Consider the following 72,089-nt stretch of genomic DNA (forward strand, 5'->3'; position numbering starts at 1 on the left):
TATGATGAATAATTGTTACGTCTGGTTACCACAGAGAACAAAATGGCCGTGAAGGCAGTGTAGCCATCTCCAACAACACTCACTGACATCAGCTGGCGAATTGACTTCCAAAATATTATTTTGGCACACTTCACTATGGAAACCAACCACACTCCGAGAGTCTATTCAACATAGAACTTAATGTTTAACCATGGTAACCTATCACACTCCAAGAGTCTTTTTAACATAGACCTTAATGTTTAACCATGGTAACCAACCTCACGCGAATAGTCTATATGTAACACTATTGTATTACACATGCTTTCGATACTTCAGCATTGTTTTGTTTGGCCAAACCTTTCGTGAACAAATTGGCTTTACCTGAAAAAAAATCATACGATTTAACAATAAATAAGGAAGAAAAGTCACATGACAAGAAATATTTTGTCTTCACAGAAATGCCTCTTACTATTTCTACATTTAGTACCCATAGAGAAAGAAAATAACTAAACATGGGGAAAATCTTAGAAATAATTTTCTCTTGTTTTATTTATTTATTTTTGCATTTTTGCATTTTTTGAAAAACTATTTCCAATTCAATTACTACATCTGAATTGTTCATATATCTCAATTGCTATTCACAAGGTCGAGAACCAGCCTAGAGAAGCCTGAAGTAATTTAATGACATACTGCCTCCATAGATTTGTATATGTGCAATAAAACTGTCTAGGTAGGTCGATATATATAATTTTTTATAGACAGAATAATAGAAATGTTTAAAATCACGAAATAAGCACGATTACTGCTTGTATGTCACGAAAAAATGATCTGATAAACCAACCGGATCGCCGTACGACTTTCTCCACCACCAACATATACTCGTAAAAGTCGAGTGAGTTAGAGTTATCCACATCTACTTCCGTCATCGCCTCCTGTAGGCAAGATGTGAAAAGATAAATGATATGTAAACCTTTGTATTGGCCTTTACACAATAAATCATTACGCATCCTCGATACTCCAGGGGTTACGCATCCTCGATACCCCGGGGGTTACGCATCCTCGATACTACGGAGGTTATGCATCCTCGATACTCCGAGGGGGGGGGGGGGGGGGGGTTGGGGTTCGCTCAATTTTTCGCTCTCTGCACCCCTCGAACATGTCATGTCAAACTGTAGGCACAAACTAAATAATTTGATTGCTTCCAGGAAGTAAAACATGACCGTTCACAGACTGATGTGTTCCTTTGAAGCTCTCAAGGGCGCGAGACCCAACTTCAAAGTCATTACAATATACCGTTATATGACATCGTGATTTATTTGATGTACATCATACTAGTCTTGTCTACAAGCTTGTCGCACATGGAGCTTGGAGGGTGTAGAGAGAGGGGGGAGGGAAAAGAGAGGGGGAGTCGGGGAGAGAGAGAGAGAGAGAGAGACAGAGAGAGAGAGAGAGAGAGAGAGAGAGAGAGAGAGAGAGAGAGAGAGAGAGAGAGAGAGAGAGAGAGAGAGAGAGAGAGAGAGAGAGAGAGAGACAGAGAGAGAGAGAGAGAGAGAGAGAGAGAGAGAGAGAGAGAGAGAGAGAGAGAGAGAGAGAGAGAGAGAGAGAGAGAGAGAGAGAGAGAGAGAGAGAGAGAGAGAGAGAGAGAGAGAGAGAGGGGGGGGGGGGGGGGGGGGGAGGTAGGGAGGGAGGGAGGGAGAGAGAGTGACCCCTGGTGTATCGAGGATGATTATCAGGCCATCGTACATACGATACTAAGTGTGTAGTTTTAAATCTATTCTTATCTGACTGGTTATGGTACTAAACAAACATCCGAGAGAGGTGTACAAGACTCTTCAGAATTTTTTTTTAGTCCATAAAGTTAAATGAATATTCCTAGCCGGACATACAATGGAACATAAACACTTCTAACAAGAATAACTGCTCACACTTTTGGCTACTAATAGTACTACAAGTACTAAAGTCAGTGACATTAGTGCTTTGTTCTATAGACATTATCTCCGTGGATTAGACATGAAACAAATGACAATGGAGGATTTTTTCGCGGTGGAGCAACATGACTGATTCCTGTATTGAGATTAGTGATTTTTTTCAGGACATCGTTTCTTTGTTTAATTTGGATTTAAAGAAAATGTTGCATTGCGATGTAGTGCTAAGATATGTAATGTATATTGTGCTTGCATTCTTACATGTGTGTTACGTATGTATGTTGTTCCGTCCTTTTCGAAATCAGTAAAATACACATACCGGAAGTGAACCGAACTCTCATCACCGATACAACCATGCTGCACTGTAGTGTATGAATGATTCTATGAAAGTGGTATGTTGCATTGTTATTCGTTGTTATTTGATGTCTTTTTTCTTTATAATAAACATGTTAAAATTCATATGAATTCTTTTCCTTTCTCCGATGTTTGATAGATTATGCGAGCGATCAACACGAGATATTGATTGATAAGGGACTCTGCATATAAGACAAACGGACACAATACACATCAGGTGTATTTTTTGTGGTTGGACGGTCACCATTCATGAGTCGAAGTCCCGATGTGTCGAAGTTTTCTCGACGGTCCCATGAACTTCGACACATCGAAGTTTTACTGTACATAGATATAATCACTAAAAGTTCTGTAACAAAACGACTCAGATAAGGACACACCTGTCCTGTTATTTATTTGGCTGTGTTTACAGTGTTCCGTGGGCGTTTTAGAATGCTTAATATTAGTATGACAAATTGTATAATTCAGATAAGTAGATATCATAGCAACGTTCTAGATTTGTCACCAAAAAGAATCGCCAGGATGAAATGGACATGATGGATATAAAGCAATATCCCTAACCTCGCGTGGGCATTTTTTATGAAGCTGACTGACAATAAATACATTGACAGAATTTACAGGGGGAAAACACAGGCACGGGAAAATACAGAAGAATATTAAAACAGCAGCAAGTATAATGCTGGTAGTGTTAATACAAAGGAAATCTTACAAAAATGTATCAAACGTCTCGATAGAGTGATTAAAAATTTACTAAGTCCTGAATGTTACTTTAGGGCGTTTATTTCCAATATAAAATACTCTGATAAAATGTAATAAACGACATTTTCATTATGTTACGCGTGGTTTACACATTGCATTTGGAAATGATTTTTTTATCACTGGTTCCTATTTAAATACAGAAAAAATAAACCAATGCATACCTCAATCTGCCCATGAGTGAAAGCACAGCCAAGGGATGTCAGAATTTTAGTGACCTGTGAAAGAGTGAAGCGTTTGAATAAACATAATGATAAAAACAAAACAAGACATGAACTACAAACCATGTCGGACATCGATAGAAAAATACAAAATTTTGAAAATAATGAAAAAGATTTCTACCAACCTCTTGCATATCTAGCATCAGATCACCATTCTTGTCAAATTCCTTAAATTTGGCCCAGTGATCTAACAGCTGCAAATATATTACGATAAAATATCGCTGAGTATTTCAGGTAAAAAGTCTTATAAATTAAACGCAGGCGTCAATAATGTTTGAGGAGAAACAGAGATGTGATCGCGAATTTATCTTATATTTAAGTATGAAGTAGACGAAATGTCACTTTCAAAAAATAGGTTGATACAAAGAGCATTTTGCGGTCAAATGTAAGCAAATCAAACATTGTACTCACAAATTTCTGCGACATGTGAGCGAAGTGACGAAGATAGACTGTGCCGTTGAGTTTGTTTGTGTTGGGATCAACGATTACAGGATTCTCCGCTGTTTAAGACAAATCAAACATTAACTGGGGACATTATAATCAGTCATTTTCAACATTTCCATATATACTTGATCACCCCATATATAGGAGTTGATCCACATAACACTTTATCTCGCAAAACAAAAACTAAATAATAATACTATTTTTTCTACCTCTTTGAGCTGGGAACTAAAATTGAAAAAAATATTGTGTAGATTTCCATGCGTTATCTATATGAATTGATTATCCAATTATTGAAATCATACGATCAATAGCAGGAAGGAGGAAAGATGGTTGGTCTCTTTTGTCGGCCAGTCTTCCAAATACTAGGAAACAACTGTTTGTGTGCAGTGTGTATCTTCTATTTTTAATTTATCATTTTTTTTATTGTATATTTGTATAATCGGAACTATTTGAGGAGATTTTTACTCCCGGTACAAGACTAGATTGCACTTACAAACCGGTGGCATCAACACTTCATTGCGTCGTTTGGCTAGACTGCCATTTAGTTGTGAGGGTGGCGTATACTCTCTAATGAAACATGGTTTCGCTCTGAAAAGACAGGATTTTGTAACTAAAACTAGAAACTTTAAAAGAATATCTACACGATCATCAAAGTTACAGACAGCAAAACAAGTGCATATTCTTACGTCCGTATATATTTACCACTGTAGGTATTTTATGATATACTTACGGAATTTGTGTAACAATTTGTGGCACAGCGGGAACTTTAGACAATCGTCTGATACGTCTTAATTTTAAGTCCTGAAAAGAACATTAAAAGCTACAGCTAACATGGTGTGAAACAACCTTTCATCACCACTCATCAAAACATTACTAATTTAAAACTATAAATACTCTCCATCACCATCTCTTACACGTGCAAAAATATTTTTAGGGTGTATTCAATAGTATGTTTTATGTACAATCTTCACCTCCAACTGTTTTCTTTTCTGAAGAATTGCAAATTTAAAAAGTTTCAAATATTCCAATTTACTGACGTTTTATTTATTTATATCACAGATCTGAGACTTAAGCATTTAATGATAGTGTTCAAATCGCTCCAAGTCATCAAATGGCGTTAATAAAAAATATACTTTAATACTTTAAATAAATTATGTATATTAGGTTGAGGATGACTAGAACACATGTTTACATACCGTATCATAGTATGTGTAGTGGGGCGGGAGCATCATCTTGGCAGATTCTAGTTTAGCTTGTGACGTCGCATCGTACAGCTTATCCAACGTCCGACTCAACTTCACAAAGGCGGGATCTCTCGTGTGTGTCGTAGTGTCGTAAAACTGCTCACTGAGTTTGCTATAGACATGCAAATTTATCGTTATATATTAAGAAGTCCCATTCTCGCAATATTGTAACGTTACAGCCACATCTATAGTTCTTTTTCATTACAATAAAGACAACCAATTTAAAGATTTCTTTTCATATAATTTATACCATGTATACATGTATATCGAAAATTCAAATGTTCGAGAACTTCGAGATATAAAGTATGTAATTACATTTCACGTAAATGATTCATTTCAAATTCCAGAAAACATATTTCAATTAAATATCATTCAAATAAATAAAGCCGTAGATATATTAAACACTGATGTTACACAACCGCAAATACATTTATTTGTGAAGAATCAAAGATTACAGCAAAACGATATTATCATCTTCAATCACCATTTCATGATGGCAGTGATTAAGGAAACATGTTTGTATGTAAATTGTTTCTGTTGTCAACAAAGTATTATCTGAAGAATAATGACTGGTTTGGTTACAGATCAGTACTCAAACATGATGTGATGCGTTATTCTGAATAAGATTCAGTGGTCCAGTTGAACGCAATGGTTGTATCTTTGAATTCTTGTCTGTATCTGTTTTCTGGCCAGTACCTGTATTTCGTTTCTTGGAGATATACTTCAAACATTCTATAAACTGTCCTATATTGTCACGTCTAACGAAAAACCGAAAGGCAGAATCAGATGTTAAGTGCAAGCGGTAAATGAATGATTTATGATAAATAAACAAGGGCGAGTTTTTCTGATTATCCTGGTAACAGGGTAGTGAAATACGCGTGAGGACTTACTTGATGTCCGTCCGCAGTCCACCAAGTACACCAACAAATAACTTTTGTTGGGTGTAGAGTTCTCCTTCTAGATGGACTATGTCCTGTAGGCACAGAATAATTCTACAGATATCATGATTAGTTTTAATGATTCGCATAATAAAACTAAAAAGTCACTGACATCCGACCCAGCGGAGTTAGTACAGATCTTTTGAGTTCGCATGTCTTTGTGGAACAAATCTGTATATCATGGAAACGAATATATTTCCGAAGTCATAGAAAATATAATCAATACAGAATGAATTTTATGCCGTATTTTCCAACTCGATATAATGTCACTTGTCTATTTTTTCTCAATTACCACGATAACAAGAACGAACGAACAGTACCGAGAACAAATGCGGTTTTTGGCGTACAAGTATTTTCTTATAACTCTTAAAACCAGAACTGAAAAAACCCTGACTGGCTCCTAGTCCTAGCCAAAAGACATCGTTACTGTCTAGACGAATTGTCTATAGATATTACCTTTTCTTTGATGTAACCTTCTCTCTTCAGCGAATTGACTTCATCTCCATCTACAAGGACAAAATACAGCAATACAATGGTGGGTAACTTTCATGGTAATTAGAAAAATCATTATTGTACAGGTCAGACGAAAACAAATGATAAATGTAAGGATGGACTTGAAGTATGCTATCATTTTACAGGTCTGGCCGATAGAAATGATGAATGTAAGGATGGACTTGAAATATGCTTACATTTTTCAGGTCTGACCGATACAAATAATAAGAGTTAGGATAGACTTGAAGTATGCTATCATTTTACAGGTCTGGCCGATAGAAATTATAAATGTGAGGATGGACTTGAAGTATGCTATCATTTTACAGGTTTGACCGATACATGTTTTCTATGGATTAAAAGATTGCTTATAATCACAACAAAACACAAATTCAACAAACCCGTATCAATAACCAATCACATTACACTACACATTTCTCAGAATTCTTCACCACATTGCTAATTGTATTTACGTTTACCATATATTTCTGAAAATGTACTCAAATTACTTAAGAAATTCAGATAAATGTTAATAGTTGCTGAATAATCCCCTTTTTCAGAAGAATGATACAGAAATTATCAAACAAATTTAACTGTATTGGTATTTTCATTTTGATTTTGATAAATAAAACTTGGTTACCTTATGAGCTCGTGTAAGATTGGTAAAATGTTGTAATAATACTTTGTCTATTAGATTCCTAATCAACACATTATCTTATCTGTCAATACATGGTTTGCTTAGTGATTAATTTATCTAGATAGTTTTCCATTGTGTTTTTTTTTTGACATAAGGAATATTCCGCCCCTCCTGTTGTATTTTTTATTAACATGTGACACGTGCTTTTCAAATTCATATGAAGTCTTATTTATGCACCCTTTTCCGATAAAACCCCATCTGTTTAGAAACATGATAAAGAACCTCTCCGACACCATACCTGAATCACTCCCTAGACTTCCACTAGTCTTTTCCTGTCGTAACTTAAGAGCTTTATACTGGTCGTCGATTTTCTGTAAGAAACCAATTAAGCTCCTTTTAATTCTACTCATTGATAATAAAATCTCCAATAGATACTGGGTTAACTGGGCATTACATTGATAAGTGATTGACAATGAAGACGATAAACTTTATCACTAGCCGAATCAGAGTAAATCTGACGTTAATATTGCTAAATAAAAATATATATGAGACAAAGCGTGGACAAAACAATTCAACTTTGGATCAAGATGAAAACAACAAAAGCAAAGCTCAGATCATCATTATATTATATGTTTTGTTTTGTCTCCATATCAACAGTCTGAGTGATTTCAAGCACCGAAACTGTTTCTTAATGAAGATGCTTCCGTTTTCTAAGTAAAGATGCTTCCTGTTGCTAAATGAAAGTGTTTCCTGTTTCTAAATGAAAAATGAGCACTGTTTCTAAATGAAGATGCTTCTTGTTGCCAAGTGAAGATGCTTCCTCTATCTAAATGAAGATGCTTCTTGTTGCCAAGTGAAGATGCTTCCTCTATCTAAATGAAGATGATTCCTGTCTCTAAAGAAGATGTTCGGACGCCTTCATTCCCCTGTAGATAAACAGGTGTGGAAACCCTATCGAAGCTAAACCTCACTAATTCTTATATTTGCCTCTAAGCATCACTTACAAGTTCTAGAAAGACGATACGCCTGTATGATGCAGTTATTTCTGTATCTGACACTACTCTGAATTTGTAATGAAAGATACCAGTGGTTTGCATGTCTTTCCACCATCTATAGTGCCTGATTACTTACCGACATTCTACGATTCATGTTGTTTTGGCTGTTCCGCACACTTGCCAATTCTTGCTCAAGTTCTGCGATTCTGAAAATAAATATGAAAACGAGATATTCAATCAGACGATTCATGTTCTGTAAAAATGTTATCTTGCTAAAATAGTTTATTGAAATAAGAACAAACTATGAATGAGATGAAGCGTCTAATATGAAATTCAAAGTAGATCCTAATTCTCTTTCTTTACAAATATAACTGAAGTATTTTATAATGTCTTAGAAATAAACTTTTGATGCTTCATCTTAATTCGTCACGTGATACAATATAATATCATAAAATTGATATCATGGTATCATTGCCATCAAGATTTAAAAACATAAACAGAAATACTAATAAAGTGATACTTTATACAGGACCTCAGCGAGAAATCTATCATCATTTAAACATTGCAATCATTATGATCTGGGACAATACAATGTCAGCTATATCTTCGAGAAGTGTGTTAACTAAAGTTACAATATAACGTCCATATCAAATCATGTGGTGAGGGTACTTTCACCATAACACAGATATGATATGAGGGTACTTTCACCATAACACAGATATGACATGAGGGTACTTTCACCATAACACAGGTATGCCATGAGGGTACTTTCACCAATAACAGAGATATGAAATGAGGGTACTTTCACCATAACAGAGATATGACATGAGGGTACTTTCACCATAACAGAGATATGGCATGAGGGTACTTTCACCATAACACAGATATGACATGAAGGTACTTTCACCATAACAGAGATATGACATGAGGGTACTTTCACCATAACAGATATATGACATGAGGGTACTTTCACCATAACAGAGATATGACATGAGGGTACTTTCACCATAACAGAGATATGACATGAGGGTACTTTCACCATAACAGAGATATGGCATGAGGGTACTTTCACCATAACACAGATATGACATGAGGGTACTTTCACCATAGAGAGGGATACAGACATGTATATTGTGAGTTTATTGTTATGTACAAACCTTTTATTCGAGTCTTTCAGTATGCGTTCTTTTTCTTTGTCCCAAAGATTCACAGAACTCGTTCTTTGTAATCTGTTACAGCAAAAGATATAAAAAGAAAAATCCGTTAAAAAAGAAATAAACAATTTCAAAATGTGTTTCGTGATTCTAATGGCAATATTCTATTCTTCCTTTCTAAATTTCTCGACTTTCTGATTCAGGTGTTAAAACGTACGGAAACCACTTCGGGAATTTGGGGAAAATAATTAACCTTCACGGTTTCTTGGTGTCAGCCTTATTTGTATGGTTCAGTCAATAATTCCAAATTTATTGCTTTTCTGAATCTAAAACGACTATATGAATTCGTGGAGAAATGTCGAGAAATACCTTTGTTGTAAAGGAAATTTAGATTATGCTAGATTAATTCAAGAATGACTTTTTTTGTTTTCTGGGAAAAAAATAAGAATAAATTGGATACAAATGTTTTCTGCATATTCTCATATTGTCATGTTATCACAATGTGATTTCATTGTTTTAGTGTGCCTCTCTTGTAGCTCACCCATATTTAACTAAAATATTAATAGATACCAAAATGGCGTCGTTCCAGCAATGCTGTTGTGTGAAATCATTCCACATCCTTGTGTGGATAAGAACGGTCTTTTCTGAATCTGTTTGTGTTCACGTTAGTTTCATATTGGTTACCACTTTTCTCATTTAGTGAACGTAACATTAAGTTGGTTTGACCAATGAAACAGGAGACTCTATACCTTCATAAAACACCTTCGTTAATGACCTTTTTCAACCCTCCCCTCCCCTGTATATAAATCAAATAAAATCACATACTCGTGAAGTCTATCAGTCTTTTCCTGTAAAGATTTTTCTAAATACTGAAGTTTTCCTTCTTGTCGAGCCGCATCTATGACCTTTTGTGCCATACGTAATTTTTCCTCCATTAGCTGCCCTTGTATACAGTCGGACTGATCTGTAATTACAACGTACGCCAAATATGTCATTTTATTTAATGCATGAACTGTGAAAACATTCACTGTCGAATCATTTGAAATTATACTACGGTACCGTGTCAATATTAGTATAAACAGCGTTGTTCTACCTGGTATATCAATGAACAAGCACATACCTAGTGTATGTAAATGAGTACAAAGATAATGAAGTGAAGAAGCTAACTTGGTGTCAAACGTCTCAAGAAGGCCGTGGAAGATTTTAAAAAAGGAGAAACATGTGATTAGCTGTAGACGAGTTGAAGATGGCGGACTAAATCTCTTTGATATCGTATAAGCTGGTCATTGAAACAATTTGATCTTATCAAGAGTTAGCACAAAATATAATACTTACGTCTGAATTCTGCAGTCTTTCTCTCTATTTCTAAAATCTCGTAGTGTTTTTGCTGTTAAATGAAAAAAGCAATATGTTGTGCATCGTGTATGCTAAACAACATAAATCATTGGGTTTTGTTGTTGTTGTTATTTTTAATTTAGTCTAAATATTCATTGACATTTTCCGTAAAGTCTTGTCAATATTGGATGTTATTATCTATCAAGATCATCTGAGTGAGATGTGATGAATCAGATTACCGATAATGTGATGCTACTGTAGAAACAACCTTTCGTCAGTAGCTAACAGGTCGTATTATGTAACAATTGTATAACACATCCACTAATGTATTAAACATGATATAGAACATTAAATATAGATATATATCGTAAAAAGGGCTAACATACTCACGTCTATCTTATCATATACACCATCCCGTAAACACTTTAAACATTTTAGAATGTCGAGCATAATTTTGGCGGGACATTTGAGTTCATCGTCACTAAAGTTACCGTTACAGTAACCATGGCGATCTTCATCTAGATACGTCATACGAATTGACCTCCAATGGACTTCCTCCTTTAACAAAATCAAACGTTAAGATTAAATGAACTCTCAGATATCTCATTAAGACGATCCTTTGTCAATATAAGGAAGGAAGCCCCATTTGCTAACATCTGTGGTGAAAGTGCTAGTATTACTCAGAATGTGGTGTTCAAATGGAAAGACAAGCTGCCAGATATTATCTGTGGATATGATGCTCGTGACATTTACAATATGGACGAAATTGTCCTTTTCTGCCGATCCTTACCTTACAAGTCATTATGTATTCGAGGAGAGGCATGCAAGGGAGGGAAGAAGTCAGAAGGACAGAATCACACTCGTTCTGTGTTGTAACCTGGAAGGTGACTTTGAGAATACTCTTATCATTGGAAAGTCCTTAAATCCCCAGTGCTTCAAGAGCATTAGGCCTACTCAACTGTCTGTTACCTTGCGCGCAAACAAGAAAGCCTGAATGACCGGACAGTTATTTAGGGAATGAGTAACTGATTTGGACAGATGTATGAGTTCGCTCACAACCTGTTATTCTTGGACAACGCCCCTTCTCATCCTAGTCTGAAGCTGACCAAAGTCAAGCTTGTTTTCTTTCCTGTCAATACGACTTCTGTTCTTCAGCCTCTGGATAAAGGTATTATTCAGGATGTGAATAACTGTTCTGGATGCTATACGTTTTGTGAGTTGTGCTGCCAAGGATGTAAAGAAGGAAACTAGGGAAATGTTTTGCGAAAGGTGGTATCAGTGTAAGTGATGTTGTTGTTGATTAGACAGATGATGACACTCCTCTTAGTGAGCTCAGGGACCTGTTGTGAACTGCAGGAGATCGTCCACCCTGTGACATCGACATGACAGCAGAGGAGTATGCTGACTGTGATCAACAGGCTCCAGCTTGGGAGGTGCTAGAGGATGGTCGGGATTGTCAATTATCAGTGATACATTTGGACTGTCAAGCATCACTGGTACACATCTTGAAGATGACATGAGTGACACGATAATGATATTGATGAGACGGAGGATTCAAATTTTTACAAGTTGCTCTTAAAGCTATCAAGAACTTGCAGAAGTTTGCTGCCAGGAAAAATCTCCAAAAACATTTGGAACTATTTAATTCAGCCGAGGACTGTATGGAAGAGGAGACTGTCCAGATTCGTCGCTCGTCACGATAGTGTATACTGCACTCATTTTTTTAAGTATAGAGACAAATGTGTTGTATTGTGTTATACATTGACTGAGTTGAAATGTTTGTAAATTATATGAAAAGTTTGAAAAAAATAATATAAAATTCCTATTGAACTTAAAATTGATTGTTTTCTTTTATTCAATGTTTACAATAGTAAATATACATGTATATTATAATATAAACTAACAAAGGAATATATTCTTTTGTCAATTCACCAATTTTATCCGTTTTACATTCATTTCATAAATTTCAACATTTTATATACAGTTTATTAAACTTGAAGTTATTATTGTTGAATAATATACATGTACATTGATTAATGATACATATGTCTATATATACAGTATTTTTTTTCTTTTAAACAGAGTTACAGTTCAAGGCGTTCAATCTGATCCACCTCACTGTTAACACCACTTTTGTCCAGTCCCCAAAGTGGTCTAAATAGCGATGTTACACTTATTTGATCATATATCTTACCTGTTGTGGAATGTCATAGGGTCATATCTTAAATATCGTAAGACATATATAAGAACACTATTGTTACGTCATGCTTTGATAAGTATGTCTTACATTAAAATCAATTAATACGCTATAATTTATTTCTGGTTAACAATTTTTCGTTGAGTTGGTGGTAAGATCGTCCAAAAGACGTTTGTCACACCTAGGGGAACAAACTGCACATCTGTCATTACGCGAGGTTGAATTTATCTCAGAGCTTAGCAAAACTGGTTACAAGGCCTTGCAAAGTCATTCATTTTCACTTTCAGATATACTGATGATGTCTTTAAATCATAAAAGATTGCTTGATGTCAAGTTGGACATGTTTGATTACCGTTAATATGCCTAATATTTCCTTTGTTAATTTACATTGTTCTCATTGCAAAACGTTACTTATTTGGATTGACAAGATAAACACGGCGAAGGTACTGTTTTCAGAAATCTTCGTGTAATTTTCTCTGATCTTATTTTTTTCTTAAATTAACTTGATATTTTGTTGACGTGTCAGTATTTAATAGTGTTTCTGAAAGTTTTAGCTTATTGTCCAGAAATATGAGTTATGGAATAATAGAATCTTTCACTCGTGTCATTGCAATTTGTAATTCATTAAAGTCGTTAAATGGTTTATTATGTGAATGCAAGTGGTATACGAAATTATTGAATTTGTTTGACTAATTTTATCTTACACTCATGTACTGTCTATTAGGCTAGGTATCGGTAATGAGTTAGTTAAACAAATCATCCCACACCACATACTGATAACATGTTGGAAGCAGCTTCATGAGTGGAAAAAAAATGATTCTGTGCTATTCTAGGTCTAAGTAAAAATGAAATATGAAAACTTGGCGTATTGTTTTGTAAATCTACTGGAATATATATATATATTACTTACCACATTTTCAAGTCTCTTCAGGATATCTTCTACTTTGAAATATGCTCCGAATTCGAAATCTCTTTCCAAAATATCGTGGAATATATCAAAAAGATCATTGACAGCTTTACGAAGTTCCTTCAAATTTTCTCTGTTAAACACCAGCCTGGCTGTTCTGTCCTGTCTCTGGAACAGCAAAGGGAATAACAACATATTAACAGGACAAACGAAAAAATTACCGACTCGTCAACGAAATCATTGAGGAAATACCAACATCTTAACAGAATATATGAAGAAATCATCAACATGTCAACATTATCAACAAAGAAAATATCAACATGTCAACATTATCAACAGAGAAAATATCAACATGTCAACATTATCAACAGAGAAAATATCAACATGTCAACATTATCAACAGAGAAAATATCAACATGTCAACATTATCAACAGAGAAAATATCAACATGTCAACATTATCAACAGAGAAAATATCAACATGTCAACATTGTCAACAAAGCAAAAACAACATGTCGACAGAATCAACAGAGGATATATCAACATGTCAACAAAATCAACAGAGAAAACATCAAAATGTCAACATTGTAAACAAAGAAAACATCAAAATGTCAACAGCAACAACAAAGAAAATATCAACACGTCGACAGAATCAACGATTGTTGTCTAACTTTAAATGTGAATAAGACGACTTTCTAAAGGATAAGCTTTTTAATCCGCTGTTAACGGCCTTACACTCCCTGTATTTTCAGGAGTCTCCGTTCTTACTTTTGTTTGTTTGTTTTTTTTTTACCCGGTTCTTCGAATCGAGTTGAGGACAACTTTTGGTTGTCATCTCAGTTATAGATGTCACACTTGTATACAGCCGATTATAGTAGATAATCATATTTACCTCTTTACCTGTGACGACTTCCGGCATATCACAGTTCTCATCCATCCTGACCTTTTGATGTTGTGACGCTGTGTCAAAATCCTGATTTGAAAACACAGCAGTCATGTACTACACACAACTTAAACTTGAATTTAAATCCATGGTTCACAAAAGTAAATCATTACATTGTTCTGGTAGTTTTTATCACAGATTTAATCAGTGTCAACTCATAATATCAATCAACTGTTCCGTACCATTATAAATCCGACAGGTCTGAGCTGAAATTAGACACAGAATATTTATGATGCGTACAAGAAAAACAGGACGAACCTGAAGCACGATAGTCGTGCATTTAAATATTCCATACTAACAAAAACCCACAAAAAATACTGAGGATTCGTATATGCAAAATTAAATACCCCACTCCTTATTTAGAATCTAGTGGATTTAGCCCTTGTATAATGTAACCAAACCTTCAAAGCAATGAAACAAGGGGATATATGCATATGTATATTGAAACTCTTCCATGTTAAAAACAAAATATAGTTCACTGAAGAAAACACGTGAGCTATAATGTAATTTATGACGTACGATATTAAATTCAGCTGTACGATATATTAAAATGCCAGCCATTTAAGATAAGGTATATTTATACAGACCCGATAGTCTCATCTTTATATGTCACATTACTTCCTTTTTTGATATAGACTACATTATCAACAAACATATTCTTGACCTTATATCACATTTCAGTATATTGCCACTATCTTTAATGCTAGCATATCCCATGTTGCGAGTTTATCCGATTCACTGGAAATAAAGTTGATAAGACAAGAGATAATTATGATTTTAAAGTCTGTCGATTAACACTTAAGCACTAGAAATAGTTCATATTGATGATGGTAGTTGTATATAGGTGCCGGTTATTTTAATGGTAGTTGTATATAGGTGCCGGTTATTTTAATGGTAGTTGTTGTATATAGGTGCCGGTTATTTTAATGGTAGTTGTTGTATATAGGTGCCGGTTATTTTAATGGTAGTTGTTGTATATAGGTGCCGGTTATTTTAATGGTAGTTGTTGTATATAGGTGCCGGTTATTTTAATGGTAGTTGTTGTATATAGGTGCCGGTTATTTTAATGGTAGTTGTTGTATATAGGTGCCGGTTATTTTAATGGTAGTTGTTGTATATAGGTGGCGGTTATTTTAATAGTAGTTGGTATACAGATGACGGAATTAATCATGACTAACATTGTAGCAAGTCAACGAATGAGTTTAAATGTGTGTTTAAATAACGTTATCAAAACGTTAAGAGTTGGATAACAAATTTATTAATCAGATGTAGACGAACAAACACTGGAAAATAATATGGGATTTTTAGGATTTTTGAAATCATTAATAATTTATCTATACACATATATATAGGAAAAAAACTAAGATAAAAAACATATTTCAAGAAAGAGAGTATATATAATGATTATACTAAAAAATGCCTCACCTGTCTACCATGTATTTCTTCTCACCTGTCCAGACGCCATATACAAGATTTCGGTACATGTATATCTAACTTATTTATGTGAACGTAAAGGTTGGACCAGAAGTACATTGTCCGAGCGCGTGGTCAATACGAGATTAAGTTTTTATTTATGTGTATTTATTAAATGGTTAAAGCCTTGGGTGACGAACCCTATCAACACTATTTACATTCTGACCAGATGAGACAAACATAATCCTGTTAATCGCCTTTCTTTACAGTTGAAAAAGTGAAGTACGGTAAGTGTCATACTTATATGAATACAAAAATCGATATAAAACAACATCAAAGTCATATCGTTAATTGTCAACAAATAAACATTGATTCAATTGATTTGTTTTATTAAACACAAGGCATGCTATTTTACTAATTAAAATTTTATGATTAATAAAAGCTGTCCGTTTTAGTACTGTTTTGAGGTCAGGAAACATTTAGTTTAATAGTAACTAATAGGAACAGAATAGATAGGATAATTTATTAACACGGGTATGCAATGCCACTATGCCCACATCTAGTTTTTACAAAGTCCAAATTCACTTCCAAAGCAATGTCATCTCGCCCTCTAGTTGTGTTTCAGTTCTAGATTTTGTCCAAAGCTATTTCAAATCCTCTAATGTTATTTGGCTGAATAACGTTATCTATTATTGACGGTTGTCAGTCCAAATGAATATCAATTTTACGACATTCCTTCTTTAGTGAGAGTCTTCTGATTCTCGACGATTCATTTCGCTTGAAAATGCCTCTTGTTACCTAACAATAATAACAATTGTTCATTATTTCACACACATATATTACATCCCTCTTATCGTTCGTACATTACATATACAAATCTAACATATCTATATAGTAATTTAGTGTCGTGCATCAAATCACTGATATTGACCTTAAAACAAAAAGGTTATGTACACTTAATATACACAAATATGAAAGTAGAGAATGTTTCATGATTTCTTGTTTTATCAATTTCTGTTTTTATCTTTCCAGTGTCTTTGGAGTTCATTCAAGCAAATGGAATTTTATTCTTTATTATATCGGATTCGGAATATTTTACACTCACTTATGTTACTTCAAGATCATTACTTGTTGATTCTTACCGTATTTTTTTTACCAATTATCACCAATTATTGGTAATATCAATGTTAAAAATTAGAACGGTTTAGAATCTAATATTATATCAAATCAAACAACAATTTAAAGTTAATCTCTTAATAACATGATGTATGTGTATTTCCCAGTTTTCTATACAAATGTTTCGTCTTGCTTAAACAAGTTTTTAACAGGAGACTAAAAGAGTGAGACAATAACAGAAGACAGTTTTTTTTCGGAGACATTTGAAAAAATTCAAAGATAAGAAAATGTCTTTCAACAACAGCCATGAAAAAAGGGATCAATTAATGTTATGTCTCTCACTTAAAATAATCATAAACAATTATTTTATCTATAGATTTTTTATGTGAAATATATTTTTTGTCCTGTACTAATTTACTTAAGAATAAGGTAATGCTGTAAACAGACGTGTAATCTGATATGATGATGAAATCAGTATAATAATACATAGAATAAAGGACATTTTTTTCTGTTATTAATAAACATTTGATTTTTTAATGTGTACTGAATTTTAACATGCAATAAACGTTTTGTATAACGATTTTCGTAAACATAAAATCAACTATCCTCAGAATGAATTTTATATGTTAGATAGAAGATAAAAAAAACTATTTTAAATATTTCTTGAAAACATAGGAATACAAAAGTCCATTATATAAATCTCTATGATATGTCTCATGTCTCATAATCTGTCTTCTGTATCTGGATTAATAGGATCTTTCTCTAGCTGGAGGGTAGGGCATAATAGATAAAACAACAAATAAATATACATGTGACATTGTAACTACCGGTATAGTCATTTGCATTTGAGGCCCGTATGAAAATCGTGAATGACGTCAATGACCGCAACTGACCCCGACATGTCATAAATATGACGTTATTAACAATTACACAAACCCGAAATGCCATTTCCTGTGTATGCAGACTGTCTTGGCTCACCGGAAGTGTGGATATTTATGTCCGGTAGGGTAGAAAAAACCCTCTCTACATTTCACTACTGTACCGATGTAACGCGTTCACCTTAGATGTTGTTATGTTTGTAATGAAGTTAAATTTCAGCCGTAGTAGACATATTAATCTTCATGATGCATCATGTCAATGTATTTTCAAGCTTTACATTATCAGAATACCTGAAAACACTTCCCACTCAATAATGTGTCGTGAGGCGGTTAATGCTATAATTACCTAACTCTACCACTTGACGTGTAGTGGCTTTATTACGTCATAAAACCTGGATTAGAGTGAGCTTTCTGATATCAAACGGTCTAACGTCACTGCAAAAACCAATACTTGACCAACACTTAACCCTTATCAGTCATCGGCTACGATTAAGCACTGTCATTGTGTGACAGGCGAATTTAAATAAAATCTTTGAGAGGAGTTTATTTATGTAACAGGAAATGACCATTTTAACATGTTACGCCCATTTGCTTTTAACTTGTAGAGAGTGAATTAGTGTTGGTGTTTTAATAGTTGATATGCACAAGATACACTAGTGTTTAGCATATTTCATTGCAAATGCAGAATTAAATAGAACAGAACAAAAATTATTAATTTGCATTATGCAGCTATTTTGTTCTACTTGAATTCATCAGTAATGCTAGGGTTCTTAAATATTGGAACGTATGTAGAAATATGGATTCACATCAATCAATTCACAAATTTCTACTTTTCATGATCTCAACAGAAAACTATTTAATTCAAGTGCATTACGTTTCAGATATACTGTGCATGAGTACACCAAATTATGCAAAGCGGCAATTTTCTTTATATATTGCAGTTAATCGTTAGCGAAGTTATACATAATGAGTTTGAGGCAACAACAGAAACCACACTGAATACTGAGGCTCTAAGATATTGGCATAAGAAATTCACGCTATCATTTTGAAAACAAGATAAGTCATTAAACATTTTCGTCAGGTAGGTAAGTATAAACTTAATAGGTTTTCATATATTATATATATGAAGGTGATGATGACGTCAATTCACACACTTCTTAACTGGTTGTAATGTATGGGAAGCTGTTCACTATGATGAGGTTATAAGGTCAAGATCATGATCTCCTCGGCAAATGGTCGATGTCCTGATTTTTAGTTTGGTGTGTTCGATTCTCGATGATATGCTTGGTGGTATAACTTTCATATATATCAGGTGCTCTCTGGAGAATGTGACGTTAAATGATAACAAAACAGGTGTCCTCAACGGAACAATATTCTTAGAGTACATTTTCAGTGGTTTTTCTTTGTTCGCATCTTGTCCCCATTCATTTTTGAGCTTTGATGGTAAGTAAGTAAGGATAAGGGTTAGGATAAGTTGACATTCTCTCGTTTTTATAATACAGACGTTAAAAAACCTAAACTTCTAAATCTTTTCATTTTAACATCAATGTAGAGACAACTGAAGTGTTTCCATCCTCTGATTCATGTATCCTTACATAAAGTAAAATATTTAATAAAAGATTTTGTATTGTGGATTGTGTTTACAATTTCTCACTTATTGTAAAATATACCTGTTGGTTTTATTCGTCCGTCGAATGCATGTCTGTAGGATATTAACCTACACTGGAACGGTAAGAAAGTTAAGGTTATCAGGTCGATGACATTTCGATTCAAACTAAGTTAATTACAAAATAAACGCAATAAGACTATACAATTTAAAGTTTACATTAGTGTATTAGCGTCAATGATTTGGTAAAAACGAAAGCAATTTTGTATTATCTAATCATGTTTGTAATGTCGGTAGATATTTCCTATCCCAGTAAATGTTTCGTCTTTTTTTAATCGTTTTAATCAATATAAAAGTAATTTGATTTACATAGTAACAAAGATGTAAAGGATGGCAAAAATAGTTCTCAGTATACATCATTCCTTATATATCAAACTATCTACTCTTGCTATTCCGTTGCCAAAGATTTATCAAAGAAATCAAAAGTTAATATATTGTATTAAAACTTTTTACTGTTATGGAAACATAGTTATATTGTATTGCTGCAGACACAAACAACAACATTTAATAATTATATTCCTGTTCATCTGCACAAATCACAAGTAAAGTTACCGGCAAATCATCATAATTTCAGAAAATGTTGATGTATTTCTTCAACACATTCATGAAATAATCTTTTCGCCATTAAATATGCCGTTTCCCTTCCTTTTTAGAGATCAGGATAATAAGTCTCTTAATGCAAATAAACAATGCGGTTAACCATTTGGACTATAGATTGTAACAAAGAGTGTTGTCTGTGTTAATAGTCAATAACCTCATTTATTCTATGTAGATAATCAAAAATAAACACCTGTGGATAAGATATAATTGATTGTATTGTACCACAAGTGGGTATACCTGGTTATCTAACGGTCACAATGGTGAGTTTACTTTGTATAACTAACCTATACTTCACAAAGCTTTTAGTTTTCCAACAATCCATTCCGTCCATCCAACATGTTGGAATTTTACGTTGTTCTGATATATAGGGCATAAACTATCATACACTTACTGTGTGTCCTTGTTACCTGAACATCAGGTAAGTTAACTTGGATATACGGACGAAATATAAGGACACGAGTGTCAAAAAGACAACTCTGTGTGATGATGTTGTTAAACGATTCAATGGACAAAAGAAATATCATGTTAATTTACAGTCATAATACCTTTTGAACAAATACAAAAAATTCAAAGATGTAAAGTAAACTCAGTGAGAAAAAAATGTGAGAAAAGGAAACTATTTTCACCGGATATAACAAATAAGGGAATATAATGTACAACCTGAAATGTTGGAAATCTTATTTGTTGAAGGAAGGATATCGATTTGGCCATTTTGCGGCTACTAATTAATAAGCCTGACATCTTTATGTCGACTATATATAGAATGTTACCAAAAACATCATATCTTATTTGGGTCAATTGAAAATTTGTGGGCCAAATTAGTAATCATCCTTTATTTCAGTGGAGTGTCTTTTGCCACGGAGACAACGAAAGTTCTAAAAAATATTCCATGTTATACCCTAAGTCAAATAAAAGAAAAACAAACAAAAGTAATGCCCATAATATCTAAAAAAAAAACCTCCAGATTTACTCTTATATGAAGCATAACTGGTATCGAGATGTAGGTTTTAGGGTTTGCACAAGTGGCTATTCATGGTCATACATCATATTCATTATTTACGGAAGCTAAGTCATAAGTACTTTCAAATAAAATATGCCGACGAAAATATTTTTGATAGTTTTCACTAGTTTTGAGAATCCTCGACAAACATTTGTTTATACATGGAATAATTTCGACATTGAAAGTACTTCAACTAATCAATAGGTAATTTAATATTTGAAAATATAGATGGACTTAAGCCGTCAACCCCGGAAGTTTAGTAAAGTGTTGACTTAGTCTGATTTCAATACCAAACAATAAAATAACAGGTAACAAATGGCATGATGAATCGTACGTTGACAGGGCAGTTCACATTGCATTGAATTTGGTTGGTATAGTTAGAATATCTAAAATACTTTACTTAAAGGCCAACAGAATCGATCAGTTTCGCTTTCTTTCTGTGCGCTTAGCTCATAGGTTTCACAAATAACGCCCCTTGGCCCCCAGGACTAATGACGAGACTTAAAAGGAGGATGTTAAAGGTGTGGTTACATTAACGGACAGTTCCGTGAAAGTTTCAACTAGATAACTAGACACTGAAAAAATAAATAGTTTTGTAGTTAAGCGTATGGTGAGGTAAGTTGAGATAGATGTTCAGGGTGATGTATACTCCATAAGATATCACGTCAGTTTCCATTTATAATCGTTTTTCGTGAATGTGATTTCGTGAGTTGAATGATTATGTTGACAATTTAATATTTATGACCACTATTACTATATACTACTTGGTATTCTTAAACCCTGATTGGCTTTTATTCCTTTGTAAAACTATTTATGTTCTTTTAAATTAACACCCTATTAACAACTTAACTGATATAAGCAATACTTAATGTTACCATTTGAGATCACGCGATTGTGGAATATGTATCCCAACCCATCCCCTTCCTCCATTGGAAATGTCAACTACATTGGTCTTGTTTGATGGTTTTTTAATCCCAATGTAACTATCTAATTGTTTTTTTTTATGATAATAGCCGGATAAATATAATCGTATTGCGTTACGAATTCAGATTCATTACAACTACTTTGTAATGATCTAAACGAAAAACTACTGGGGTTTTAAAAAAAAATTAGGTTTTCCCGTGTTTTGACTTCCTGGTTAAGATTTTAAGTTTAAGTTAAGACTTGAATGTTATATAAGATGACCATGATATAACTACATGTCTATCCTATGACCCAAAGTGTTGTGATTTACATAAATCATCGAGCAGACAAATATTGACTTCCAGCACTGTTTTAAGAATATTTCGAAACAAATCTTATGAAACATGAAATGACAAATTTGTTGTCTTACAAACTTAAACAGGTAATTGATAATTGACTTTCTAATTGATTATCAAATTAAACCAAGATGAAATAATACAACACACAGTTCTTTCTCGTGTTTTTGTTATTTTATCATGGATTTTTCTTCACAAGAGCTGATTCTATATTCTACATACATCTAAAGATACACCATTGCCTTACGTAAGTAAATGTAGATATACTAAATAACATAAACTTTTTGTTTTTGTTTTCGTTTTTATCTTATTTTTATTAATTTACAGGATATCGCTCTACATGCACAGCTAAATAATCATATACCTAAGATCCATATATCATGGCAGTTGTCATCGATGAAGCAGAAGTCGCTTACTCTTCCGGAACACATGGTCATATTATCGTTGTACTTTCCACGAGTCTCCATGTATTTGTTTTTCTTTTGTTCATATGGAAGTTGAGTCTGGATTATGACTATGTTGCCATGTTGGTAATTGCTTAATGTTTTCATAATTTCATACACAAGATGTAGTAGTTTGATGGACACTAAATGAATAGATAAACATATGTCCATTTTCTAGGTAACAGTATCTCCCCCAGCGGTATCAAATGTAATACATATATACTTCACTATAGACACAACAAAAAACTTCGGCTTCTCCACTTGTAACTTGGATGTAATCGATGAAGCAGAACACGCTTACTCTTCCGAAACAAATGGTATTATTTTTCTTGTTTGTATGTTGTTTTTTTATGAGTATAAATGTGAATCTTTATTTTATTCTTAGTTTGACTTGGTTTGAATGAAGATTCTATTAACATATGGTTTTTCGTTTTTCTATTTGTTGTTTCAATATTAAAACTTCACTGTTTTAAAACAAGTACTGAGAAGATTTATTTACAAAGTGATTTTTACTTATATTTATATTTATTTCAGAATAATTATTCATTTCATGTCATTATATATTAGGTAGAATAAACTTTGAACTCACAAGTCGTATGTGTGATGTTTAAGGTATGTTATAACTTTAACACAAATCACAGATTAATGCGTAAGGTAAAATATAGCCATCAATGAAATGCAATCATATGTGTAATGCGTCATACACTAAGAATCTTAACTCAACAAAAATCACATGTATATCGTATAGTTAAAAAGTCACAATGTGTCAGTCTAAGCCATGAACCCTGTACATGTACATGTACTGTAAGGCAGTTCGACAACACACATAGTTTATATGTACCAAGTACTTTTCAACATAAATGACTGACAATACATACCGTTTACTTAGAAAGCCGATTTGTCGCGGATGATTGCCACTAGTCCATGATCTACACGAATATTTCTTTTCATCAAGTCGTTGGTTAAGAATAATAACGACGCGTTTTCATGTACGATTGATGTTTAGATAAAAGACGCAATTTTGAAGCGATTTTTCACATATATAACCCACTTCCTTGCGTAACAACAAGGAGATATATATATGCTTATAGAAAATAATAGCCGTTATGTTATATTACATGTGTACCATTTCAAACTTAGACAACCATTGATGACTGATACAGTTCCATTATTTACGTGATTAAATCAATTTATATTTTTCTTAAAACTTTCCTTTTCACGTCTAAAAATAAGACTTTCGTACATAAAATTAACATGTTGTAGTTTTGTGACTTTCAAACTGCTACCGGGGAAATCTCAGGAAAATACCAAATAGTCAACGTTGTCTTCGTCCAAACTCAAAGTCCATCAATCTAATGCAAAATATGAACAAAAGAAAGATTTACAGGGCGATTTATGAAAAAGTACACCAGGAGAATAAGATCAGATGTTCCGGAAGAGTACCCGCCATGTAAATCTTGGTCAATCCAAGAAATGACACGTTCTCAAATAAGAACAAGGTATACAACAACGGAACCAAACAGGCAAACAAACAAGCATCAAATACGTGCAGCTTCATATCAATATTGTCCCAACAGTTTTTAGTTTCTATCCGAGTCCAGTGCAACATTGAGAATAAAGTACAGATTAAGATTTAAAATTTGTGCGACATGAAATGGAGAATGGAGATTCCGAGATTGTATGATTTTCCCCTGTACAAATAAGTAACTATGTGAGGCATCGATAATTGAAAAGTTTCTTTTAAGTGATAATTTTTTGTATTAGTCATTATCATAACGGAGCCTTAATGTTTGTCAATTACTGATTTCATGTAGGTCGCAGTACAAAACTATAATGAGGACGTATGTACAGATTATCATATTTCACAACATATCATGGCATTTGGTGACGCGTAAACTCACATAACTGGTTATGATTATTGAGAAAATATTTCTAAATCCAGTGCAGAAAAAATGTATAAGATCGGATCTACCACAACCATTACCAGCTTAAATACAGATTACAGGTGATATTTACACCTTTCTGTTTAGCACAGCCTAATTAAATCGAAGTTGGAGGTCAATTAGCTGTATTTGACGTTTATGTCCAGACTTTTGGACTCGGTGTGTATTAAAAGGAATAACCATATATTATAGTATTAATCGTATATATCATTGGCGAGAGATAATGGTAGACATTGAAAATCATGATTTCGATATATTTACAAACATATTTAATCATATATTCTTCAGGTATTATTTTTTCCTAAATTGAAATTAACAGACATTTACTTTCTAACTGTATGGTGATTTAAGTTTCCTTATTTTCGTATCGCAGTTATTTCGATATACAAGAGATCAGTATTGATTTTTTGTGCAAGATGTCGACAACATATAGACAAACTAACAGGTTTTCGAGAGATGTAAGTAGATGAAATGATGATATTTTATGATCGTCCTAATGACATTATTGGGAGCTATTTTTTTCCTTATGCGATATGAAGTCAGAAGTGTTTTATATTCGTTAGTACTGGTTTTATCGTTATCACCATTTCGGAACGTGACATTACCTACTTGAATTGACCACCATGTACATGGCGAATGTTGTTGATGAAGCAGAAAACGCATACCCTTTCAGAACAACTGGTCATATTAACCTAGTTTTTTTTCTTAAGTGTCAGTGTAAATAGGTTTTTAGTTCATATTTTGTCCTAGTTTTTAAGCCGACTCTGGATTATGACTATGTCAACAGATTGGTACTTTTTATTGTCTTTGAAGAGCATGATTTCTTCGGAGAACTTTTCTCGTCATGGAAAATTAAATTTAAATATTGGATAAATTGCATGTGCCTCGTGCGTCCGTTAAATGACATTTTTACTTTAATTCAAGATATCTTCCATTGAATGTCAATTAGGGGAAGGGGTGATGAAGGGGGAGGGGGAATTCGGGTAAAAAAAGCAAAAGCACAAAAATTGTTTATTTGTCAAACAAGGATTTCAATAGTTACAATACAGTATCTTAACAAAGAAAAGAGACACTTGTTGATGTGAAGACTAGGATTCTCTAGCTTATCGCCAAATTTCGTAACTAACACAGTCAGAACATTGTCAATAAAAGTTCGCTTTCAAGCTGTACAAGTATAGTGTTTTATGTGAACTTAACTTTTAAATGATGTTTGTTGTCTGTGTATTGAAATAACTTTCGACTTTAAAAATAGAATTATTAAATTGTGCTGTGTAATTTTTTCTGAAGGTTTTGATCTTTTAATCGCGATAAAAAAAGAATAAAGAAATAAACTTACCAAACTTTACCAGCCATCAACTAACGTCAAAGTATAAAATTACACCCATCTAATGTAACATTACAACTTTATTTATATATGCATGTTTAAATCAATGTGATTAGCGAACGAATATAACATTTGTTCAAAAAATATATTTCGTTTAAGATTTTTTTTATTTGTTTATTTCCTCTGCACATCTATGGATTAGCACTAGTCCGTCAGTTGGGACTACCTTTTTGCTGGTTTATGGTTGACGTGATGATGTGCAGACGTCGGATTTATGGTATTCTAAGAAAATACCAAAATGGCAACAAAAATCATATTCCGAACTCAAATGAAGTAAAAACAGAAGAAAGATTTACACGGAGACGCCTGAAAAAGTAGGAGAACAAGACCAGCTCTTCCGGAAGGGAAAGCGTCTTCTGCTTCATCGCCGGCACCCGCAATTTGAACCTTAGTCAATCCAAGTATGTAATGTCATGTTCTGAATTAAGAACAAGGTATACGTCAACAGAATCAACAGTCACACTAACGAGCATCTAACATATCCCGCGTCATATCTTACAAAGAAATATCATATTTCTCAATAAGATCACTATGGCGACCATAAAACTTCCTCATAATTTTCATTAAGCTGTATCTTTTGAACCCAGTGTTACTAGTTTGCCCGTCAGTCTCGCAAGGAAATCGTGATAATGGGAACAGGCCCTTGAATATCGAATCAACTGTAGGTTGGAGATGCAGAGATATTGCTATTTAGAAAATTAAAAAAATATAAGGAAAAATGAAATCATCAAGTTCATCATACAGCTTGGTGGAAAACTGTCCATGCGAGTTTCGTTGTAGGAAAAGACCGAGTCAATACATTTCTTGATATTTAAAGATAAGAGAAGTCATCAATATATCTAAAAAATTGAATGACTTTGCAAGGTCTTTGTGACCTGTTTTGATCAGCTCTTCAATAAATTTAGGCAAAAACAAAAATAAGCCAACCAACAAGGAGACGGATGTATGCCAATAGTCTTTTGGAAGATCTACCACCAAACTCGACGAAGATGTTTTTGATTCGTCCAACGTATATATCTTTGAATTACCTGCCAATGAATACCAAATCTGTGACAACATAGAATCAGCATATGAAATTATGAAACTTTAACAACGATATGGGGTCACTTACGAATCGTATCATAGAAAACAATATCGGCGAATACATGTGATCTATAGAAGGTAGATAAAAATGTACATACGTTTTGGAGAATGTATATTAAGATAAAACAACACCATGAAGAAATAAATTTAATAATGATTAGGTATTTTCACATCTTACATTCTTTATCTGTGGGATACATTTATCTCCCACCATTTATTACATTAACAAACCGTATCAGGATAAATGTAACAAACGCGAGTTACCTACCTTCTAATGGTAAAACAGATCGACAAATCTAAGGAAACAAAACCGAAAAATAGCCTTGTCGAAACGACGAGACATACACTTGACGGGATCAATTTGATTCATTCATTGGTAAGACGAACTTCAATATTACGTCAAAATACCATTTCAGTACTATCGAATCCTTCTCCAAGACGAAACAAAATACCAATATTAATCCCAGCAGTCTACCTAGACTTTCGGGTAGTTCAGCTATGTATAACTTTTGTTAATTGGCAAAAAAACTTTGATAAAAAATAGATAATAAAATCCTAAAATAGCACGTTGTATTGTACACCTGTTCCCACGAGCTGCCAAAATGGCGATCACGTGCACAAGCACAACACACCGGTGACGGTAAAAAAAAAAGAAAAACAACAAGGGATATATGTAAATACAACGAAATTTCACCAAATTCTTACACAAAATGTAAAGAATGGCGGTGTTCGGTTTACATACTGGACCCTCTAGGGATGCTCCCAGCTCCTAACTTATAAGTGATACAGCGCTTTTGGAGACAAGTCCGTTTACTTTAAAAGTCAAGAGTCAAGAAAGCGCTGTCGTGTCACGTCAGGTTAAACTAAGGGCGATAACTCCCAGAGTTGTTTTCACTTCAAACACCTTATATGCAAATGAGCCCACACCCTGCCAGGCGACTTCAAGAAGCAAATATAAGTAATACGCTAAAGGGTGGATGGTGGGAGTGTCCTTGCTTACAATGGACTTTGCCTTCTTCAAATGGCACTTTGTCGAAATTGTCACATCCTCGCTTCCAATCGGCAAGGAACCTTTTCACCATACCAGTGATAAAAGGTTGGACAGTGCACGGGATCATATCTTAATAGCAATTTAAGTTATACTTCTCACACTTGATATACATATCCATTCAGACAATCAAAGTGGAAAATAGCGTATAACCAGTGCGCCACTAGACCAACCTTGTGATGATAATGAGGATGATGCAACGGTGTCCAGAAGGAAAAGAAGTTGATGATGTCAAACATTGCTATGTGTTCATATGTCTCCGTGTGTCTTGTTAAAATCTTGTACAATTTAAGTAAAATAAAAAAGGATGAAAGAGAAACTAATTTTGAGTTTGTTTACTAAAGGACTGTTATCAGTCACTATTTGACATTTAGTGTTTTCACAATGAAGTGCTGAAGTCTAGTGCTTGTACCATCTTTTTCTTTAACAGGTAAAAACTTTGTAGTACCGCGTTTTTAATGTTTATTGATAATAAAGTCATATTGATCTGTAACTTCATACATCGTTTCTTGTAGCGTATCATAAGCAAATCTTAATTTTGTTTTATTGTCATTCTGTAATATATATATGTAATGTATATGTGCTTAGTCAGCAAGGGTATTGTACACGTGTGCGGAACGGAACATCGTGAGTACAAATGTATTTGACCGGAGTTGTTTTTACAGGTTTGTTGTTTACATCAGTAAACAATAAAGGGAGAAAGAAGAAACAAATGTATTTGTTTATTTACTGCCGCTTTAAATAACAGATTAAACTACGCTGCTTGCATGCTATCGTAACCCTACTTTGTTCAACTGTATTCAACGTCTGGAAAGTGATATCGTTAAGCTTATATATATACTCCGTTTGAGTCAAAATTCGAAATATTTTCCACGGTCCTTTGAATTTCGAGATATCGAGTTTCGACTGTAACTTGGTTTTATTGATAACTTACTGATTAACAGTCTCCATCTATTATTCAAGTATTGAGGGTTGTTTCTCCTTTGAATAGTTAGTGGATTGGAATAATTGTAAACATTATGACGAAAAATGCTTTAAAATCGTTTTTGGTTTGTTCATATTTCACAATTAATATTGATTTACTTTTTGTAGGTACATTTCAAAATAACAGTAGATGGGAGGAAACCCTGTGTCATTAAAGGACATCATAGTTGCGACCCTTACACCCTTTCGTGTGATATGTTTCTTGTTGTAAAATAGTTAGTATAAGTATCAAGGACATTTACCAGGAAGAAATTCTACAGTTGGTGGAACCTTTAAACATTCATAAGGAGTAAAGTCAGTGAAAATCAAAACGGTAAACATTTTCATAGCACAAATCAAAGCAATTATTGAAAGAAACACGATCTAAGGAATGAAAATGTACCTTCTGAGAAATGACAATATAAATTCAAAGTAATGAAAACATTTTTCTAAGGAAAAAAAGATATGTTCTAAACAATAAAAACATCTGTTCTAAAGAATGATCACAAGTTCTGCAGAATGAAAATATCTGTTCTAAAGAATGCACACAAGTTCTGTGGAATGAAAATGTCTGTTCTAAAGAATGAACACTCGTTCTGTAGAATGAAATTATCTGTTCTAAAGAATGAATGCATGTCCTTTGGAATGAAATTATCTGTTCTTAAGAATGAACACATGTTCTGCAGAATGAGTTTACAATATAAACAGTATACATATAATTTGTCCATACAAATGTCACATTGACTTGTTTTCAATTAATCAGCCGTCGGGGTATTAAAACGCTCACGTCATCGTTTGATAATTGATAATAATGATACTTATAGAACAATCGATATCTGGTTGCATCATAGAAAAGGCACCTTAATTTAAAATTAATATATTTGATTAAAGCAATAATTAATCTGACACAAAATCCAGAGAATCCTAAAGGACAAAGCATGGTAAATATGAAAAATATTTACACTGTGAAATACACATCTTTCATGTTTTAGTTCATTTTAACGATCTATAATATCCATTTTAAAATCTTATATAATTGTATTTCCGTTTGTAGGTGCCGCCTCTATCAGTTCATTCACAGCTGTTCCATCTTCAGTCGTATCCTGACAGAAAAAATATATTGTCAATTAAATACAAAACATCATTGATTACGTCTGGACTTCATACATGCTTTTATATGAGGACATTATCCTCAAAACATGATTTTTATTGGAATTCCAATTCATTCAGAATTTATATTACCTAAAACACTTCTTAACTGGTGAAATAAGCTTTATTGATCAGCAAGTTTATTCTATCAATTATTAAAAAAAGAAATCCAAATTTTTTTTCTTTCGGAAATTTACATTTTCTGCTTTTAGGAAAGCATAAAAAATATAAACAATTGTAGCAAAATGAAATCACGGTGTTCCCAAAATTGGTATACGTACAGTGGCAGAATATTTTACGTCACATCCAAATATTCTTCTGATTGGTGCACAAATGTAGTCATTCAGGTAATCACAAACTGGGACGTAATACAGCGGATCTACCGGCGTCTGAGCTATACAATACCAAAATGAGGTAAGTAAAACAACAGATCTACTAGTGTCTGGGCTATACAATACCAAAGGGAGTACGTTAAACAACAGATCTACTGTTGTCTGAGCTATACAATACCAAAGGGAGTACGTTAAACAACAGATCTACTGTTGTCTGAGCTATACAATACCAAAGGGAGTACGTTAAACAACAGATCTACTAGTGTCTGAGCTATACAATACCGCAGACGGAGTACGTTAAACAACAGATCTTCAGGTGTCTGAGCTGTACAATACCAGACGGTGTACGTTAAACAACAGATCTACTGTTGTCTGAGCTATACAATACCAGACGGAGTACGTTAAACCACAGATCTACTGGTGTCTGAGCTATACAATACCAGACGGAGTACGTTAAACAACAGATCTTCAGGTGTCTGAGCTATACAATACCAGACGGTGTACGTTAAACAACAGATCTACTGTTGTCTGAGCTATACAATACCAGACGGAGTACGTTAAACAACAGATCTACTAGTGTCTGACCTATACAATACCAGACGGAGTACGTTAAAAAACAGATCTTCAGGTGTCTGAGCTATACAATACCAAAATGAGGTAAGTAAAACAACAGATCTACTCGTGTCTGGGCTATACAATACCAAAGGGAGTACGTTAAAAAACAGATCTTCAGGTGTCTGAGCTGTACAATACGAGACGGAGTACGTTAAACAACAGATTTACTCGTGTCTGAGCTATACAATACCAGACGGAGTACGTTAAACAACAGATGTACAGGTGTCTGAGCTATACAAAACCAGACGGAGTACGTTAAACAACAGATCTACTAGTGTCTGAGCTATACAATACGAGACGGAGTAAGTTAATCCACAGATCTACTAGTGTCTGAGCTATACAATACCAGACGGAGTACGTTAAACAACAGATCTACAGTTGTCTGAGCTATACAATACCAGACGGAGTACATTAAACAACAGATCTACTGTTGTCTGAGCTATACAATACCAGACGGAGTACGTTAAACAACAGATCTACTAGTGTCTGAGCTATACAATACCAGACGGAGTACGTTAAACAACAGATCTTCAGGTGTCTGAGATATACAATACCAGACGGAGTACGTTAAACAACAGATCTACTGTTGTCTGAGCTATACAATACCAGACGGAGTACGTTAAACCACAGATCTACTGGTGTCTGAGCTATACAATACCAGACGGAGTACGTTAAACAACAGATCTTCAGGTGTCTGAGCTATACAATACCAGACGGTGTACGTTAAACAACAGATCTACTGTTGTCTGAGCTATACAATACCAGACGGAGTACGTTAAACAACAGATCTACTAGTGTCTGACCTATACAATACCAGACGGAGTACGTTAAAAAACAGATCTTCAGGTGTCTGAGCTATACAATACCAAAATGAGGTAAGTAAAACAACAGATCTACTCGTGTCTGGGCTATACAATACCAAAGGGAGTACGTTAAAAAACAGATCTTCAGGTGTCTGAGCTGTACAATACGAGACGGAGTACGTTAAACAACAGATTTACTCGTGTCTGAGCTATACAATACCAGACGGAGTACGTTAAACAACAGATGTACAGGTGTCTGAGCTATACAAAACCAGACGGAGTACGTTAAACAACAGATCTACTAGTGTCTGAGCTATACAATACGAGACGGAGTAAGTTAATCCACAGATCTACTAGTGTCTGAGCTATACAATACCAGACGGAGTACGTTAAACAACAGATCTACAGTTGTCTGAGCTATACAATACCAGACGGAGTACATTAAACAACAGATCTACTGTTGTCTGAGCTATACAATACCAGACGGAGTACGTTAAACAACAGATCTACTAGTGTCTGAGCTATACAATACCAGACGGAGTACGTTAAACAACAGATCTTCAGGTGTCTGAGATATACAATACCAGACGGAGTACGTTAAACAACAGATCTTCAGGTGTGTGAGCTTTACAATACCAGACGGAGTATGTTAAACAACAGATCTTCAGGTGTCTGAGCTTTACAATACCAGACGGTGTACGTTAAACAACAGATCTACAGGTGTCTGAGCTATACAATACCAGACGGAGTACGTTAAACAACAGATCTACCGGTGTCTGAGCTATACAATACCAGACGGAGTACATTAAACAACAGACCTACTTGTGTCTGAGCTATACAATACCAGACGGAGTACGTTAAACAACAGATCTTCAGGTGTCTGAGCTTTACAATACCAGACGGTGTACGTTAAACAACAGATCTACTCGTGTCTGAGCTATACAATACCAGACGGAGTACGTTAAACAACAGATCTACCGGTGTCTGAGCTATACAATACCAGACGGAGTACATTAAACAACAGACCTACTTGTGTCTGAGCTATACAATACCAGACGGAGTATGTTAAACAACAGATCTACTAGTGTCTGAGCTATACAATACCAGACGGAGTACGTTAAAAAACAGATCTTCAGGTGTCTGAGCTGTACAATACGAGACGGAGTACGTTAAACAACAGATCTACTAGTGTCTGACCTATACAATACCAGACGGAGTACGTTAAAAAACAGATCTTCAGGTGTCTGAGCTGTACAATACGAGACGGAGTACGTTAAACAACAGATCTACAGGTGTCTGAGCTATACAATACCAGACGGAGTACGTTAAACAACAGATCTACCGGTGTCTGAGCTATACAATACCAGACGGAGTACATTAAACAACAGACCTACTTGTGTCTGAGCTATACAATACCAGACGGAGTACGTTAAACAACAGATGTACAGGTGTCTGAGCTATACAATACCAGACGGAGTACGTTAAACAACAGATCTACTAGTGTCTGAGCTATACAATACGAGACGGAGTAAGTTAATCCACAGATATACTGGTGTCTGAGCTATACAATACCAGACGGAGTACGTTAAACAACAGATCTACTGGTGTCTGAGCTATACAATACCAAAGGAAGGACGTTAAACCACAGATCTACTGGTGTCTGAGCTATACAATACCAGACGGAGTACGTTAAACCACAGATCTACTGGTGTCTGAGCTATACAATACCAGACGGAGTAAGTTAAACCACAGATCTACTGGTTTCTGAGCTATACAATACCAGACGGAGTACGTTAAACAACAGATCTACTGTTGTCTGAGCTATACAATACCAGACGGAGTACGTTAAAAACAGATCTTCAGGTGTCTGAGCTGTACAATACGAGACGGAGTACGTTAAACAACAGATTTACTCGTGTCTGAGCTATACAATACCAGACGGAGTACGTTAAACAACAGATGTACAGGTGTCTGAGCTATACAATACCAGACGGAGTACGTTAAACAACAGATCTACTAGTGTCTGAGCTATACAATACCAGACGGAGTACGTTAAACAACAGATCTACTGGTGTCTGAGCTATACAATACCAAAGGAAGGACGTTAAACCACAGATCTACTGGTGTCTGAGCTATACAATACCAGACGGAGTACGTTAAACAACAGATCTACTGGTGTCTGAGCTATACAATACCAGACGGAGTAAGTTAAACCACAGATCTACTGGTGTCTGAGCTATACAATACCAGACGGAGTACGTTAAACAACAGATCTTCAGGTGTCTGAGCTTTACAATACCAGACGGTGTACGTTAAACAACAGATCTACAGGTGTCTGAGCTATACAATACCAGACGGAGTACATTAAACAACAGACCTACTTGTGTCTGAGCTATACAATACCAGACGGAGTATGTTAAACAACAGATCTACTAGTGTCTGAGCTATACAATACCAGACGGTGTACGTTAAACAACAGATCTACTAGTGTCTGACCTATACAATACCAGACGGAGTACGTTAAAAAACAGATCTTCAGGTGTCTGAGCTGTACAATACGAGACGGAGTACGTTAAACAACAGATTTACTCGTGTCTGAGCTATACAATACCAGACGGAGTACGTTAAACAACAGATGTACAGGTGTCTGACCTATACAATACCAGACGGAGTACGTTAAACAACAGATCTACTAGTGTCTGAGCTATACAATACCAGACGGAGTAAGTTAATCCACAGATCTACTGGTGTCTGAGCTATACAATACCAGACGGAGTACGTTAAACCACAGATCTACTGGTGTCTGAGCTATACAATACCAGACGGAGTAAGTTAAACCACAGATCTACTGGTGTCTGAGCTATACAATACCAGACGGAGTAAGTTAAACCACAAATCTACTGGTGTCTGAGCTATACAATACCAAAGATAATATAGTTTCATTAATTAACACCAGCTCCTTTTTTTCTTTTCTGTTTTGTTTTTGTTTTTTGTAAATGAAGACTTCTAATTGGGTAAGGAGTAGATCAATAGTTATTTACTATTACGTTTGTTTATAAATCTATCTTTGTATAGTATTTTGTTATCTGAGCAATGCTGTTTTTAATCAGTGGAATATTCATGCTTTTTATAGAAAGTTTAAGCTGATAAGGAACTTTTTTGATAGAAACAAAAACGTTTTTTTCTTTAACATGCAAGTTATCTTTTTTAATGTTTTTCTTCCATTTTCGATAAAAAAAAAGTATCTCAAGAGTGAGTTCTATAGATATTCCTGCTTTTTTGTTTTTGTTTTGTTTTTTTTTCCTTTCCCTATTGCCAACGAATTAACTCCTTTTGTTATTAAGCCCTTCTTTCTCAGCGTATTGACAATAAAACACCAATCACTGATGTCGATATAGAAAAACTAAATTTACATTTAGATACTGAACGCAATTACAAACAACGGAAATTTAAAGTTCTATACAGAGAGCTGTTGTCACATGACTTGTTTAAGATTCAGATCTAGAAATACCCCGGTATAAGGCATCCTTATCCCTGATCATTAAATCTATTATCTTTTATTCTAAAGTGATCCTTTAAAGTCTCGATATCGGTCGTAATGATAAAACTTTAGCACTTCAAACATTTATTGATGTCACTAACAAACAATAATTTGCTGTAAATATTCAGAGAGAATTTAACCTGTGACAAGTTACTATGTCAGCCACCTAGTTGTCGCTGTGGATGATACGAATTCTCTTGAAATGTCTAGCTCTGCTTTCAAGACGTTTGGTTAGGGGGAGGGGGGGGGGAGTGCCGTATTTATCTCTGATAAGGTAATCTGAGTTTCACCATGGACATAAAGGTCATGTCACTCGTAAACAACCCCTTCATGTTTCTTGTGTTTTTATATTTATTTTATTTTTTGTAGCGGGCTTTACGATTTGTCTATATTGTAACATTATTTATATTCTGTCTTTTCATTGGTGTATATCTGCGAAAGTGCTGCTTCTCTAGTGAAAAAAAAACACTTTTATCAATCTGTTATATATCAATATATTTCCCTGGCAAAAATGTAATAGTTACACTTTTAAAAATGGAATCGTAGATGAATGACATACTTCAGAGTATACTTATAAACCATTGTAAGTTTGATAAAGTTTTTACCTTGTAGACGGCTGGCAAGTGATCCGACGGAGAAAACCAAAACTATACCAAGTGGCAGTAACCATTTGTAGGATATGGAGTAGAGAATATCCAGGCCTTGTCTGTAAGTTCATACAACTATCTAAACAGTAGGTTTATACTCAACTTTCCTTCTAATGACATTTAAATCAAAAGGAAGACAACTCACCACCGTATTAAATTTAAATCTCCTGTAAATCTTAAAATAGATTAATCAAATATCACGGTCTCAGATCAATGTACGCCATCCAGGAACGGTATACTAATGTTTCGTCACTTATTCTACAACTTATTTTTTATCAACATACATCTCCCAAACTTTCATGTTTTGATGTGTTGCCGACAACTATTAAGGAAATATTCAGTGTTTGTCTACTGAATGTAGAAGTTTGACTAGTTTCCGGTTACAGAAAACTAAAGAAAATAGTGAGAAAATCAGGACGGTTTTTTTCAACCAAAGTTTTGTAAATAGAAAAAGTACAAGTCGTAATTCTACTCGTTCAGTCTGACGTGTTGAAAAGTCGACGTGAAAAAAACATTGCTAAACATGGCCTTATTCTAGTTAAATTATTAATTTACAGCAGATGCTAGAGCAAGAGGTACTACTGAAATACCACGGTATGTCCACTATATGATAATGCAGTATCACATATACCTATCAGAACACATTGTAACACATATACCATGTCAAACAACAATTCGGATTCGGCTGAAGACAAGCTTAACGTAAAAACAACACGTGATGATCGATTATACTATTCAAGATTAAAGTCAAAAATAGTTTTCATGCGATTAAATAAATTTATGTTTTAGTTTTGACAGATAGTTTCCTAATAAACAGAATAATACAACTATTTCGTCAATTCATAAACACGAGCGCCATATTGAACCATGTAACGTTTATTTGTGTTTAGTTCTTTTAACCATAGAAAACTAAACACAAAACAGGACAGACAATCATTCCGGAACTAGAAGATATTATCAAATTTATATCTATTTATCAATTGGTGCATTTTTGTATTTCAAAAAAGTTCGATATTGATATAATTTCTACATATTTGATATAAAATACGATGTGTTCAAATAATCATACAAATGGAATAGAAGTGAATGGTGCATACAAGGGTTCATACAAGTAGACATACTATTGTTCAGAACTCAGAACTCTTCAAACATCACGGTCTCATTAGAAATCAAATATATTTATATTGATATCCATAAATATAATATAAAATCATACATATGATAGCCGAAGAAATATAATTTGCTCTTTTATCTTTTTAAGAAAAATATTTGTGTAATACTTACGGTTCAGAAAATATGAGTGTTTGGTTTGTCTGTAATGTCAGATCTGTGACATCCTGCATCGTAATGGTTGATGTCTGGTTGTATGTAGTTGTATAATTTGTGATCAGAGAAGTATCCAGTTGTGGACATCTTTCTGTTGATGCGGACTCTAATTTGACATTAACACGGACACCCGACGAAATCAACTTTCCAAGAGAGATCCAGCCAATGAAAAGGAAGCAGGCCAGTCCACCAACTAAAGCACCCTGTAAACATACGTCATCAATACAGTCTACACAAATCTGTGACGTATATCGGCAATGACAATAAAAATGCGTTATGGCGACAAACTAATTCAGTGAAAATGTCTACAGAAGATAGAACCATTCTTATAAAGTCAAACAAAGGGGTGTGAGGTCAGATTGCCTTAAGATAAAGAGGTTATCTTTCTGTCAGAACATTACAGGAAAAGGTAACTTACTAAAACGATACGTATCAGTAACACAAATCTGATACTTATTATTCTTATATCTACACATGTACTTTTCTATTACACATGATTTTCTTATTCTTCAATGACATGTCGACTAATTCCAAATGTAGGAAATAACACATGCGTCAAACTCACCAATGAATTTGCTCTTGGCACGAACATACCAAGTAGGAACAGTCCTATAAGGGTACCAGATAAACAAGCTCCAGTTATATCGAGTATCTGTAAAAAATTACCAAACAAGCTACAGTTATATCGAGGATCTGTAAAAGTTTACCAAACAAGCTCCAGTGATATCGAGGATTTGTAAAAGTTTACCAAACAAGCTCCAGTTATATCGAGTATCTGTAAACGTTTACCAAACAAGCTCCAGTTATATCGAGTATCTGTAAAAGTTTACCAAACAAGCTCCAGTTATATCGAGGATCTGTAAAAGTTTACCAAACAAGCTCCATATACATCGAGATGTTCGAGTTATTTCGAGATATTTGCTAAAGTGTATTTATCAAAGAAGCACGAGTTATATCGATTATTTGTAAAAATGAACCAGACAGACGATATATCTCAGTTATATCGAGTTCTTGTAAAAGGATATATCGTTTAATTGTTTAGTGTAACGGCAACACAAGCTCCAGTTATATCGAGTTCTTGTAAAAGGTAATTTGAGAAACAATATCCAGTTATATCGAGTATTTGTAACAGTGAAGCTGAGAAATAAGTTCCAGTTATATCGAGTATTTGTAACAGTGAAGCTGAGAAATAAGTTCCAGTTATATCGAGTATTTGTAACAGTGAAGCTGAGAAATAAGTTCCAGTTATATCGAGTATATATATAACATTGTTCTGGTATTAATTTGTTTGAAACAGTTACATGTCACACAGCTAAAGTTACATGTTAACATAGATCTGTTTTCGTGACCCAGATATTCCCATCAGAATCAAAATAAACATAAAAATGGGGTAAAAATAATAAGAATATGAACATACTATATAGTAGTTATATAGAAGAGTACCTTCAGTGTAACTGATATGAATGATCCCCGAAAGAGGAATGAATGATGTTAAAATATGACACACGTGTTTGTGTTGACACATAATTACTCGTGAATTGTGAATGGAGTAGCATATTTCTCTCAGTCTGATACTAAATGTATGGACAGTTTCTAATACAAGTATTTTTTTTAATGATTTCGTAAAAAAAATTGTGATGGAGACAATCAAAGATTATTGGCTTTGAAATGTTTTTTGATGGACATTTATACTGACTATGTTGTAAATTTCATAATTTCAAAATGCAGTTATGCATGAACTGGTAACTAATTTTTAACAAAGGACAATAACTCTGTTATTTAGGGTTGATAGTCCTGACATTGGTACAAATTGTATTAATATGACGGATGCATACACCAAGTTTCATTATTCTACGCTAAATGCAAGTATATTCATGTTTCAGTCACGAAAAGAATGGACGGAAAGACGGACGTCCAAACGGATTGACGATATGACAACTAAATGCTCCCCCCCAAAAACTTTTTGGGGAGCTCAAAAATACTGTTGAACGATGTTCATAAGGTAATAATATTATATGTGTGTTTGAATGTGAATTGATGACAGAAAAGTAGAGTTCTTACCCTTGACACAGGACCTTCAATTCCAGATATACCAAAGGCTAAACATACAGCCAGGCCTCCAAATAGTAAGACTGAAACGGATCAAAATGTACGCGAAATCAAATGGAAGGTTCTAAATCAACGACAGAGAAAGATAAAATTGGCGAAAATATTATTCGATGACCATGCTCAATTTTTTTCTGCAGAAGTTACAAGTCGATAAAGATCACGATTTAATCGTTTGTCCATGTATTACATCAATTATGTATTTGTGTGTTATTTACCGAATAAGGCTATTAAAAATTGTCACTGTAATTGAAATATCGCAGGTCTCACATCATGTTTCTGCAATATCCCAATTCAATGCTGACGAAACTTTAAACCAAGCATATGTTTTTGAAAAACGTCATAATACATGTTTTCCTGAAAGCAGGCAGCCAGAATTATCAAAATTGGAATTGAAAAAAACGGGTTTCATGTTTCAAAAATAAATCATGAAAATTTCTCTTTAATACAGAAATTAGAGCGTGACAATAGCGTAAAATATATGTCCTTCAAATCATAACTGAATGTTCGTTTATCAATAAAACCTCATTGAACGTATATATTGACTTAAATTATGTCGTAGTATTTTTATCAACATATCGGTAAATAGAAGACAGATCACCCGACGACTGTGTAATCAAAACTGCTTTTTTCTCCGACATCGGTTTCGTATGGCGTTTGACAATATCCTCCCAGAAAATCGCGGATAGGCAGTTTAACAGTGACGACATTGTACTGGAAGAAATTAGATATCACGTTAAGAATGAAACAGGCAAATTTCCACTTACGAAAAATTTTGTTATACGTTTAAAAGTGTAAAATGCCTAATATCATTGTTACAGGAAACACACACAGGTAGCATGAAGGTGATTTATTTATTCTCAAACGTTTTCATTGCAGAAAGTTTTCATTAGAACACCCGTTAAATTGAAGAAATTAGGACCTTTTTATTCATGCAATATACTTTTGTCGATATTAAGGCACATCATCAAAACCATACTGGAAGCCTATACTGGTTTGGAGACCTGCAGTAAAATTATTTTATCTGAACAGAACCTATCGTTATGTTAGTTAAATATCCAACTATTAAAACTGAAGAATTATCAGAAAACTTCACAATCATTTTAAGTTAACATATATACATCGTGAGTGTGTACCGTGAATGTGTACCGTGAGTATATACCGTGAATGTGTACCGCGAGTGTGTACCGCGAGTATATACCGTGAGTATATACCGTGAGTGTGTACCGCGAGTGGGTACCGTGAGTGTGTACCGTGAGTGGGTACCGTAAATGTGCACAGTGAGTATGTGCCGTGAGTATGTACCGTGAGTGTGTACCGTGAGTATTTACCGTGAGTATGTACCGTATGTACCGTGAGTATGTACCGTGAGTGTGTACAGTGAGTGTGTACCGTGAGTATTTACCGTGAGTATGTACCGTGAGTATTTACCGTGAGTATGTACCGTGAGTATTTACCGTGAGTATGTACCGTGAGTGTGTACCGTATGTACCGTGAGTGTGTACCGTGTGTGTGTATCGTGAGTATGTACCGTGAGTGTGTAATCGTGAGTATTTACCGTGAGTATGTACCGTATGTACCGTGAGTATGTACCGTGAGTGTGTACAGTGAGTGTGTACCGTGAGTATTTACCGTGAGTATGTACCGTGAGTATTTACCGTGAGTATGTACCGTGAGTGTGTACCGTATGTACCGTGAGTGTGTACCGTGTGTGAGTAACGTGAGTATGTAACGTGAGTGAGTAATCGTGAGTATGTACCGTGAGTGTGTAATCGTGAGTATTTACCGTGAGTATGTACCGTATGTACCGTGAGTATGTACCGTGAGTGTGTACAGTGAGTGTGTACCGTGAGTATTTACCGTGAGTATGTACCGTGAGTATTTACCGTGAGTATGTACCGTGAGTATTTACCGTGAGTATGTACCGTGAGTGTGTACCGTATGTACCGTGAGTGTGTACCGTGTGTGTGTATCGTGAGTATGTACCGTGAGTGTGTAATCGTGAGTATGTACCGTGAGTGAGTACATTGAGTATGTGCCGTGAGTATGTACCGTGAGTGTGTACCGTGAGTGTGTTCCGTGGGTGTGTACCGTGGGTGTGTACAGTAAGTGCGTACCGTGAGTGTGTACCGTGAGTATGTACCGTGAGTGTGTACCGTGAGTATGTACCGTGAGTATGTACCGTCAGTGGGTACCGTGAGCATGTACCGTGAATGGGTACCGTGAGTGTGTACCGTGAGTATGTACCGTTAGTACGTGCCGTGAGTGTGTACCGTGAGTGTGTACCGTGAGTATGTACTGTGGGTGTGTACAGTGAGTGTGTACCGTGAGTGTGTACCATGAGTGTGTACCGTGAGTATGTACCGTGAGTGGGTATCGTATGAACCGTTAGTATGTACCGTTAGTACGTGCCGTGAGTATAAATTATGTGATCTTGTATATAGTAAACGTTGGGAATATATGATGAAACATAGAATAAATCTTATTTCTACACAGCAATGTATTAAGTACAGAATGCTTTATGATACCCTATACTGATACTAATATAATATACTTGGAGTGTGAACGATATTCATTTACCCAGTGACTTCAGTTCTATATAATATTAACTCAACTGTGAATAATTATGGAACAAATGTACTCATCTATACAAAATCATCGAAACGGGACAGAACAAAACACCCTGATAATGAATCATTGCATGATATTAAAAATATGTGTTTAATTATTCGACGAATACGAAATTCGATTTTGATAGCTAAAGCCAAGAGGAATTTGGTTGTAATCTGTCTCACAATAACTTTATAGTGATTGTTGGTAAGATCACCAAACAGAGTACTGGTGTACAGTAACAGTGCAAATCACATTGGAGACAAACTTATTTATCTAATTTTATTTTTACATACGAGGATGAATCTATGCACCCCAGTATCGCGATTCCAATCATTGAAGATAATGGAGAGCTTCGATGACCGGTACCATGATGTTAATGCGTGATATTATATCTATTTGAGTTATGTAAAGTTAGAAGTATTCAAACCTTGTTAGTATGCCTGGTGGTTTCGCTGTAGAAAAACGACAAGAAAATACCAACATGTAAACATAATCCTAATTCAGTTTCAATAAAACTTAAGCAAAAAATCAACAAAGAAAAATTAACACTGATATTCCTGAAAAAGTACAAGAAAAATAGAAAAATAAGTATGTGTCCGGGAAGAGTAAGCGTCTTCTGCCTCCTCGACAGCAATCGTCATGTAAATATTTGTCAATCCAATTCTCGAAAGAGAACAAGGTATACAACAACGGAATCTAAAGGCAAACTAACGAGCATCAAACACGTCCTGCACAAAGAAATATAATTGTTAGAATGAGATCACTATGACGACCATAAAATTACCCAAAGTTTTCACCAACCTGTGTCTTTTGGATACCTGTGTTACGAGTTTGTCCGTCAGTTGGCAACGTCTTGCACGAAAAAAGGTGATCTAGTTGAAATTAATACCATTTTTTTTTCAAAAAGATCCCACAGGAGCCTCCTACCCGGCGACTACAGGTATACATGTAAACACAATAAATAGATGTGAAAGCGTGGACGTGACAGCACGACTGTCCTGTTTACATTAAACACGCGAGATGATATCAAAAGTCAACTTGAAACATTAGTATAGAACCAACGTAAGGAAATCAAACTGCTGAAATTAGAAATAAGACAATCAAAACAGGAACTTTCAGGAAAGAGCGCTCAGTTAAATAATACATCTTCTGAACCCGAACGTGGAAACTGAAAAAATGCAAGAGAAAGACGATGATATTCGGGAACAAGAGGAACGGAATTAAAACTGTGTAAGAGATGAAAAGATAAAAAAAAATACCGCCATATCAACATAACCATAATCCAAACTCGAATTCAATGAAACCAGGGGAAATATTTGAACAAAAGAGAAATCTACACGGAGACTCGTGAAAAAGTACAAGGAGAATAAGACCATGTGTTCAGAAAGAGTAAGCATCTTTTGCTTCGTCGACGACACTTACCATGTAAATCGTGGTCAATCTAAGTGAGTAATGTCAAGTTCTCAAACGAGGTATACAACAACGGAACCAGCAGGCAAACTAATGAGCGCAAACACGCCCACGTTCATATCACACAAAGAAATCTATGACGACCGTAAAACGACATAGTGGAGAATTGAAGAAAAACTATCATTGTTATCAGAGGACATTTCCTAGGTTTGTACAAATCCAGAAAATCGGCATGGTGACAGAATTGACATCCTAAATATATAACATTACCTCAGAGATGCACTAAAAACAGCCGCAAGAAACAGCCCTGGTAGACAAGGCGTGTCGTGGAATATGTCTCGTACCATTTTAGCTATCAGCTGAAATAAAAAGAAGGTTGAGAACATTTTACGATACTTAAACTCTCTAAATAGATATCATACAAGATATGCAACCTTTCATATAACTGTGTACTTTATGCTGTGTGTACATTGCCTATCAAATAGACTCGGTTATAATCGTTTTTTACAATAATCAAAAACAGTACAGAACGTCGGTTTAACGAGTTCCTCGGAGGCGACTGACGGAAATTCAAAGTGATCGCAAGAAAATGAAAAAAATAGACGCGCAGGTGTACCTTTCCCTTATTTCAATAAAATTCGTAATTTCCTGGTATCTATCAAACCATATTGTGTTACCTGGTTCTCATTAAGAACTTGCTTGGCTTCAAGAGGGTCGCAGCTCTTTGAATGGTAGAAGGCGAACATGACACCGCCCTCAATTACCGCCAGACCAGAGATCAACAAAGACAATACCGAAGCTAGAATAAACATTCTAAAACGGAGAAGTCAATAAATAGAATTAGATTAAATATAACGGAAATGTTTTGTTATGTAAAAACTCAGTGTCTTTACATTACATAAAATGATGTTTAGTGACTGCAGAATAAGATATTTATACGTCTCCATAATCTGACGTAATAGCATTTGGATTTTTAATGACTACAAGAAGAAAACACACTGACGATATTTTATCCTTGATGGCATATCCGCAGAATTTTCAGATTTTTTTTTCTTGCCTTTGTCTAAATGACTGCTCTTTCATTGTTGCAGAGTATTTCTGTTGAAATAAAAGCTTACAGGTACCTAGGTTTTCCATCTATTTACAGCCCCTATCATCACCAGTATGGGACGGTATTGTTCTCAGTGGTACAGTTCGCTGTTGGTCTAGAATGAGTTCTGTTTCAGGGTATGCTTATGCTGTACTCATGCTTTATACAACAATATGTTTAGGATAATATTAATGATTATAATCCACCACCGAACATTTTGTATTCTTGGAGACAAAAATATTTAACTTATCAATAAACTTTAAACCCGATTACAATTTTCCTACAATATACATAAAGATGTACAGAAAATTAACAAAAACCTTTTAGTCGTTGATAATGTCGGTGTTGCTTTTATTCTTTGGAAAGTCGCCTGACTAAACTGTAGTTCAAGTCCACTTGTAATACCACCGATCATCAAACTCCAAAATGACTGACGCAGGGTTGGATCAGGATCAAAGCTTTGAGACAGGACAAGAAGTAAAGGTAATTGAAAAAAAAAAAAAAAATACAACCGGTAACAGTACACTGACAATAACCTAACCACCCATCATTGTATTTGTATTGTATTTTGGAAGAAAACGAGTAGAGATAAAGTACTTCGGTTTTAATATGTCGACGAAATCAATTCGTTTTGGGCGAAGTAGAAGATTATATCTTACTTTACAATAAACAGAACTGTAAGATATTTTGCAAAATGAATCTATGTATCATGAGCGAAATTATTTCAGTACGTCGTTTCCAGGTTTTATTCAAAACATAGTAAATAAACTATGTTCTGCTTTTTTATGATCATAACCTATTCGCTGATAAAAAAACAGTGATAAATTTGTCAACAAAGCTACTAATATAACGTAAATAACACATAACGGTCGACATTTTTGATTCAGACTGTTTGTTGTTATAGCAAGTTGAGCAATCACTTCAAAATCATGTTTGTAGAAGTTTTATGTGGTCAATAAAAAACCCACAAACGCCATACGTCTCCAACAGCTGGATTGATGGAACTTTTATCACATAATGGACTTAAAGCTTGCAACCTGTTGATTCATTGGAAATATCTTGACTGACAAATTATCCTTTTAATCTTCAGTATTGAAATAAAAATATACTAAATGTCTTCAACAATCCAAATTAACTTAGCAAAATAAACCTCAATTGTTGGAGATGTAAGATATGGAAAGCTTCTCAATCGAGATGAGGGGATATCTGATTTCCCGTTTATCCTATTTCAAGTTTAAGGTAATTGGTTTTCATTTTTTAAAAGAGAGAAAATATGTCGTCTCACATACGAAAAGCGCCAAGGATTTCTTGCATCGATATTTTCTAATAAATATATACCTCTTTGGTTAATTATATTTCGCACATGTAATTAGATACAAACTAAATCCTCGAAAATTGTGTATAAAAAAACATCAAGAAAATTCCTAAATAGGAAGTAAACGGCTTTCTCCAACATTCAGAAACTATCTGACTAAAATCTGACTAAATTAAAGACTCTGTCAGCATTTAATGAACAACTTAGAAAGTTGGTTGTATTTATTCCTTAGTGTGGAGAGTCGGATGAGCGGACTAATGTTGTGTCACCAATCTGTGTTATTGTTTCTATGTATCAAATTTATATAATAATATCAATTCAATCTCATTATTGATGAAACGAAGGCGTTTGTTAGATAATAAATATATATAAATACCACTTTCTACAGCAGCAGTTTCGTTTTTCTAGAAGTTGATGTCAGTTGCTTTACGCCCTTCTAACAGTCGAGGCTATGTGTCAGGTTTAGTGGAAGAGGAAAGCTGGAGTTCCCGGGGGAAAAACGACCGACCTGTGACTAATACTTGGTTACTACTGCACGTAGGCCTGGAACCCGCAATCTAGAGATGGGACGGGGCTAGAAACTAATGATAACGACACCAGACTCCTTAACTTCTCAGTAACCGGTGTCCAAGGGTGGAGAAACTTAAGGAAGATTGTACAACAGACACTAATTTAGATAACTTTGAGCAAAAAGATAAATCAAAGTGCATCATGCCGCTGTTTCGTCCTTCCAGGGCTCCTCAGTGATGCTATGGGCCTTAACTGTGATGCCAAGGACGCGTCTTAGAAAAATTCAAAGTGACCAAAAGATTGAGCAGAAATGTTGAAAAGTGGTCCGACTTACTTCAGTAGGTTGACTCTTCCCTTTTCTGTTATTATGGTCCATGTTTTGGTCAGTCCACCTGCCTCTATTGTACCCTTGTGAAATAAATATATTTAAATTACTTCATTTTGATATGTGTATTGACCGACCATAGGAGTAATTCATATTTATTACAAAAATACGGTAACGTAGAGAATAGTGAATGTTTTCTCATTTAGTATTTTTTATCTAATGCGGTGTATGTAGAATCCCAAGGCAAGCTTGGTCACCCCAACGTTTGTATTTATCGATATTAGGCATGGTGATCAGGTTTACATAGAATTACAATGACTTGTCATCACTCATGCAGATAATAAATGCGCAATTCTTGCTTACGTCACTAGGTGCATTAGTGTGCATTGAGGTAACTATGGCCTTAATTTGTTTGTTGTGCTTTAACACTGTAATTAGCCCAATGTAAATACACGTCGACGTATGCATCAAAATGAAAAAAAAAGAGATTTCACACTCGTGAAAAATATCAATATATTCTCTCAAACCAGCAACCGCACGAGCAAATTATATAAGTTAATTAAACTGACATTCTCTTACATATTTATCGACAAAAAAGTAACAAATCACGAACACAATATGTGTGCTCTTCATAATATTACAGAGCAAACAAAGAAAGCTAGATACTAAGAAACTCGGTATTTCTTGATATCAACAAACACGTGACTTTTTCGTAATCCTATTACTATAAGACCTTCAGCACGACTCTATAACTATAGAAAGAATATCCTTAAATATGAAATGAATGGATTAAATAGAGGGCAATTGAAGTGTTGTTTACCTTGATAAGGATGGCAAATATACCGCCAAACATGAAGAAGGCTTGGAAAACGTCTGTCCAGACGACTGCTTGGAAACCTCCCTACAATGAAAAGTCGTCCTTAACAAACAAGACATAAGGTTTTGAGACAAACTCCCTGTGAAATATCTATAGATCGTTCAATGTGAATGACAAAAGTAAACATATTGATATTTATTAAATGTACTATAAAAATCAAAACAGAATTGGTTGTAAGAATGACTCTCTTAACCTATTTTGACCTTTTTACTTGTGCAGTCATTGATAGAAGATAGCCACTGCTGGTATTTCGATGTAACCTGCAAACCACGTGCAACTTATTTGAACTGTGACACTTTGAAAAATAGACACATGTTCATTGTGATCTGTTGATTCTGACCTTTCCGTAGGGTTAAAACATTCACCCTTCGAATCAATGACGAGTCCAAGAAGGGTACAACAATAATACTATTATTTCATTATTTCAAATATATTCTGGAATTAATTTAAAGTTTGTATTGTTGGGTGTCTGTAACACAATCTTTAAGGAAGGGTTATAAGCCACACTTACAATTATTGTATAGATTACTACAACGCCCATCAATGTTACGATAGAGATCCATACTGGGATTCCAGCCACTGGAAAGTTGAATGATTACATGACACAAATAATGCGAAAAAAGGAAGCCGTATCATGCAGTTTAATTTGATAATTGGATATACTTTTAATTTGTATTGGAAATTGTTATTGATGTGTTTGTCTTTATACAGTACTCTTTATTATTTATCAGCAGTGTACATAAGTTTGACCTTTACATTTCATTTTGATTCCGCGAAGGTAATATACTGTGGATTCATTTTATTTCGTGGGGGTCCAATTTTCGTTGTTTTCGTGGATGAGCAAATCCACGAATTTAAAAACACAACGAAATATGAACTACTTACTAAAGTAATTTTGAAATTTGACCAAGTAATCTTTGCCGACACCGGAAACGTCCACCGGTAATGACAGAAGCCCCGTAATTAGTCGGGAGTCGGGTAGTCTGAGGCTCGACATGGATACGCTAAATTGGTGTCAACGATATATAATTATATATTATTAAACATAACAAAGGGTAAGTACCCATTGTGATGCTAAGTATGATGGGATCGCAGTCGTTAGCGACACTGTGGACACTAGGCTTGATCGGACCATCCTGTCGATTGAATATTGGATCCGTATTTCTATCCGACTACAGGTTCACAATAATTATTAATAATGCAGATCTTGTTTACACACCTGTTTACACACATGGTCCCATCGATACGCGTGGTGTTTTCATATGACTGCGGTACACCGACTGATCAGCACACAATGTTTATCCACTGAAAACAATTGTTTCTGATAATTACCGATTGATTACACGCCAGGATATATACTGATTTGTGGTTTGATATTAATGCGAGACTGTTGTAAACAGCGTTATAAAAACACAGGACGCCATCTTGAAAAAAAAACGTTCTTTTATTCTTGTCATTAGTGTTAATTCCTGTGAACATAGCCTTAATACAAACAGAAAAAAATTCGACTGGAAGCAAAAAGAGAAAATTCTAACGTTTTTATTTTTTTCCCACAGAACCAAAAATCCACGAATTTATGAGTCCACGAAACTGTCTAATTTGTAGAAACAACGAAAATTGAACCCAACGAAAATAAATGAATCCACAGTAGTTCAGTCTACTGAAGACAACAGAGACAACAGAGAATTCAAATCCGGAATTTTCGGATCAACAAAATTACTGTATATGATGCATTATGTTAATCTAATAATATTTTAGACACTGGAACACAAGTGAAGAAGGAAGTCAAATTTTAAACTCTGCCTAATCCAATCTACAGCACCAATCACCGAGCTAAGACATTCCAAACTGCCTAATCATTACACCACCACGACATCCCCCCAAAAAGGATGTTGTGAAGTTGAACAACAACTTGAAATTCTGAAAATTGATGATCGTGGCAAGTTGTTTTATTACGTGATATGATAACATAGATCGCAATATATATATACATATATAATTAAAAGACTGGAAAACACAATGAGCTGTAAAACATATCCGCTTTCATTTCTTCATCAGATGTTTTACATAATGTACATAGATACTTATGTTTTACAGCTCATCGTGTTTTCCAATCTTTTAATTTTTTTTATATTTTTGCTTATAGAATTCATCACTTTATTACTATATATATATATATATATATATATATATATATATATACATAGGCAGGAATTTTACAAATAGCACACACAAAAGTCGGGTACATGTAAAATAGGTTATTCAAATCTGAAGCCTTTACATCAACAACATTGCTATATACCTTGTGTTAATTTATTGATATTAAGGACATCGTAACATATCTGATGAAATTATTTTCGAGACAATATGATTAAAAACACAAAATATTACGCAACCAGGTTTTGTTTATACCAGCGCATGAAACATATGCATGTATATCTCGTATACCTAACACGTGAAAACCAATGGATAGTGACACTTTTAACTGGTATTTAATGCTTAAATAAATATTACTTATTGTAAAATCATTGAAATAATACTAGTTTCTTTGATTTGTTTTCGATACAGTAACTGACGTGGTAAATGACTTACCTATTTCCAATGTTACAGCTGGTACAAACACAACATTGCCAAGATAGTTTGTCTTGTTCCATTTAAACAGAAAAAGGATAGGTTAGTGATAAATTAATAAGGCAATACAGAATGAGATAAGCAACTCTTAAGATTACCACAGATCAACACAAAGTATCGGTAGATCAGAGGCAACTTTAAAAATCAAACTTTTGTGAGTTAATAGGAAATTATCTTCGATATAAAGCCTAGTTCTCAGTATAATATTATTTTGAGAACGAGCTACAACTTTAACATCATTCAATTGATTTCCACGAATCTTTGTTATATATTAGTCCAGTGTCCTAGACGTGCCTTTTGCTAATGATTTGATACGTTTCATATCCCATCTTTTCGTGTTTCCTGTTCCACTGTAAAACTTTTCAATTGACTTCTACGAATCTTTATGTGCATAAATTACACACCCACGTATGAAGATATAAGATACAGAAAATGTATATCCAACTTACCACAGCCAGTAAACGGATCACCGTAGAAAACAGCCTCAGTCCATGGGATTTATATCGAAGCTCAAAATACTGCAGCGACAAAAAAAGACTAGCTGTATTCCGAATCTGAGAGAACTAAGAAAGGACTAGCTGTATTCCGAATCTGAGAGAACTAAGAAAGGACTAGCTGTATTCTGAATCTGAGAGAACTAAGAAAGGACTAGCTGTATTCCGAATCTGAGAGAACTAAGAAAGGACTAGCTGTATTCTGAATCTGAGAGAACTAAGAAAGGACTAGCTGTATTCTTAATCTGAGAGAACTAAGAAAGGACTAGCTGTATTCTGAATCTGAGAGAACTAAGAAAGGACTAGCTGTATTCTGAATCTGAGAGAACTAAGAAAGGACTAGCTGTATTCTGAATCTGAGAGAACTAAGAAAGGACTAGCTGTATTCTGAATCTGAGAGAACTAAGAAAGGACTAGCTGTATTCTGAATCTGAGAGAACTAAGAAAGGACTAGCTGTATTCTGAATCTGAGAGAACTAAGAAAGGACTAGCTGTATTCCGAATCTGAGAGAACTAAGAAAGGACTAGCTGTATTCTGAATCTGAGAGAACTCAAAAAGGACTAGCTGTATTCTGAATCTGAGAGAACTAAGAAAGGACTAGCTGTATTCTGAATCTGAGAGAACTCAAAAAGGACTAGCTGTATTCCGAATCTGAGAGAACTCAAAAAAGACTAGCTGTATTCTTAATCTGAGAGAAATCAATAAAAATACACATTGATTATTCTCAGTATCAGAGAAGTACAAATAGATAAGAGAGAGAGAGAGAGAGAGAGAGAGAGAGAGAGAGAGAGAGAGAGAGAGAGAGAGAGAGAGAGAGAGAGAATTTGGTAATATGTGTGATAAATGTAATAATTTTCAATTCTTAAATGGGACATAAATACCGCAATTGTGTCATTATTCCAATCTTCTTTAGTGCATGTGCTTGATATTCTTTTGAAACTAGCAGATATATAAAAATTACTAAATCTATTGAATTAAGGGGGATAATACACACCCTCCCAAACAACTACCCAACCCCTACTACCACCCATCTAGATTTCGACAGAGTATTTGGTCCATTTTTATTTTCCCCAGCTGCCTCCAAAGTTTTGATATTTAGGCCCTTCGCATCAATAGTAAATCTGACGAGAAGGAAACAGCTGTATGATATACAGCGTAATTCATTATTTGAATTTCAATTCTATTTTTATTGAAAGGTAAAATTTACTTATATGTCTTTTGTAAAACCTTAAAAAATACTGATTGAATAGATCCCAATTTCCGACGTAAGATGAAATTGATCAGTTATTTGATTATGAAAATAAGATATGTAATATTCATCCTTATACCTGGTTCAAACTAGTAATGTTAAGCTTCCTTTGTGTTGGTATGATGAGATGCATCGTCAGCATGTTGGATACAAACATAGAAATGATAGACATATACCACTGCATGCCGTACATGTAGACCTCAGCAGGAATAGACAGCATCATGATCCCTGACTCAAATGATACCATCAATGACATTGCAACAGGAAATATGGACATATTACCATCTCCTAATAAAAAATAGTTCGTTGTCTTCTTTTCTGAGTCCCTTACAGAATAATATAAACCAATTCCCAGGGAAAAGATGAGTGTTACGATGAATATGACATAATCTTCCCATTCCAAAAATGCCATTCTCCGTTATGGGATGTTAAAGCAGCAAGATTGATTCTGAAAAGAATATTAGAAAGGAAGTTACAGTTATAAAGATATAATTATTAAAGCTTAAACTTAGTAATCTACAACACGGTATCAAGTTGATGAGTATAAAACTTCAGGATTCACAACATTCAAACGATAATATTAAACCGTGATCAGAGCAGAGTGACACTTTGGGAGTCGGTCAGTTTCATCATGGACATCAATTCACATCCACATCGATGACGACAAAGAAAATACCAACACGAATTCGATGAGATTGGAGCAAAACAAGAACAAAAGAAATACTTACACAGAGACCCGTGAACAAATTAAAAGGCGTCCACATATTACTAACAAACACTTACGTTTTCGTTCTTTCAGGTAGGCTTTCATGTAGCACGGGTTATTTTTGTTAACAAACTGAATATATCTTGTCACGTCATCCGGTTGACTGATCCCTATACAAGAGTATTTCTCGACTGTTAAACACCGTGCAAACCTGAATTTATATCGAACTTTATTTCTATGCGGTATTTCGCTGTGTACATGACTGTTTCTGATGCTGACAGGCAATTCACACGAGTTGATGTAAACCTTTGGAAAGGCATAGACAAGAATGAGCAACATCTGGTCCTTTGATGATTTACGGCGATATCGTAATGTCCATACATATAGATATATATCTTGATAACTCGTAAACCATTGAGTGATACAAATGATTTTATTTCATTTGAAATAGATGTAGAGTTTAATAAATTCTTGAAAAAAATGAAATGAACAAAATGTTGACCGGAAAAATAAAAATATTTGTATAAATGTAAAGCAAGCTTTAGTGAATCCCAGTTGTATGATACATATATATATCAGATTGTCCTCCCTTATACAGCATAAAACATACTTCTTGCATTAGCAGCTCGAGTGAATAGGTTAAAGATGGCAAACGGAGCCACTTCGGCTCAATAATAACAGTGGTTCTGCTCCAGTGATCTGTAAACTTTATACCCGTAGATAAGCTTGCTACAATCTAGATACGAAGACTTTAATCGTATCACCACTGTATGTTTGTGTATCATGTTTATAACTGCCGTCATAGAAACTCAGTTTGTAACCATAATTCAGCTTGTGATGTAACTTTGTCGTCAAATGTTCTAGTCCCAATGCATAAAAACAGAGTTTATATATAATCTGTGCATTTTCTGATCCAATCTGATGCTAATTTAATCGCCTGTTATAGAATAACTCTACCCTAATGATGTAAAATAGAAAAATACTATTGTAGCATATTTCTTCCGTTCGAGGGAATAGATGTACCTTTTGAAATATGTAATATGTAACATCAATATACTGGGGTCATCGCTCTGTGATTGAATTATCTCCCCCTTCCTTAAATGAGAGACTGTGGTCACACAATTTCACAGTTTAGATGTGCTACATGACATTTCTTTTAAAATGGCTGGTCTACCACAAGCTCGAAATGGAGCACCGATAGTGCAATGGAACGCTTGTAAACTATACATTTACATTATTGTTGTTTTCCTCCGTATTTCTAGATAAGACTCTTGACCGTCTGACAGCATCTTTCACTTTTTCCAATTGTGGTAGGAAACTGAGAGAAGAGTGACTGCTACCCTATCAATCTGCTCTTGATTTCCTGCTCGCGAATCGAGAACATCTGGGCCCACACTAAGAGAAAATAGGGTTCAACCCTACAATAGTGTTTCCGGTCTCAAGACTCTCCAGAAGAAATATCTCCAGTTACTTTCAGTAACAGTCTACGCACAAACAATATTTCAATTATGTTTTTGAAGATATATGCGCATATACGCATTGTATATGTGGAAATTTACATAACCATATACAGGCCTTACAGAACTTTCCCCATGAAATGTTGAAAGATGTCACCTGAAGATATCATTAGCGAATTAAAAAGCAATAAGCAATGTTCAAACGCCCGGTTTATGTCACTGTTTATCTTACATCACCAAGATGACGAACAAGTGTCTTCTGAGAGTCGTAGATTTGTTTTTAAAAATCAACACAGTGTAATTATTTTTGAAATATCACATAGATATTATCACTTCTATATTAATTGTCAAATGTGTATAACTGAATGAGTAGGGATGAATGGGGAAATAAAGGGACATCATAAGATTAAATCCTGAGATCGTCTAATGTGTACATTTTATGGTTTAGAACATGTTCACGAGATTTACATCATAGTATGTTGTCTTACTGTCTTATCTGTTTTATTATGGTAATGATAGCGCATATCGGCAACAATTCTACCAGCAAATGAACAAATCTGCCTGAAGCCTGGCAAGTATTTTTTGTATTGCCAACAGTGTATATATCCATAATTTGCAAATACAATATCTGTGTATTTCCGTTTGTATCACTAATAACTAGTAGTAACTAGTAATAACTAGTAATTCTGGATAAATATTCCTTATTCCTATGTAAACAATTATTGTTTAAATGAGATTTAGATAAGGTTTGCTAACTCTGACGGAATATTCATCTACCATTCATACCTTTAAATACGAACACTAGTATGTTTGAGGAAGCAATTTACATTACATTCACGATACAGTCTACTTTTCCACTAGACAATATCCAAGAAATCATTTTCGACCCCACAATAGAATCAGGTGGAGATGTTCTTTTATTCACTTTTTGAGATTCACAAGATAAAACAGCATTTATGATGTTTCCTTGATCCTACAATGGATTCCGGTTAATATGACAACGTTCCGTAAAGGTTAAAGTTCTAGCAGCTCAATACCCTAACCCTAACCCTAACCCTAACCCTAACCCCAACCCCAACCCTAACCCTAACCCTAAACATGGAATGCTGAGTGGTATTTGACTTTTGCTTCGACTACATATAATTGAATGCCATGGTCAGAGGTCAAAGGTTAAGGTCCTAACAATGTACATTGTGTATTGGTCTGTCAGAATCTGAAACTTCACACAGCTTTATGTCAGATTCTAGGCTCGACTGAAATGAGATTACAGATAAGTCTCCAATTATCATATGTTCCATGTAAACTCTTTCTTGTTGTTGTCATGTTTCAATTCAGATTTTGTGGACATGTCGATAGTTTCGTTATTTTAGTCTCATTTATTTGACATTGCTAATGGTCAAGGTCACTGTAGTTCAATGATTAAGCTGTCTTCTCGACAATACTGTGTGTTGTTTTTCAGTTGTAGCATTTTTTGTAAGTATACCCCCTTTGTAATAAAATGACACAAGATTTCCATTTGCGGATGGTTCTACCCTTTTTTATTTCTCACAGACAACTTATGTATTCATATATGTACATCAACATGTTAAAACAAAAAGTACATAAAACAAACGTAACATCGATGTTTCCTGCACGTGCTTTCCATGCTGCCATTACTATGTATGGATCGTCTTGATCTCCTATATTCAACAGTACCAACAAGTTGCCAAAACAACAAATCTTCGCATGCTAGAGAAGTCGATCAACGACAAACATGCTATATACTAAAACTTCATTATTTACGAGGTGAACTAATCTTCGCTTTTTAGAGAAGTCGATCCATGACAACAGTAAACATTTTATATTCCTGATTTTTAAGAGGGATCCTCATCTTTGTTGTAGTCTAGGATAGAATAAATTCGCGTAAAATTTTTTTTTCAGAATAAACTTCTATTTCTCTAAGCGATGTGAAGTTGGACGTGTTTAATAATCGTTAGTGTAGCTATTGGTTTCGTTGTAGTATACCTTGTTCTCATTTGAGGATGTGACAGTAACTTGAATCAACCAGAATTTACAAGGGGGTGCCATTGATGAAGTAGAAGACGCGTTTAAGTAGACACGCTTAATTTTTCTTACTGTTTTAGTAGAGGAACCCAAAGTCCGTTAATGACTCTCGTTTTAAATACAACCTTTGGTGAAACCTCGAAAGTCCTATTTTTTTCTAGGAAATACCTTATATAAAGACTACATCATACTAGTACAATATCTGCATTCTAGTATATAATTTCCCACAGCTGAACTTTTCTAGGCAATAACCTATATACAGACTACATCACACTACTACAACATCTACATTCTTGTACTTATTTCCTACAGCAGAACTTTTCTAGGAAATAGCATATACAATAAATACATCTCTCTAGTACAAAATCTAACTTCTAATGCAACGTTCATGTTCGCGACAGCACGGATGTACTCCAGGAAATATTTTATACACAAGCAACATCAATCCGGTATACTATTTACAGTCGTAACTTAGTTCACAACGAAACAGATATTTCTGGGTATATTTAGGACATGTACCACCGGTACAACATCTACTTTCTATATCAAGTTCGTAACGACACAATCGTTTTCTGGGAAATAGTCTATATACAGTCTACACTATACTGGTATAATATCTACAATTTCGCGCTGAGTGTTTGAAATAGAGCGTATAGTGTACGTATAAGAGATGGAATTAAACTTTTACACCCAAGCTCATAGAAAACTCTCGGTGGCTACAGTCAACAAATGCAGATACATGCACGAAGAAAAACTGCTTGACATTTAGGTATTACGTCTCGCCTCCTGATATTTCAGGCACCTTGCATCACTGAAAAGTCAAAGAAGGAATACAGTGTTTGGGTATGCTTTCTGGAATTTTAAATTTCTATATACAGTTCAAATATGGGTAAATGTCAATCTCCAAATTTTGCCTCAATACCCTCATGTTTTAATTCCTTTGGTAGTGCTTTACAAGCTCATGATATACTTGACGTTGTTTTGAAACACCTACTATTGACAATAATGGAATTTATCATTTTTGAGCTTTGTAGATAGTACACCTCCCCATTAATATTTTGGCATTGATTTCTGCCGAACTAAATTGAACAGTTTTTACACTAATGTACTACTTCACATATTCATGAAAAAAAATGAAAATTCATTGCTTTCTATAGCGGTTAATTGGTCTTGAGAAACAGGTTCTCATCTTCGGCCCAAAGGAAATGGCTTTAATTGTTCTTTAAGTATGGAACAAACAGCTGTATTCTTTTTAACCTTTCCTATACAAAACGACGAAAACAAAATATTTCTACAAATTTTTCCCGGAAACGCTGTCCCGATAAACCATACAGAAGAAAATTGATAGAGTGATTCAATACCGAGCCTATATATGTAATAGCAAAAGGGATTGGGAATTGTTCCCTAATTTCATCCCAATGCTTGTTTAAAACTATGGCGTAGAAGGATAAACCTATAAAAGGCAGAAAAGACAGAATAAAGAACGTAGAGATGGTGAACAAAATCGTAATTGTTTTCATCTTTGAATCCTTCGTGGCGTCAGTGTTAGCCATGTTTTCATTGATGGAAAACATTTTGCGTCTTGTAATTGCTGAAGTGTAGATTCCTTTGATTATAAACACATTGAAGACACAAATTAAACCCAAGGGTATAAGAACGTAAACAGACAGATCAATAAAGTAACCATATTCAAAGCAATAGTTTTGAGTGAATCCAGGTACAACACAGGATGAATACTCGTCATCCCATTCAAGACATATGATCGGAATATTGACAGCAACAATAACCAGGAGTTCTATTCCGATGATAATCAGCGCATTCTTTCTGGTACAATACTGATTTTTTTTTAATGGATGACAGACAGCTATATACCGATCGACAGTGACGGCTACTGTGATCCACGATGATAATTGGGAAAATGTTCTCAAGCATGCCTCGATGGCAGAGCAGTAAATTTGGACAGGGCTTTCGAACACCGATCCCGTCATTTCCACAATAAATACGGTCACTCCGACAACCAATGCAGCCATGTCGGATAGGGCTAGACACGCGAGACAGAGATAGAACGAAGAGTTCGCAAGTTTCGCTATTACCACAAACGACAAAATGTTACCCACAATACCAATGGATGAAATGGTTGGCCAAACGATTCCGTGTATATACATCTCAGCGAGCATTTCGTTGTCCGAGTTGGTATAATTGGTAAAGTTGGTAGGTTCGCTTTCGTTGAATAAGAGCGTCGTCTGATTCTGAAGACTGAAGTTCTGGTCACCCATAGTCTCACTGAAGTTAGAAAATGAACGACAATGGTAAATAGTTGTTTGTTTAAAGCATAGTTCTTAACACACTTCCAACTTACGGAATTGAACTTTCGTGTGGATATGGCCTAAATCTGTATAGGGTGGTCACAACATATCTTGTACAAATATTTTTTTTTATTTCAGAATTAGTTGAATAAGAACATAAAACTTTTAGCCTTTACAGGGCGGTGGTTTTCCCAACCGCATCCAGATCATCAATATTCAAACTGAAACCTCTTTAAACGTCACAGTAGCTGTAATGATGCCCCCTATCACGTCTTAATCATCACCTCCAGCTGAAACTTCTTTAAACATCAAAGTAGCTGTCATGATGTCCCCTATCACGCCCTAATAATCAAAGATTCAACTGAAACCTCTTTAAATATCGCCTACTGATAACATAGAGAACAACATAGCTCGCTTACTGAAAACAGAGAACAACATAGCTCGCCTACTGATAACATAGAGAACAACATAGCTCGCCTACTGATAACATAGAGAACAACATAGCTCGCTTACTGATAACATAGAGAACAACATAGCTCGCCTACTGATAACATAGAGAACAACATAGCTCGCCTACTGATAACATAGAGAACAACATAGCTCGCCTACTGATAACATAGAGAACAACATAGCTCGCCTACTGATAACATAGAGAACAACATAGAGAACAACATAGCTCGCTTACTGATAACATAGAGAACAACATAGCTCGCCTACTGATAACATAGAGAACAACATAGCTCGCTTACTGATAACATAGAGAACAACATAGCTCGCTTACTGATAACATAGAGAACAACATAGCTCGCCTACTGATAACATAGAGAACAACATAGCTCGATAACATAGAGAACAACATAGCTCGCCTACTGATAACATAGAGAACAACATAGCTCGCCTACTGATAACATAGAGAACAACATAGCTCGCTTACTGAAAACAGAGAACAACATAGCTCGCTTACTGATAACATAGAGAACAACATAGCTCGCCTACTGATAACATAGAGAACAACATAGCTCGCCTACTGATAACATAGAGAACAACATAGCTCGCCTACTGATAACATAGAGAACAACATAGCTCGCCTACTGATAACATAGAGAACAACATAGCTCGCCTACTGATAACATAGAGAACAACATAGCTCGCTTACTGAAAACATAGAGAACAACATAGCTCTCTTACTGATAACATAGAGAACAATATAGCTCGCCTACTGATAACATAGAGAACTACATAGCTCGCCTACTGATAACATAGAGAACAACATAGCTCGCCTACTGATAACATAGAGAACAACATAGCTCGCCTACTGATAACATAGAGAACAACATAGCTCGCCTACTGATAACATAGAGAACAACATAGCTCGCCTACTGATAACATAGAGAACAACATAGCTCGACTACTGATAACATAGAGAACAACATAGCTCGCCTACTGATAACATAGAGAACAACATAGCTCGCCTACTGATAACATAGAGAACAACATAGCTCGCCTACTGATAACATAGAGAACAACATAGCTCGCCTACTGATAACATAGAGAACAACATAGCTCGTCTACTGATAACATAGAGAACAACATAGCTCGCCTACTGATAACATAGAGAACAACATAGCTCGCCTACTGATAACATAGAGAACAACATAGCTCGCCTACTGATAACATAGAGAACAACATAGCTCGTCTACTGATAACATAGAGAACAACATAGCTCGCCTAGAGATAACATAGAGAACAACATAGCTCGCCTACTGATAACATAGAGAACAACATAGCTCGCCTACTGATAACATAGAGAACAACATAGCTCGCCTACTGATAACATAGAGAACAACATAGCTCGCCTACTGATAACATAGAGAACAACATAGCTCGCCTACTGATAACATAGAGAACAACATAGCTCGCCTACTGATAACATAGAGAACAACATAGCTCGCCTACTGATAACATAGAGAACTACATAGCTCGCCTACTGATAACATAGAGAACAACATAGCTCGCTTACTGATAACATAGAGAACAACATAGCTCGCCTACTGATAACATAGAGAACAACATAGCTCGCCTACTGATAACATAGAGAACAACATAGCTCGCCTACTGATAACATAGAGAACAACATAGCTCGCCTACTGATAACATAGAGAACAACATAGCTCGCCTACTGATAACATAGAGAACAACATAGCTCGCCTACTGATAACATAGAGAACAACATAGCTCGCCTACTGATAACATAGAGAACAACATAGCTCGCCTACTGATAACATAGAGAACAACATAGCTCGCCTACTGATAACATAGAGAACAACATAGCTCGCCTACTGATAACATAGAGAACAACATACACTGATAACATAGAGAACAACATAGCTCGCCTACTGATAACATAGAGAACAACATAGCTCGCCTACTGATAACATAGAGAACAACATAGCTCGCCTACTGATAACATAGAGAACAACATAGCTCGCTACTGACTGATAACATAGAGAACAACATAGCTCGCCTACTGATAACATAGAGAACAACATAGCTCGCCTACTGATAACATAGAGAACAACATAGCTCGCCTACTGATAACATAGAGAACAACATAGCTCGCCTACTGATAACATAGAGAACAACATAGCTCGCCTACTGATAACATAGAGAACAACATAGCTCGCCTACTGATAACATAGAGAACAACATAGCTCGCCTACTGATAACATAGAGAACAACATAGCTCGCCTACTGATAACATAGAGAACAACATAGCTCGCCTACTGATAACATAGAGAACAACATAGCTCGCCTACTGATAACATAGAGAACAACATACCTACTGATAACATAGAGAACAACATAGCTCGCCTACTGATAACATAGAGAACAACATAGCTCGCCTACTGATAACATAGAGAACAACATAGCTCGCCTACTGATAACATAGAGAACAACATAGCTCGCCTACTGATAACATAGAGAACAACATAGCTCGCCTACTGATAACATAGAGAACAACATAGCTCGCCTACTGATAACATAGAGAACAACATAGCTCGCCTACTGATAACATAGAGAACAACATAGCTCGCCTACTGATAACATAGAGAACAACATAGCTCGCCTACTGATAACATAGAGAACAACATAGCTCGCCTACTGATAACATAGAGAACAACATAGCTCGCTACTGATAACTACTGATAACATAGAGAACAACATAGCTCGCCTACTGATAACATAGAGAACAACATAGCTCGCCTACTGATAACATAGAGAACAACATAGCTCGCCTACTGATAACATAGAGAACAACATAGCTCGCCTACTGATAACATAGAGAACAACATAGCTCTCTTACTGATAACATAGAGAACAACATAGCTCGCCTACTGATAACATAGAGAACAACATAGCTCGCCTACTGATAACATAGAGAACAACATAGCTCGCCTACTGATAACATAGAGAACAACATAGCTCGCCTACTGATAACATAGAGAACAACATAGCTCGCTTACTGATAACAACAACATAGCTCGCCAACTGATAACATAGAGAACAACATAGCTCGCCTACTGATAACATAGAGAACAACATAGCTCGCCTACTGATAACATAGAGAACAACATAGCTCGCCTACTGATAACATAGAGAACAACATAGAGATAAACAGAACAACATAGCTCGCTGATAACATAGAGAACAACTACTGATAACATAGAGAACAACATAGCTCGCCTACTGATAACATAGAGAACAACATAGCTCGCCTACTGATAACATAGAGAACAACATAGCTCGCCTACTGATAACATAGAGAACAACATAGCTCGCCTACTGATAACATAGAGAACAACATAGCTCGCCTACTGATAACATAGAGAACAACATAACAACATAGAACAACATAGCTCGCCTACTGATAACATAGAGAACAACATAGCTCGCCTACTGATAACATAGAGAACAACATAGCTCTCTTACTGATAACATAGAGAACAACATATACTGATAACTAGAGAACAACATAGCTCCTACTGATAACATAGAGAACAACATACTACTGATAACATAGAGAACAACATAGCTCGCCTACTGATAACATAGAGAACAACATAGCTCGCCTACTGATAACATAGAGAACAACATAGCTCGCCTACTGATAACATAGAGAACAACATAGCTCGCCTACTGATAACATAGAGAACAACATAGCTCGCCTACTGATAACATAGAGAATAACATAGCTCGCCTACTGATAACATAGAGAACAACATAGCTCGTCTACTGATAACATAGAGAACAACATAGCTCGCCTACTGATAACATAGAGAACAACATAGCTCGCCTACTGATAACATAGAGAACAACATAGCTCGCTTACTGATAACATAGAGAACAACATAGCTCGCCTACTGATAACATAGAGAACAACATAGCTCGCCTACTGATAACATAGAGAACAACATAGCTCGTCTACTGATAACATAGAGAACAACATAGCTCGCCTACTGATAACATAGAGAACAACATAGCTCGCTTACTGATAACATAGAGAACAACATAGCTCGCTTACTGATAACATAGAGAACAACATAGCTCGCCTACTGATAACATAGAGAACAACATAGCTCGCCTACTGATAACATAGAGAACAACATAGCTCGCCTACTGATAACATAGAGAACAACATAGCTCGCCTACTGATAACATAGAGAACAACATAGCTCGCCTACTGATAACATAGAGAACAACATAGCTCGCCTACTGATAACATAGAGAACAACATAGCTCGTCTACTGATAACATAGAGAACAACATAGCTCGCCTACTGATAACATAGAGAACAACATAGCTCGCCTACTGATAACATAGAGAACAACATAGCTCGCCTACTGATAAAATAGAGAACAACATAGCTCTCTTACTGATAACATAGAGAACAACATAGCTCGCCTACTGATAACATAGAGAACAACATAGCTCGCTTACTGATAACATAGAGAACAACATAGCTCGCCTACTGATAACATAGAGAAACAACATAGCTCGCTTACTGATAACATAGAGAACAACATAGCTCGCCTACTGATAACATAGAGAACAACATAGCTCGTCTACTGATAACATAGAGAACAACATAGCTCGCCTACTGATGACATAGAGAACTACATAGCTCGCCTACTGATGACATAGAGAACAACATAGCTCGCCTACTGATAACATAGAGAACAACATAGCTTTACTGATAACATAGACAAACAAGAAAATCAAAACTAGAAATTTATAAACAAAATAAAATGTCCTTACCTTGGAAGAAAAGGAGCTTTAAACAAACGAAGTATTGAAACGTATGACAGTTAGCTGGGCTTTGGTTAGTGGTATCCTAATAAGGTGCCTTTAATAGCGAACATATCTGCTTACCTGGAGACTGCTAACTAATCAATGTCTGAGAAACACCTTGACTTCATCACGTGGTAACGTTCGCACGATGGAACAAATCCACTGTAAGAGGACGTAATCGAAAACTTATGAACAAACCATGCGTTGGCCATATTGTCATTTTCCTCACCGAACTATGATTGGTGATAATGGGTGGATAGGGGCGGGGACCAAGATGTCGGCCTTAGCAACCCCTAACAAAAAGCCCATGGTAATCATTGGAGAGTGGTTTCGTCGTTTTTGTTTACTTTCCATTTCTGTATCTAAGATGGGGTAGTATTTTAATTGGCGGGTTGGCTTTGATGACGTCATCAAGTATTCATCCTCTCTTACAGCAGTATATGGTTTGTATGGCGTTTTGCGGAGTGTATTGTTGGTATTTTGCATGCAAGAACACAATTTCACAGTTTTTAATTATATAATATTACTACATTACTGACAAAAAAACATACAATTATTACATTTCTTAATCATCGCATTTTCTATTTGCAAAATTTACGTTTTTCACTTACAAAATTACATTTAATTTCTTTTTAATATGCGATGGTGATAAAAAAATTAAACGTTTGCTGTTGTTTGCTGCTGTATGCTGCTGTTTCGCCGTTGTTTGCTGCTGTGTGCTGCTGTTTCGCCGTTGTTTGCTGCTGTGTGCTGCTGTTTCGCCGATGTTTGCTGCTGTTTGCTGCTGTTCGCTGCTGTTTGCTGTTGTTTGCTGCTGTTTGCTGTTATTTGCTGCAGTTTCGCTGTTGTTTGCTGCTGTTTGCTGTTGTTTGCTGCTGTTTCGCTGTTGTTTGCTGCTGTTTGCTGTTGTTTGCTGCTGTTTGCTGTTGTTTGCTGCAGTTTGCTGTTGTTTGCTGCTGTTTTGCTGCTGTTTACTGCTTCTTCTTGTTGTTTGTTGCTGTTTACTGCTTCTTCTTGTTGTTTGCTGCTGTTTACTGCTTCTTCTTGTTGTTTGCTGCTGTTTCGCTGCTGTTTGCTTCTGTTTACTGCTTCTTCTTGTTGTTTGCTGCTGTTTACTGCTTCTTCTTGTTGTTTGCTGCTGTTTCGCTGCTGTTTGCTGTTGTTTGCTGCTGTTTGCTGCAGTTTGCTGTTGTTTGCTGCTGTTTTGCTGCTGTTTACTGCTTCTTCTTGTTGTTTTTGCTGCTGTTTCGCTGTTGTTTGCTGCTGTTTGCTGCTTCTTCTTGTTGTTTGCTGTTGTTTGCTGCTATTTCGCTGTTGTTTGCTGCTGTTTGCTGCTTCTTCTTGTTGTTTGCTGCTGTTTCGCTGCTGTTTGCTTCTGTTTACTGCTTCTTCTTGTTGTTTGCTGCTGTTTACTGCTTCTTCTTGTTGTTTGCTGCTGTTTCGCTGCTGTTTGCTTCTGTTTACTGCTTCTTCTTGTTGTTTGCTGCTGTTTACTGCTTCTTCTTGTTGTTTGCTGCTGTTTACTGCTTCTTCTTGTTGTTTGCTGCTGTTTGCTGCTGTTTACTATTATTTACTGTTGCTTGCTGCTGTTTGCTGCTGATTACTATTATTTACTGTTGCTTGCTGCTGTTTGCTGCTGTTTGCTGCTTCTTGTTGTTTGCTGCTGTTTGCTGCTGCTTGCTGTTGTTTGCTGCTGTTTTGCTGCTGTTTGCTGCTGTTTGCTGCTGTTTCGCTGCTGTTTGCTGCAGTCTGATGCTGTTTGCTGCTGTATGCTGCTGTTTCGCTGCTGTTTGCTGCTGTTTCGCTGTTGTTTGCTGCTGTTTGCTGCTGTTTGCTGCTTCTTCTTGTTGTTTGCTGCTGTTTCGCTGTTATTTGCTGCTGTTTGCTGTAGTTTCGCTATTGTTTGCTGCTGTTTGCTGCTGTTTCGCTGCTGTTTGCTGCAGTCTGCTGCTGTTTGCTGCTGTATGCTGCTGTTTGCTGCTGTATGCTGCTGTTTCGCTGCTGTTTGCTGCTATTTCGCTGTTGTTTGCTGCTGTTTGCTGCTTCTTCTTGTTGTTTGCTGCTGTTTCGCTGTTATTTGCTGCTGTTTGCTGTAGTTTCGCTATTGTTTGCTGCTGTTTGCTGCTGTTTCGCTGCTGTTTGCTGCTTCTTCTTGTTGTTTGCTGCTGTTTGCTGCTGCTTGCTGTTGTTTGCTGCTGTTTCGCTGCTGTTTGCTGCTGTTTGCTGCTGTTTCGCTGCTGTTTGCTGCTGTCTGCTGCTGTTTGCTGCTGTATGCTGCTGTTCCGCTGCTGTTTGCTGCTGTTTCGCTGTTGTTTGCTGCTGTTTGCTGCTTCTTCTTGTTGTTTGCTGCTGTTTGCTGCTGTTTCGCTGCTGTCTGCTGTTTCGCTGCTGTTTGCTGCTCTTTGCTGCTGTTTGCTGCTTCTTCTTGTTGTTTGCTGCTGTTTTTGCCGCCGTTTGCTTCTGTTCTGCTTTGGTTTACTGCTGGTATTTGCATGCAAAATTTGCATTTTTGCTGTTTTTATTTTTTTAAAATAGCTTTTTACAATTTTACATACAAAATATTTTTTTTTTATTTCAGGGTAGTGAGGAGGATTAAAACTACAAGCCTTTTACGTCTATATACATTAAACTATGTCACATTCTGGTAACAAAACGTGATGTAATATTACCTGAAATCTTACCTAAAATTAACTGAAGAAAATAAAAATCGTTCAAGATTTAGTTGTCCAACTAAAAAAATATTTATTGAAAGAAATGGAAATTTTAACATTCGTTCGGATAAAAATTAAGTATCAGAAGTTTAACAAAACATCATGAAAATACCAACATAGCAACATAATCATAATTCAAACTCAAATTCCTTCATGAGAACAAAATAAAGATTTACACGCAGACTCCTTAAGAAGTACAAGGAGAATAGAACCAGGTATTTCGGAAGAATTAGCGTCTTCTGCTTTATCAACGCCACCCAACGTGTAACCCTTGGTCGATCCCAACACTTTGACTCGACAGAAAACATATGAAATATAATTTCAAAAATATCGCACTCGCTGCTGATTTTTAATGATATTTCATTCCAATGGGCTAAGAAAGTATCCTTCTACTAAAATGCCAGTTACTCAAGCATTGTATTATGTATCCAATCATTTTGTTTTTTTATTTGTTTTTTTTTTTTTTTTTTTTTTTTTTGTTTTTTTAAATTCCGTAGAATTTGCAAATGCCTAAGAAATACAGTGCTTGCTTGGTACTACATTTTCACTGAAACAACTTCCGCGGAATTAACGTATGTCGACACAAGCATAAGGATTTTGAATTGTTATGTAGATATTGTCACCAAGATGACAAAATGAATTCACATTTTTCACTGAGATAAACCTTGCAAAAGCTTCCCGTATTTTACTGTCTAGTGTTTTCCCCAGGTTTTATCACCTAGCATGGGCCTTCTGAGAGTACATTACTAACAGGCTCATTATGATTGTAGCTTATAATAGGACAATACAGAGTAGCCCCTGAGTTTTGCCAAATTACATAATGTAGATTCGGTTCAGTAATAAACCAAGCTATTGACATTGGACTTTGTTGTTTTGTATAAAGTGTTTTTATGCTTAACGGTGAGGGCGGCGGCAGAGCAATTGAAGGAACTTCTTTTTCTTTAGTTACGGTGTAAGGAACTTGTATAGATTCACATTATGGAGGTAAGCCACGTCGTCTAATTTTTTTTCGGTGAATATTTTCTTTTTCTTCCGGATTAATATTTTCTTTTTCGTCCGGGTTAATATTTTCTTTTTCGTCCGGGTTAATATCTTCTGTTTCGTCCGGGTTAATATCTTCTGTTTCGTCCGGGTTAATATCTTCTGTTTCGTCCGGGTTAATATTTTCTTTTTCGTCCGGGTTAATATCTTCTGTTTCGTCCGGGTTAATATTTTCTTTTTCGTCCGGGTTAATATCTTCTGTTTCGTCCGGGTTAATATTTTCTTTTTCTCCTTCCTGTTTGTATGCTTGTGGAGCTTTTATGTTTTCCTATTCTGTATTATCCTATTGTACTTCGTAATTTTCCTTATTGTTTTCATATTATTATTATTGTTGTTGTTGTTGTTGTTGTTGTTGTTGTTGTTGTTGTTGTTGTTGTTGTTGTTGTTGTTGTTGTTGTCAGTATAATTATTACAACACAACCTTTTCTAAGCATTTACATACAATTGTATTCAAAATTCAGCTGTTTCTAAGAAATATTCTTTTTGTTAAAGTTGGCAGTATAACGTGACAAAACAACCTGTTATAAGCATTTACATACGTAAATTGTATTCAAAATTCAGCTGTTTCTAAGAAATATTCTTTTTCCTATAGTAGCTTGTTACACAGGAAAAAGTATCCGTAAAAAAATTTGGTAGTATCTTCTAGTCCAATACTTCATCTTTTGAACGTATAGTATTTAATCAAAATGACAAAAAAAGACCCAGGACATTCAAGTTAAAAAGCAAACCGTTGAGTCAACCATGTACACCGAGCGCCATGTTATAAACTATAATTAAAGTATCGTAAATTTATCGCTTATTTTCACCATAATTCTAAAGCAATTGACCCATGATTAATCCTATAGTAGCTTGTTACTTAAGGAAAAAGTATCCGTAAAAAAATTCCGGAGTATCTTCTGAGTCCAATACTTCATCTTTTGAACGTATAGATTTAATCAAAATGACAACCTTGACGGACCCAGGACATTCAAGTTAAAAAGCAAACCGTTCGGCGAGTCAACCATGTACACTGTTCTCGTGTCGTCGGATGATCGTATTTAGTAATTATGTACTCTCATCAGTTGTATAGTCGCTAAGGTCGTTTACGTAAAAATTGATATTATTACATAAATACCTAAATTATCATTGGTATTATTATCGCTCTTTATGTTTTAAATTGAAATTCCTTTTAAAAGATTTTCTGGTAGAATATGTTTTCTCACAGTCTGTATAATTTTCCAGCCATGGCATTCACGTCGATGGTATAACTTATATATGAGTAAATCAAGTAAGACGGTCTTTTATACCGTGTGAGTTGTTATTACAGCAGCAATACGATTGGTTGCATTTGTACATGGTGTACAACGATTGGTTGCGTTTGTACTTGAAGTACAACGATTGGTTGTTTTTGTTGACTTAGCATGATTGGTTACATTCTAGCTGAAGTACTACGATTGGTTACATTCTAGTTGAAGTACAACGATTGGTTACATTCTAGCTGAAGTACAACGATTGGTTACATTCTAGCTGAAGTACTACGATTGGTTACATTCTAGCTGAAGTACAACGATTGGTTACATTCTAGCTGAAGTACAACGATTGGTTACATTCTAGCTGAAGTACAACGATTGGTTACATTCTAGCTGAAGTACAACGATTGGTTACATTCTAGCTGAAGTACTACGATTGGTTACATTCTAGTTGAAGTACAACGATTGGTTACATTCTAGCTGAAGTACAACGATTGGTTACATTCTAGCTGAAGTACAACGATCGGTTACATTCTAGCTGAAGTACAACGATTGGTTACATTCTAGCTGAAGTACAACGATTGGTTACATTCTAGCTGAAGTACAACGATTGGTTACATTCTAGCTGAAGTACAACGATTGGTTACATTCTAGCTGAAGTACAACGATTGGTTACATTCTAGCTGAAGTACAACGATTGGTTACATTCTAGCTGAAGTACAACGATTGGTTACATTCTAGCTGAAGTACAACGATTGGTTACATTCTAGCTGAAGTACAACGATTGGTTACATTCTAGCTGAAGTACAACGATTGGTTACATTCTAGCTGAAGTACAACGATTGGTTACATTCTAGCTGAAGTACTACGATTGGTTACATTCTAGCTGAAGTACAACGATTGGTTACATTCTAGCTGAAGTACAACGATTGGTTACATTCTAGTTGAAGTACAACGATTGGTTACATTCTAGCTGAAGTACTACGATTGGTTACATTCTAGCTGAAGTACAACGATTGGTTACATTCTAGCTGAAGTACAACGATTGGTTACATTCTAGCTGAAGTACAACGATTGGTTACATTCTAGCTGAAGTACTACGATTGGTTACATTCTAGCTGAAGTACTACGATTGGTTACATTTGAGTTGAAGTACTACGATTGGTTAGTGAGTGCACGTGGTTAGAGACGGGGAAGGCTTTTAGAAGAGGCTGAATGGGTAGGTGGATCACTTTTGCAGTGGGATATAATACATTTCTTCATAAGTCACTATGTATGAGGTAACGGAAGCCTCTTCTAGTTTAATCTATACACTTTTTTACTATCGCTCACAAGCCTTTGAAAATGAAAAGAAGGAGAAAAGAAGAGGAAAGATAAACATTTATTTTAACTGTTGGCTAAGGTATGTGGCTTTATAAAAAATCATCTATTGGAATTCATCATATTGGAATTAAATGTAATTAACAATCAACAGCAAGTACAATTATCTTAAACTTGTGTTTTATATGTTTTTTTCCTGGCGGATTAGTTACTCACTATAGACTTAAAGTACTTTTGTTTTTACCGAAGACTGGAGTAGTGGAGCGAATAGCGAACATTATCTAAACAAGTTGAAACGTCTGTGTCCTTATTTGTATCCGAATGACTCTTAAAATTTCCATTTTTTACCACTAAAACATTTATTTGGTTATACAATAACCAAAATGGTGTAAGATTTTTTTTCGTTTCTTTTTTTTATCATTCAGGTAAAATATAAGATTACATCAAATATGTAGTTTATGTATATACATATGAAAGAATACTAATATAAATTCTCTTCAGTCTCATGAAATAAAAAAACTTATTGCCAGTACAAAAATGTAAAATAGCAATATTTTGTCAGTAAATATTGCAAAAAGCTAAAAAAAAACCCTTAAAACTTTTCCATGCAAGCTCCAGCCGTAAACAACAGCAAAACAGCAGCACACAACAGCAAACAGCAGCAAAGCAGCATCAAATAGCAACAAACAACAGCAAAACAGCAAAAGTCTGATTTTTAGTTATCATTTCGTATTTTGAAAAAAATTATAAAAATGTAATTTTGTACGTAGAAAATGTTGCAAATAAAAATATAATTATTTAAAGAATTGTAATATTTGCATGCTTTTTTTTGTCAGAAAGTAGTAATATTTTGTAATAAATAATAGTTTTCGCGTGCAAAATACCACCAATATGCGCCTAAACATTCTTTACACGCCATACAAGTCATATACCGTTGTGAAAAAAGATGTATACACTCTTCGGTACTACAGAAAACTTAATGACGTCATGGAAACCAACCCGTCACTCGAATTACAAACTCTACCAAAGCCAAAAACATCAATGAAGTCGGCAAAACCAACCCGTCAGTCCAATTACAAACTCTACCAAAGCTAAGATCACCAATAGCGTCGTCAATTTCAAACCGGCAAAATACTCCGCCATCTTAGATGCAAAAATGGGCATGTAAACAGAATCGATAACGTCACACGACCCAATGATTAAAGATGTTATGGGGTTGCTAAGGCCGCCATCTTGATTTCTTGATCCAAGATTGCGGCGAAACTTCCTTAGCAGCACCCCACCTCCAATCCTACCATTATCATCATATGATATTCTAGGTGGAGGACAGAATTTACTGAATTTTGGTCCTCATTAGTTTGGTCTGTATGTATGTAATATTAACCTCTTGGCTCATCTGTATTAAGTATCGTTCCTTGATCTCTATATACCTTTTGATAAATTGTATTTGGCTTTTCATTGCCCTAACTAATGACATAATTTATAGACAAGATGAGATACACCATTGTCTCCGATGGGTTTTAGGATCTTCATAATGAAAGCTTGCATGGCATGTTGCTTTTCATTTCTTTTTGATGTATCTG

At 35.2% G+C, this 72,089-nt stretch overlaps 3 protein-coding genes across 3 annotated transcripts; all 3 read right to left on the reverse strand.

Annotated features, from left to right (window-relative positions):
- Positions 1-283: 283 nt before the first annotated feature.
- LOC132545966 (uncharacterized) lies at positions 284-14,508 on the reverse strand. Its single transcript, XM_060209652.1, has 18 exons — positions 14,464-14,508; positions 13,576-13,740; positions 10,859-11,026; positions 10,469-10,520; positions 9,959-10,097; positions 9,137-9,208; positions 8,116-8,185; positions 7,283-7,355; positions 6,315-6,364; positions 5,811-5,893; positions 4,873-5,032; positions 4,407-4,477; positions 4,170-4,264; positions 3,644-3,732; positions 3,358-3,426; positions 3,176-3,229; positions 821-911; positions 284-360 (listed from the first exon to the last, which is right to left on the reverse strand). Exons 1-18 carry the CDS (start codon positions 14,506-14,508, stop codon positions 284-286), a joined length of 1,623 nt encoding a protein of 540 aa, XP_060065635.1.
- A 15,830-nt stretch (positions 14,509-30,338) lies between these two features.
- On the reverse strand, positions 30,339-52,756 carry LOC132545977 (sodium-dependent multivitamin transporter-like). The gene is made up of 16 exons (XM_060209664.1): positions 52,424-52,756; positions 51,050-51,118; positions 50,562-50,613; positions 48,481-48,548; positions 47,913-47,993; positions 47,102-47,175; positions 45,263-45,400; positions 44,530-44,665; positions 44,123-44,211; positions 40,431-40,543; positions 39,785-39,855; positions 38,289-38,375; positions 37,682-37,926; positions 36,356-36,456; positions 30,741-30,853; positions 30,339-30,413 (listed from the first exon to the last, which is right to left on the reverse strand). The coding sequence occupies exons 1-16, from the start codon at positions 52,754-52,756 to the stop codon at positions 30,339-30,341; spliced, it is 1,845 nt and encodes a 614-aa protein (XP_060065647.1).
- A 5,056-nt stretch (positions 52,757-57,812) lies between these two features.
- LOC132545985 (FMRFamide receptor-like) lies at positions 57,813-58,826 on the reverse strand. Its single transcript, XM_060209676.1, has one exon. It carries the CDS (start codon positions 58,824-58,826, stop codon positions 57,813-57,815), a length of 1,014 nt encoding a protein of 337 aa, XP_060065659.1.
- Between the last annotated feature and the right edge of the window lie 13,263 nt (positions 58,827-72,089).

The sequence above is a fragment of the Ylistrum balloti genome, unplaced genomic scaffold (assembly GCF_031769215.1).
Source record: "Ylistrum balloti isolate Yb309-2 unplaced genomic scaffold, AGI_CSIRO_Ybal_v1 Utg369602, whole genome shotgun sequence".
NCBI lineage: Eukaryota > Metazoa > Mollusca > Bivalvia > Pectinida > Pectinidae > Ylistrum > Ylistrum balloti.

Excerpts from the sequence above, each read along its gene's own strand:
- LOC132545966 (XM_060209652.1), bottom strand. The coding sequence starts at position 14,508 with ATGGATGAGAACTGTGATATGCCGGAAGTCGTCACAGGTAAAGAG. Across the intron at positions 11,027-13,575 it reads TGAAGAGACTTGAAAATGTG|GAGGAAGTCCATTGGAGGTC; the intron begins GTAAGTAATATA and ends ATTTTGTTAAAG. Across the intron at positions 6,365-7,282 it reads AAGTCTAGGGAGTGATTCAG|ATGGAGATGAAGTCAATTCG; the intron begins GTATGGTGTCGG and ends TTGTCCTTGTAG.
- LOC132545977 (XM_060209664.1), bottom strand. The coding sequence starts at position 52,756 with ATGGCATTTTTGGAATGGGAAGATTATGTCATATTCATCGTAACACTC. Across the intron at positions 36,457-37,681 it reads ACACTCATATTTTCTGAACC|ACAAGGCCTGGATATTCTCT; the intron begins GTAAGTATTACA and ends ATGAACTTACAG. Across the intron at positions 30,854-36,355 it reads ACTTGCCAGCCGTCTACAAG|CTCAGACGCCGGTAGATCCG; the intron begins GTAAAAACTTTA and ends GGTATTGTATAG.
- LOC132545985 (XM_060209676.1), bottom strand. The coding sequence starts at position 58,826 with ATGGGTGACCAGAACTTCAGTCTTCAGAATCAGACGACGCTCTTATTC.